Source organism: Chenopodium quinoa, unplaced genomic scaffold (assembly GCF_001683475.1).
Source record: "Chenopodium quinoa cultivar QQ74 unplaced genomic scaffold, ASM168347v1, whole genome shotgun sequence".
Taxonomy (NCBI): Eukaryota; Viridiplantae; Streptophyta; class Magnoliopsida; order Caryophyllales; family Amaranthaceae; genus Chenopodium; species Chenopodium quinoa.
Genome location: NW_018742684.1, coordinates 13056 through 85144, shown reverse-complemented (window position 1 = coordinate 85144; position 72089 = coordinate 13056). Strand labels below are relative to the sequence as shown.

Sequence of the window (72089 nt, the reverse complement as noted above, 5' to 3'; positions counted from 1 at the left end):
ACAAATTAACAATCACGGTTGTGACTCGTGACTCGTGAGGCATACAAGTAATGCAACATGGCCACTTGGAGAAAAAACAATTTTATTAAAGATAACATATTATAGTAAGGAGTATCAAGTTATACTCCGAATCGGTTAGCAACCAAAATAAATCATTTTATTACTATTATTATCAACAAATTATTGCTATTATTATCAACAAATTAATATGAATAATTTGTTGTCAATCAAACTTAATAATTTGCTGCTAGAGTTGGCAATGCATCACGCCAAGTACTTTATACTACCTCCAGTTCTTGTTACTTGTAACAATTATAAAAAATGAATGGTTCACATTACTTGTAATAATTTTGTTTCTTTCTTTTTTTAGTAAGTTTTTAGGTGGTAAAAGACCAATATACCTTTACTTTTTTTAAAAAAAAAAAACAACTTTATTAAATTACAAATCTGATTTCATTAGATTAAACCCCCAAGCTTAATTAGTCGTACCCTCATCCTCATTATTTTCCTCTCTTCTCTTCCAACCACTACAAAAAAAGGCCGATTTCCGACGGAAGTGTTCCGACGGACACAAAAATCCGTCGCAAATCGCAAAATTTCCGATGAAATAAACCTGTCGGAAATTTTCGACCGAATTTTATTCTGTCGGAACTTTCCGACAGATTTCAAACAGTTCCGACGAAAATTTCGTAGCAAATTAAAGTATATTCCGACGGAAAATTCTGGGAAATTTCCTACGGATTTAAACCCGTTGGAAAATATTTAATTTCCGACGAAAAGGCATCTGACTATATATATTATTAAAAAAGAAAACGACGTATAAGTAGCTAACTTTAAAGCAACCCCCTCATTTCAGTTTCCCTTTCTATTTTCTCTTACCCTTACATCGTCGCACTCCCTCTCTCTTTATCCCTCCTCTCTCGCTACTCTCTCTCTTTTCTCGCTACTCCCTCTATTATGTTGCTTTCCGGCCAAGCTAGCCCACAAAGCATCCCCGAGTTATTTTCCAACTCTCTCAAGTGGCACTATGGTTTTGCAAAATTATGTATAGTGTCCTTTTCTTTTAGTTTATGGGTAACTTTTATAATTAAAATGGTTAATCTAAGTTTTTTGGTTTAAAAATTAATTAAATTATATTTTAAAATAATAAAATAAAATACAAAAGGAAATTTTTTAAAAAAAAATCTCAAACCCACAACCACCCTCCCCACCACCACGTCCACCCTCCCACTACCACGTCCACCATCCTCAACCCCAACCCCCATCCGCCGGTGCCAAGAATCTCTTTTTACCGCGCCGGTGCCGGCGGCCCCATCCCCCTACCCACTGAACCCACCACGGCACCACCTGAACCCCAAATACCCAACCCGAAACCCCTTTAAAACCCTCTCCCACCACTTTAAACCCCGAATCAGGCCCTCCCCCACCCTTGAAACTCCGACGCCCAAGGTTTCGAGGGTGGGAAAGGTCCGTATTTGGGGTTTAACGTGCCGGGGTGGGTTTATTCAGGTTTCAGGTTGGATATTTGGAGGAGGGGGATTCAGGTGGTGGGTTTAGTGGATAGGGGGACGGGCTGGGTTGTCGAAATGGTGAAGGTTATCTGGGTGGCGGCGAATGGTGAGGGAGGGCTGGGTTGTCTGAATGATGAAGGTTGTCGCCTTCCGGGATGGTGGTGGTGGGGAGGGTGGTCGTAGCTAGGTTGGGGGCTGTGATTTTTTTTTTTTTTTTTTTTTTTGAAGAATTTGATTTTTTTAAAAAAATATTAATTGTGGTTAACCAAAAAATCAAAAGGTTAGCCATAAAACCCAAAAAAGGACACTATACGTGATTTTTCAAAACTTGGATCTCACTTGAGAGAATTGGAAAAAAGTGTGTCTTCCACGTAGAAAAATTAAAACCTGGAGACCACCATGTAGAATTTCCCTTTTTTTACATCTAATTTATGGTTTTAAGGTCAAGTTCGACCATGGAAACGAGATCTAGCGTTTTCATGGTCGAATTTGACCTTATATAACCAAATTCAGACTAAATTTGGTTGATTGTGGTCGAATTGTACTCTTGTGGCAAGTCTACAATTTTTTTTATCATTAGTTTTCAATTTTTTTGTTCAGATTTTTTTTTTCAATTTTCATTTTTATTTATTTATTTATTTTCGGGTTTCTAGTTTAGTAGATTGAACATATGTGGCTGTGGTGGCTGTTGGAGTTTGGGTATTGGGTTGGGATTTTTTTTTCTTTTTTTTTTTGTTAATTTTTGGGTTGTGATGGTTTGTTTCGGCGATGGCGGTGGTGGTTTTAGGTGGGTGGTGGGGTGGTTTGCTTAGGTGGGGTGGTAGATCTGGGCTTATTCATGTAGGTTAGGGTTAGGTGGGTAGGGGTTTTGGTAATTGTGGGTGGTGGAACGGGTTAGGGGGGCTGGTGATACGGGTTAGGGGGCTAGTGATACGGGCTAGTAGCCGGTGGTGTGGGTTGGTGATACGGGTTAGTGGGCTGGTGGTGGGGGTGGTGGGAGGCTTTTTTTTGTTTTTTTTAAATTATTTTCCGACGGAGTTTCTCTTGCAAATTTCTGACAGTTTGTGTCCGTCGAAAATTTTCGACGGATTTTTTCGGTGCCGGAAAATCACTTCCGACGAATGAATTTCGTCGAAAAAGTGTTTCCGACCGACCGTTTTTCCTACCAAAGCTTTTTCGACAACCCGTCTCGTCGGAAACGGGTTTTTTCGACGGATTTCAGGGTGTTTCCGATGGAATTTTTTCGTCGAAAATGGGTTGTTTTTTAGTAGTGAACCCCATAGGCCCATACTCATAGTGGCTTCGTGGGTTAAGAGCGGCGGGTTCGTCAATGTTGGGTGGTTTCAGATCTTGGGTTTCATAATATAAGTGTGGTTTCAGACGTCGATCGTGGGTGATTTCAGATCGTCGCTCGTCGGTGTGGTTTTAGATCGTTGCTCGTCGATATGGTTTCAGATCGTCGTTACTGGGTAGGTTACATATTGTGGTTGGTTAAGATTGTGTGTGATTCAGATCGTGTGTTGTTGCTTGGTGGTTCAGATCTTGGGTTGTGTCGGTGGTGATGAGTGGTTCAAATCGTGGATTGTTGCTGGGTTGTGTCGGTGGTTGTTGCTGGGTTGTGTTGGTGGTGTTGGGTGTTGTCGGTCGGTTGGTGCTGGGTTTCATTGGTGGTTGATGCTTGATTTTATCGATTGGTGGTTTTCATGCTGCTAGGTGGTGGTGGTTGGTGGTTTCGTTGTGATGGGTGGTGCTAGTGGTGGAGGGTTATGTGTTTAATTTTAATTGATTTTTTTTTTTTGGTTTGATTGATATATAAGTATATGCTCTTATTTTTCACTCACTACACTTAAGTTCTTTTGCCTAGGAGTTCACAAATATCTATGTTTGTTGCGACTAACAAAAACCAGAGTATTAGTATTGTAAATAAAATAAAAAATATCTTTTGTCTCCATTCTATTATTTTCTTAAAAGTTCGTGCAGACTTTAATGTTGCAATTATAATAAAACGGAAGAGGTTATTAAAAACCGTCTATAGTTTTCGTAGGTCTCAGTTGAATTCATGTTATGATTGTTATTACCTTTCCCTCTTTTATCACAAAGCTATGTGGTTTATAAAGTAAATTGAAAAAAAAAATGGTGAGCATTATTAATAAAGTGTAAAAAAAATTCTATTGTACGAGTAATTTCTATTCTACGCCATTTATTGTTCTACTCGTATTCAATTTTACAAACCTCAAAAATGTATTTTGCAGAAGAAAAAAAAAATGCTTGTGTCTAATATACAAGTTTTATTATCCATGCAATAAAAAAGCTTATACCACATTACCACGTAACTATATCCTACATGTCATGACTTATGAAGAACGCTTAATGGGAATAGCACGTAGTGACTTGGCCTTTTTAATGGTAATTCCATAATAATCATCCATGTCCAAAACTTGTTTGAGCTCCCCAACGTCGTCAAGTTTCCAATCATATGATTTAATTAAGTTACCTAAAACCAATGAAATCATATTTGTGGCCAACGATATCCCAGGGCAAATCTTCTTTCCTCCACCAAATGTAAATAGCTTGTTAAATTGGCTTTGCATACTAACCTCCGATCCCAAGAACCTATCGGGAATGAACGAATCCGGGTCAAACCAAGTTTTTGGGTCGCGCCCAATAGCCCATGCATTAATTATAAGCATTGCACCCTTAGAGAGTTGAAAGCCATCAATTTCTACGTCTTTTTCCACTTTACGAGGGAGTAATAATGGAGCCGATGGATGAAGTCTTAGAGTTTCCTTGACAATTGCTTGTAGGTATGGGAGTTTAGAGATGTGTGATTCTAGGATGGTTGTTGAATTGTCTTTTCCCATCACCCCGTCTATTTCTTCTTGTAACTTTCGTAGAATGATAGGGTTGCGAAGTAACTCTGCCATTGCCCACTCCATTGTTTTTGAAGTTGTGTCCTTTCCAGCACCAAGGAGATCCTAACATTTTGAACATCAAAAATAATGTTACGGTCAAATTGTGCAAATTGTTCGAGAAAAAAAAATGCAATTATAAGTATACAATCACTATACCAAAAGTATGCTTTGAAAATAGTGCAAATATTAAACAATGGACAGTCATTTGAGGGAATAATGTTCATCACTTACCAAAAGTAGATGGTGGAGCTGATCTTGGCTGATGTTGTCCCTTTGTTCTTCCATAACATCAAAGATTACATCCAATAGATCATTGTACAATCCTAAACGTTGCACTTGGTCTTTCCTAGACTTCAATCTCATGTCTACAATTTCATCAAATAACTTAAACAATTTAACACAATAATTTGTTAACCTATGTCTAATACGTTGTGGATCAAAACTCTTAAGAAAAGGGTAACAATCAACTATGTTAGGACTCCCTATCACTTTTATAATGCAATCCATCAAACCCTTAATCTCTTTTTATCCTCGAATCGCTATCCGAATCCATAGAGAAAATAGTGCTAGCTACCATATTGAAAGAAACATCATAAACCGTTTGTCCAACATCAACAAAGATGTTGGCTTGAGAACATTCTTTCACATAACATAGCAACTTCTCTAATTCGCGGTATCTATGGTTTTGCATTTGTTCAAGCATCTTGTCACTCAATAGCCGGGTGTTGTAAATTTTCCTAAGGACCTTCCACTTAGGTGAAGAGGCCGGTAACGGTCCAATAGAGAATTTTTCATGATCATGAGCTTGGATAGCATCAAGGTCATATAGGGTGGAGAAAACATCATGGTTTTTTAGTAAGACTTGTTGGGCAAGTGTTGTGTTTGAGACGACAAAGGCGGTAATGGAGCCGAGCTTAAGGCTCATTAGGGGGCCATGAGTCTTAGCTAGCTCGGTGAAGTACTTGTGAGGTTTTGTGGTGTTGGGTAACAATTGCAAGAGGTTTCCAACTATAGGTAAAGGAGAAGGTCCGGGAGGTAATTTTTTATCATATGATTTGGTTTTTGCAAATGAAATAAATAAAAAGATTATAATTGGAAATATTGGTAGTGTACACAAAATATAACTCAACACATCCATATTGTAATATCAATGTATAGTTGAGAATATTTTGTGGGATTTGTGCTATTGTTGAGTAACATAATCTTTCTTATATAGAACTCCAATAAGTTCTATGCAAAGACCACTTCAAATAATGTACGATGATGTAAAATGCACTTAATTTTTTTTTTTTTTTTTTTCAATTGAAACCGCTTCAACGTCTAACGACCAATTCATTTATTACTTACAGCTAGTCTGCTATAATTTGAAGAATTCAACCGCGTGCTTATTACTATATGTCACACTTATTTATTTTAAATTAATATATTTTTTAATTATCTTATCTAACGTCCACAGATATCGTTAGCTTTTTAGCTTTTGTCTTTTTCAAATTATTTAGGAGTAATTTTTATTCAAACTGATATGCTAAGAGTTAAAACTTTAAGTAATATCTTATACAAGTATGAAATAAAATAACATTGATCAATGTGGGATTTTATAATTTTAATTTGTAGTCTAAAAGGATTACAAATACTGACATACTCTGTAATTCTGTATCAACTTGCTCATTTTTATTTTACGTTGGTATTTTTTTTCCCCTTTTAAGAGAGAAATTTATATGTTTGTATAAAACGTAGTGGCGGAGAACCTCATTAATGTGTTTGTTACAGATTCTAGTCAATCATCCATAATAAAGAATGTCACTCCATAATATTATCCTTGAATTATTCGGGAATCGGGATAACAATGAACAAAAAGTCTATGGGTGTTTGGTATAGTATTTTAGATGTAGGAAACGAATTTAATTAAGTGTTTTCATTTTTAGTTGTTTGGCCTGGTATGGGTTAAAAGTAACAAATATTGTTTCCTAAGGGTAACAAAATCCCCCTTGAGAAACTAGTGGAAACAAAATATGTGTCCTTACTCAATCACAATCTACCCAAATTGTTTCCATTTCACTAAAATATCAAACATATAATAAAGGTAACGTTTATCATTACTCTTTTCTTTATTTATTTGAATCTTTTTGTTTACATTAATAATGTTTATACCAAACACTCCATAAGTGTTTTTTTTTAACGAGTATTTTACTTAAAGGAAAAAAGATATATCAACAAGAGATAACCGGCTACTCATACAATTATAAACTTTAATAAACTAGCATGTACCCTGCTAATTCATGAGACATATACTTTGTAGAAAATATCATATAAAGATATGATTGGGTGGTTTAGTCCACTTGGGACAGAGCCGCGGAAGTGGGTTGCCATGGTATTTATGCCAATTGTAGTGGTTATCGGACAATGAGTGTATATAATATATATGATGTTGATGATAGCTAGAGTATATAAATTGATACTAAGCTTCAACCATCAACTAAAGTTTTAAGTTGAGTTGACCCCTTTAACATGGTATCAGTGCCAACGTTGCTAGATTAGGTGAATAATATATTTACACAATCCATCAAACGTGACACAAAGGTCATGGGTTCAAATCTCATTATATAAATCGATCACATGCTTAAACCATAAGCTTAAATCAAGGATTAGAAGAAGATAAAGAGAGTGATTAAAATTATACTACAAACAAAATTATAATCTTTTCATGAATACTATTACTCCATATTCCATACTAAATGCCCTTAAAAAAACAAAAAACAAAAAAAAAAATATAACATATGTATTTCGTTCGTGTTTGCAACATTAGAGTTTTTAGTTGAGTTGTTCCTTTCACATGAGACATGACAATAGAGTAGCGTATCAAAGTCAAGAAGATCAGGGATTAGAAGAAGATAAAGAGAGTGATTAAAATGACACTACAAACAAAATTGTAATCTTTTCTTGAATACTATAATTCCATACTAAATGCCCGTTAGTTTGTTTGAGGTATAGCATACTTCTTTCGTGTATGCAACATTAGAGATTATGTTTGTGTTTTCTTATGTTATAATTTTGGTAAGCTAAAAAATTAAACAACAATACGTAGTATCTTTATCAGCCTGATAAAGTACCACGAACAATGTTTCATGAGATTGAGTTTGTGTTCCTATTAACCCTTGATCAGGAATTTTTCCTTGCTTCCACTATTCCTTATTTGTTCTTAACATTTTGTATTTTCACAAGTATTAGGCAATTAAACAGAAAAAATTGATGTGGTGAATTTCAATAGGAGAAAAAAAAATACTAAGTGTAATAAGATAGAATAAAAAGGAACGAATAAAAGTGTTTTATTTAGAAACATTAGTTGTAAACAGACTGGTAAAAAAATAGTTATAAACAATTGATTTTTTAAAAGTATATATGAACATGAATCTAATATTCAAATTACTATGGATTATAATCTTTATGTAAAAATCACAAAGTATTAAATGATCAAACAGATGCGTGTTGATAGTGTACAAACTCAATTATTGCAATAGAATAAGAACAAGGGAAGTATGACAAACGATTTTGGATAATGGTATAGAGTATATAGACGATAAAATATGGAGTAAGCAAATAATTGGCTAAATGCCTAAAAAAGCGTTTACCAAAATATAATTTGGCTGATTAGACCACTTGGAATTTGCAAAGCCAAAATCCAACAAAAATCTTGACAATAATCCATTTTCCATTCAAGGCCTTAATTTTTAAAACTTGGGTCGTGCTTGTTTTTTTATTTATTTTTTTTACCAAAAAAAATGATTTCATTAATGAAAGATAAACAAACGGCACTTACAGACAATTCCTAGGAAATCTAAAATTCCAACACAAGTACAAATCACCTTAAAACTAGTTGATTCGATCAACAATCGCTTTAATAAAAAATTTCCGAAGCAATACAATCTGTGAGTTAGCACTAATTCGGCTTGAGATCCACGGATTAGTGTGAAAAAACTCACAAGGCCTTCTAGATACTTCGGAGATGATGAAACCCTAAATCTTCAAACTTTAGCACACGAACAAACAAAGAAAATAACCTTAATTGAATAAACACCATAATAAAGATGTGATCCATTTATTGAAAGCAATTTTAAAAAAATTTGGAGCTTACCACCAGTAAAAACACCGGTGGAAGCCCCTACAAAAATTTACAATTGAGATCAGAAGAAAAGAGATGAAAGAAAAAAAGAGAAAAAGAAAAGAGTGGAGGAAAACCTTTAAAAAAAACAGAAAAAATCTAGCATTGGAGGCTAGAAAAACCCTAGGGGGAACCAAAAAACCCTCCCAAGGAGAAAACCTAGAAGGAACTAGACAAATATAAAAATAATTGGGTCGTGCTTGTTTTCTTGTAATCGTTCCTAAAACAAACGGAAAAAATAAAACTTACGGTTCGTTTGGTATAGCTGTGATTTTCTCTTTTTTTTCAAAATCATGATATAAGCCATATAATGAATTAAAATTTTGTCAAATGTATTAAAATCATGATAATTCTGAATATTGACATCATAAAAGAGGAAACAACTTTTGTTTCATTTTTTTATTTATTTTTTCCGTTTAAAAAATAGAAAAGTGAAAACAAAAAAACAATGTTAAACAAACCCTTAGTTAATACTCCCTCCGTTTTTAAATACTTGCTCCATTTCTCCATGCGCGGAGTTTTAGGAGAAATTGGAGAAAGTAAAAAATATATTGTTCTCTTACGTTGAAATTCAGTTCAGTTCAGTTCAGTTCAGCTCAGTTCAGTTCAGCTCAGTTCAGTTCAGCTCAGCTCAGTTTAGCTCAGTTCAATTCAGTTCAGTTCAGTTCAGCTCAGCTCAGCTCCTAATTTCCTTCTCATATAAAATTAAATATTCAGTTCAGTTCATTTCAGTTTAGTTCAGCTTAGTTCAGTTCAATTCAGTTCAGCTGAGTTCAGTCAATGAGAACAGGCCCGTAGTGGGGTTGGTGGAAGATTAAAAAATTATAGAAAGAAAAAGTAGTGGAGAGAATAGGAAGAGAGAGAATATATATTGGGTCCATTAGGTGAGAGAAATAAATTAAATATTGTAAAAGCTTTCCAAATAAGGAAATGGAGTAAGTATTTAAAAACGGCCACAAATGAAAAGTGGAGCAAGTATTTAAAAACGGAGGTAGTACGTAGTATCAATTTTAATTTTCTTTCAGTAACACAGAAGCCATTTTATTAGCAAAGAGTTTTCTCCCTATCTAGAATGCACTCTCTTAACTAGCCTTACATACAACCTAATCCTTTACTTTGATCTATATTACATTAGTCGGTAGTAATCATCAACAAGCTTATGTGAGCCGAATACCATTGAGTTTTGCTTGAGCTTGCCTCATTAACAATTAACAAACGAATTGATATGACCAAAAATTATTCCCTACCAGCTTTTATCAACCCTACCTAATTTTAAAATAGATGTAATTTTTTTTTTTTTTTTTTTTTTTTACAAGAGCAACTAAAAAACAAAAGAACAACAAGCACATATCTAAAAACCCAAAACAAAATCCTACGTCGTCAAGCCTTCTTAGCCAACCAGTGAGCAGGTTCTACCCAATCCCGAGGCACCTTAGTAATCTTGCAAGCAGAAAAACCCAAGAGAAAACGTTGAATATCGCTCGTTAACCATAAACAAGAAATATCCTCTGAGCAATCACGGCTAATAAGAGACACCAAGGTGGCGGCGCGGTCAGTATAAATAAAAAGGCGAAGAAATCCCTTGTGCAATAGCCGCTTGAAGGCCCCATAAACAAGCTTGAAGTTCAGCCTGGAGAGCAGACATTGCGATACAAGCGCTAGCACCGCCTTCTAATACCTCAGTTGTATCGATCCTACGGAAAATCCAACCTGCTCCTGCGGAATTGTCCCGAGCATTCCAAGCACCGTCCAAAACTAGACAAACCTGTAAATGAGCACTCGAGTCCCCTTGAAGATAGCCGACAGAAAGAGGCACAGCAGAAGAGACCCAAACCTGTCGAGAAGAATGCTGAAGAGAGAACATTCCAACCTAATCACCACAAGAGAGCCACTCGTCTGCAAGATCAAAAATCGTAGCCGAAGAGTACAAGGCGTGCTTAAAGATAAAGTGATTACGAGTCAAGCAAACATCCCATAAAAGACACAAAAAAGAACGTTAACCCCCCAGTTCTTATGAAATCTGAACTCATTGACCGCATCAGAGAACCACAACTCAAAAGGCTTTCCATAAAAAGCCAATCAACCGCAGTTGGGAAACTTGCAGGGGAGAAGGTGACGAACAAACGAGCAATCCCGAAATAGATGACTCTAATAACACGTTGGTATTTCACATAATACCAATAACAAATTATATCGATACCAACAAAATATTTTTGCATTCATTAGTATCACTAAGGGCCTGTTCCCTTCGGCTTAATTTCAATTCAATTCGGCTTCAATCAGTTCAGTTCAGTTCCTAATTTCCTTCTCTCATAAACAATTCATTTCAGTTTAGTTCAGTTCACCTCCAATCAATTCAGCTCAGTTCAGTAAAGCATAACATACCCTAAATAAGGTTGTTGGTATCATGATAATACCATCTAAAGTATAATAAAATACTAACAAGTATTATGACATTTATTTTTTCAAAGTGCGGTACAAGTGAATAGACGAATATGCCCTAATTAGAGTAATTTATGACTAAGTACTAGAGTCTTAGAATTCCTAAATAGCTCAAAACATAAAATATTACACACCTCAAAGTACTCATAAAAAAGCGTCCCAAATAGTCATGTCAATATTTTATCCAACTCAAAAACTAACTACGGAGTATCTGAGCTCTCCGACAATACTGTGAAAAGCCGATCCGGTGATGCCTTGAGGCAATGCTCGAGCTCTTTCATGCACGTTGCCAATTTTGAATACAGTGATAATACCGTATATTCCACCTCCTCTACACGTGTATTACGCTACTCAAGATCACAATACTTGATAAAATTCAGAATTCAGATCATAGTATATTACTATATCTGTATAATAGAACAGAAAACAATGTTACAAATAATATAATAAGTCAAACATTTTGGATCTAACGCGTTTACAATAATCATAATATCTTTCCACTTGCAAAAGCAAACCACTCACCACCCATAACTGGCCTTTATAATACTACAAATAAGATAAAATAGTCTTCTAAATTGACATGAAATCCACACCTTTTATAATATAAGTTTATCTTTGAATATTGTTTTTAAGATATGTAATAATATGATGGAAATATAAAATAAATTCAACGCGCACCCAAGTTCATTATATATAGAGTTCATTCACTACACTTATCTTTCATCTTACTCATAAACATAAACAATCAAATCGAATGGCTCACTTAGCTCTCCTCTATTTCACACTAACTTCTCTCACTTCCAACATCCTTTTTAGTCAAGCTTCTACTTCATCCCCAAAGCCAAAAGCTCTAGTGTTACCGATACGCCAAGATGCCGCTACTAAACTCTTAGTAGCGAACATCTATGGAAGGACACCCCTCATCCCAATCAGCTATGTTATAGACCTCAACACCCGGCATGTATGGGCTAATTGCGAGTCCAATTACAACTCGACGACTTTTAGTCAGCCTAAGTGTAAATCAGCCCAATGTAAATCAGCTCATACTAGCTATTGTTTTACTAATTGCCAAGGTGCTAGACCATTTTGTCATACTAATACATGCGGGTACTTACTGGAGAATCCAGTGTCCCACCAAAGTACTATTGGTGAGCTAGCTCAAGATGTCATCGCTTTCAGTTCAACCAATGGGAAAAACCCCGGTCCATTGGTCCGTATACCTGACTACCTCTTCACCTGTGCGCCATCTGCACTGGTTGAGCTGCGGTTACCTAAAGGTGTACAAGGTGTAGCCGGGCTAGCCCATGCTCCAATCGCGCTCCAAAACGTGCTTACATCTAGACTTGGTATTAAGCCCATTTTCACAATGTGCATACCATCTACAACCTCTGGTGATGGGGTGATTTTCTTTGGGTCAGATGGGCCTTACAGTTTCCTTCCAGGAATCGACGTATCAAAGAGTCTCAAATACACACCGTTAACTTTTAGCCCATTTGATGAGTATTACATTCATGTCAAGAACATTAAAATCAACCAAAAGCCAGTTCCTGGCCTCAACACTACTCTGCTATCAGTAAACGATACTGGTTCTGGGGGCGGAACCACATTCAACACCCTATTACCTTACACCATTTTAGAGGGATCCACTTTCAAGGCCATTACTTCATTTTTTGCTAAACAGCTCTCTAAGGTGCCACAGGTGAAGCCAATAGCACCATTCGGGCTGTGCTACGAGTCGAAACATTTCTCTTCAACTCTGTTGGGCCCTGGAGTTCCCAGCATCGACCTCGAGCTAGAGGGTCAGAATGCAGTTTGGTCCATTTTTGGCCTGAACTCAATGGTGGAGGCCAAACCTGGAGTGCTATGCCTAGCATTTGTGAATGGTGGGATTGAGTACAGAGCTAATATCAACATTGGGCTATACCAAATGAAGGATATACCAATGAAATTTGACCTAGGCAAGTCAGTGTTAGGCTTCGGTGGGCCACTCAGTGGAATTCGGACTCATTGCTCAAACTTCAACTTCACTGCTGTTGCTTAATACCTCCAAAACAACCATGGTCGATCTCCCCTTTGGTGAATTGAACTAATAGGTATTCAGGGTCATAGGTAATACTCATTGTGAGTAACTTGATTCTGAAATACATGGCAAAGCAGCGTATTTGGATGTAGTTTTTTTTTTTTTTTTTTTTTTTTTTTTTTTTTTTTTTTTTGGCCTGAATCAAGTGTAATGTAGGCATGTCATAAAAGCTTTATACGGAAATAATAATCATGTGTACTATTTCCAATTTTCTATAACATTGTAACACTTCCTAACATAGAATTGGATTGAGGATTTGGGATAGTCTCCTAACCATAACACTCCCACCCCCACAACACACACACACACACACCCCTGAAGAATGAAGACTATTTACGGAGTATTATTAAAGAGAAAAGAGATCTTACCACTATATCATATCCCCTGAAGCTGAGTCTTGTATTTTTGCCCACAAGTATTGCTATCCATACCATACATCAACGGTAAGATATCACTGTTTAGTTTCTTTTTCATTGTGATGGTCACTATATCAGATAATTATCAAATGCAATCTGCTCGTTTCTCAGCATAGACCAACTCAGTTATAATCTTTGCTATAGCCTGGCAAATTGGACTTCAGACCTGCATCATAACAGTTATCACCATGATCACATTTAGCTCCACATAGACTACTTGGTAAGTAAGTATAAACAAAAGGAATATGCAATGATTCTTTATTCAGAGCATCATTTATCTAATTTCTCGATACCATGGTTCAAGTTTGACCCATTATTTAGCACTTAGCAGGTTGTTGACATCCAGTAAGTATCACTTTTGGATTTGTAATTTTATGTATAAAACCTTAAATTGTCGGGAGAATATAATCAATAAAAGCTTCTATTATGAGACAATTTTTCAAAGTTACAAAATATTGAGTATAAGCGTAAGGGTTCATATGTTCAAGTGCATAAGAAGCTAGAACTGGAATAATCACGATTATCGAGAATATTTGACAGCAAACGTTTATCAATGCATAATGCAATCTTACATACATTTGTTAGTTTGTGTAACCTAAGAAAAAACATTTTCTAAACAAGAAATGAGCTATCTATAAAGTATAATATGACTCGTAATCTTGCTCTTGCAAAGCAAAATGCATTCTAAACAAGATAATGTACAGGTTAATGACTACAATGCAGGTTCATAGTTGAAAGTTTGAAACCACATTTTCTGTTTAGTTCAATGGAGTGATAGTAGCATACACAAATCCAGTACAAATTATTGAATAAGCATCCATATATTGGAATTTCAAAGGGTATGTAAATTTTCTGTTTCACAGGTTTGTGTAAAAGTTTTAATTTTGTTTTTGTCGTGTTTAATAGGTAAACCAGCCTTGCCCGCCTATCTTTGGCAGAGAAGGAGGAGGATCACATAATTCGAATTCACAGTTGACTCTGTGGGAAGCAGTGCTACTAGCCTACTGCCACTGCTTCACCACAAGCTTATTACAGTCAAAAGTTAATTCCATTGTACCTTTAGGCAAAAAAAAAAATTAATAATAATAATAATAATAATAATAATTTTGACACCGGAAATAGGGAAGGGTTAGGTATTACATGTATAGAGTATATTGATTAATTTGTCTGTTTACCATATTTAATATCTATCTCAAAGAGCATGCCATGAGGGTGTGTTGCAAATAAAAGAAAACGGAAAAAGTATAAAAAGTGGCCCAATATTCGGCTCAAAATATAAACGTGGCCTGCTGTATAGGAATAGAATGGGTATTAGTTATGTTACTTGCACTTAGGTACCCATGTCCGACACGGATACGTGTCCAAGTGTCCGACCTTGCTATTTTTTGAAAATTTATAATGATTTTGAACTAAAATGAAGTGTCCAAGTATCCCAACCATGTCCGAGTGTCGAGGGTCTGACACAGGTACGTGAGGTGAAATGAAGAGTCCGAGTAAAATAAGGTATTAATGTAATACAAAAGCCATAAGCCACTAATCAAGACTATAATAGCATAACTGCATAAGACCTCCACATTTGTCTGAACCAGTGAACCACATACAATGTTTGGACCGGTGAATTTATAAAAGTTAGAATTCAATCAGACATATTCATTATAACACATACACAATATGGACTACCTTAGACGATATATTCCATCACATTGAAACATAATGTATAAATATACTGTATTAGTGTTAATTAATTATATATTATGTCGGATTGTCAGATTAAAACATAATAAGCAATTTTACTGATTTGTCTTCATGCGTGGACAGATTGAAATTAGTCAACACACTGTCTGTTGAGTATCAACCCTTCCCACATGTTCCCAGCTAATAAATTCCTAGAAGTAGCATCCTACTGAGATGCTTAGTAGACTTTTAATACTAAGCAGCATTACTTTGATGGGAGCCTAAGATGAAATATTAACATTAATTAATAACGGTCAAGAAAAACAAAGATCTAACCTTTGACATGTGGTGCTTCCATGAACCAAGAAGGGATACTAAAAACAAAAGGCATCATCCATAAGAAGTTTCTTTGACACATCTCAAAAAATTAGGTAGATGACTGTGCATATACGTCCAAAATATCCAAAAAAAAGTTGGCATACATTCACTCTGTCAATAATCATGCACAAGATTCAGATGTCTTATAATTCAACATAAATTTTGTTGCAGACAGAATACTATAGCTGGCATGCTCCCTAACCAACAGATTTTTGAAACTTCTATGCTTGCATCTTAACAAGCGGAATTCCAAACTTACAATCCACTACGAGTTCTATAAATGCTATATATAAGCTCATGAAGCCAATACTAAGGCAGTAACATCTTCTCATATAAAAGTCAATAAGTCAAAAAGATAGAACACAGAAAGTTAAATTACCTGATAATTTCAATCATGAGCATTACTGATACATCATCTGTCTCTGCTGTTGCTGAAAGTTTCGATGGAAGACGGCCTTTACCGAGGAGAGGGCAAATCAAGGCAGTCATAGCAGCTAAAGCTTTCCAATCCATTCTGCATGTGTTGTCCAAAGCCTCTTGAACTGAAGCCAATCAGCAAACATGAGCAAGAGTATAGGAAAGAGTGAAATAGTAGCACTTATTAATTATTCATGTTCGTATTAAAAACCATGTAAGTATGTATCTGCAATTAACTTAAGAAATATGACACTCATGAATTTGTTAATATTTGTTGTGGTACAGATAAATTTTCTATTTTATAGCATGAAACCCTCTTTTGACAATTAAATTTAGCTAAAAAATATGAGCAAAAAAAAAAAAAGTCAAACAGGCCCATCTCAAGGGAACGTCTGCAATCTGCCTAAGGCAACTTCATATGAGACCTTGTGGAATTATATGTCATATGTGCTAATTACATGCAACCAGGTACCACACCCAACTTAGGGAGTGGAGTTGTGTGAGGAGCCACAAAAAGATCAGACTACTTGTTTGTTATTAAAATAATTAACAGATTATCATCGGTTATCATGACATAATAAAAGAGGTCTAAACTATATCACTGTTCAATCCACTATCAGCCTTTTCAAGTGACAGTTAAAATTTACTTTGTGAACTTGGAAGTACAATGAGACAGTAACATTACTATATTAGCACACTCAAGACTGCGTATATAACATTCAAATGATTAATTAGCTGGATTATTGGACTAATGCAATCCCTTTGAAAAAATGAAGCCTAGCTGATATCAAATGCAATAAAATTTTATTTATTTTCATTGGCTCCAAATGAAAAGTTGGAAACAATTTTAACTTATCAGCGACAGTGTGATAATACTCTAAAACCATTTTCTCTGTTTTCTCGTGATTTTGTGTATGATTATGCAATGAAATCCCAAGTGACATGATCAGAAAAACAGCACATTCTATACCTGCAAAGGTTTCTAGCTCACTTCAGATCTCCACGTCTCCAAAAAATTCTAATAAGTAAATAAAGTCACATCACCCATTTATTTAGAGAGGATGTTTGTTACAGATACAAATATAGTAGAATAAGGAACTTATGTAAATCATATACAGGAAAGTTTCTCATGAAAGTAATGCATGGTTAAGGGCTTAAGCTCAACAGTTCATTTGTGCAAATCTCACATTACAGATTCGCCTATAGAGTTAAACATGTGATCTGAATATAAGCAATTTATCACAGAACAAACAAACATCATTCCCCAAGATTACTAACAGAAGTAAATCCAGTATAACACGCTTCCATTAGTTGAAAAAACAGTGTGTGTACAAATACAGCAAACATTATATCTGTAGTGCTTGCAAAGGTAGACACAGACAAATATTAAGCAAAGTTACAATGGCTTATAATACCTAAATACCAATGGTCTCCTTTGCAAAAAGTCCCATAGCACTTTATTAGACATACAGAAGTTTATTTAATATAAAGAAGCATAACTATGAAAGTGAAATAGTATTAATATAATGTAATAAGACAGATCTTGCCTGTGAAATATATGAAACCAAAAAAAAAATAATAGTGGACTCACAAGAAGCTTCCATAATCATTGTACATGAATGTACCTCAATTACAAATTTCTAAGAAAATCATGTCAGCAATATTCATTAGTCAGGTGGCAAAAATATTTGTTGCAAATCCAGTTATCTTAGCTGACATGCTCCCTAACCAACACCAACATGAAATTTCAGTGTTTTTACATTGCTTCTGCTCCCATACTTAATCAGCAAAATCTACAACTTATCCAGCCATTAAGATTTATATATATATAAGCCCCCAAGGACCAAGGCTAAAGCAGCACCATCTTCACATCAGAGGGATAAAACACAAAAAGGTTTAAGAGTAAAGATCAATCACCTCAAACTTTCTATAATGAGCAACAAGATCAATGGCACTTCAACATTAGCAGTCATTGCTGAAAGATTCCGTGAAAGAAAGCCCCTGCAAAGGAGAGGCCATATAAAGGCAATCATAGCAGCAAAAGCTTTCCACTCCATTCTACAAGTTCTTTCCAAAGCATCCTCACACTCCTATAAAAACCATCATCACAATTTAGAAGAGTGAGAGAAAAAGGAAATTAAATGGTATCATACTATCACTAGTTATACATATATGTCATCCTTGACCATGTAACAGAAATTATTTCTTCAAATAGGAGATTCATTACTTAATCTATCAATTAGTCAATTTATTTTCCTGTGCTGCTTTGTTTTTTTTCTTTGTGCACCACTTTAGTTTTTGAACCATGCCAACCATCTAATATACATATCAGTAGACCAAACCAAAGTTTACAACAAAATTAATGACACAGTTGTACTGAGCTCAGTGCAAATTGGATTTGTTTAGAGTTTGATGCAAATTGCATTTTTCTTTTCTTTCTTTTTTAGAGCTGGGCAAATGCACATCAGAACATCCACCATGATGATCATTTGCTTGCACTTGAGATAATGAGCAATGTTTGAGCAAAAGAATATAAATATGACTAATATGATGGCTGATGAATTTTCATGTGCTTGAGAGGCATAGTGAATTAAGTAATCAAAGTATTTCTATAGCAATGGTAACTTTCAATTGCCACAATGCCTTCAATTTATTTATCTTTTCGATTGGCTTATGAACAACATCCCTTCTTGGAAATTGGAAAATCATAACACAGAATATATTCAAGAAGCTGATATTTACTCTAAGCCAATACATTTCACTACATTTGCCTATTTGGTGCCATATCGAAAACCATGGGTTGATTACACTAGAACTCAATTTGGTTAAAGGACTGACAAGAATACTTTCAAAGGCCATGTATTTTTAGATGAAAGTCCTAATCATGTATTATGTATCAACATTAAGCATTTCATCCAATCAACATCAGTATTTGATCAAAACCTAGTAGCTTCTAGTACATAAAAATCAACTGAGAATATAAAGTATCAAAAGTAAATTGTCCCAGCCAAAAAATAACTCCGCCATTTCTAGTGTCCCTGTTACTAGTATTTACATGGAAAATGGAATGCAGCATAGTAATTATGGCCAGAAATGAGATAGAAAGTAGAGACATATCTTTGATAGGGCAAGATGACAATCTTATCCTTTCGAGAGATCTTCATATCTGAATGACAGCTAAGATGTAGAAAAAATTTATTTTACCATCAAAGTAAGGTTATCTCGTCCATGTCTGAAACTTACAAAAAAAATATTAATATTAATAAAACAAAAGTAAAAAATTCTAAAATGTGGTCCTCAAAGCTGCTTGAGCTTCCCATTGACAGCATTATAAGTCCTGTAGAATGTAGAACTAATTAGGTATAGCTAGTAATTTATGTACGTAGGCCATGTACTAACTACTCCGTACTTTCTAATATTAAATCTTGATGCATGCAGCCCAGAACATTCATTGATTGTTACTCTGTATTTATGTACTGCACTAAGAAATTCTCCTGTCCTCTTCCCCCGACGTACCTTTTTAATCTGTTCCATAAATTGAAAGTGGTTTACAGGCTAACTGAGCAACCAAATCAAGCAACCTTAATGCATTGAGAAAAGAAAGGACAGATTAGCATTAAATAAGAATGAACCTTGTTGGAGGCACTGGATTAACAGAATGGCGTAGTATTGACAAGTGATAGAACCCCAGTGGCCCAATCACCACTACACTTCGCTAAAAGAGAGTAAAAGAAGTATGTATTACACTAGTACAATAGTTGTTGTTTCAATCAATTGGTAATTTGGTTTATCCTCACTGGATTAGCAAATAACAAAACCCAAACTATCAATACAAAATACTATGGCTGAATGGCTGCCCAAGAGTAAGCCTTACTTGTGTGAGCAGAGTATATACATAGACCAAATATTAACAAACGATAAACAATACTTATACTTCTGGCAGAGTTTAAAGAGCTTCACTGGTAAGCATCACTTCTCTAACTAGTCCAGACTGCCAGAATGGTTGTTTCCAAAACCCCATATGAAAACCAAAGAATTATCGAAGTAGAAGACATATCAATGATATATTATAGAGTCAAGCAAATATCCCTGTTTCATTGACTTTCAAGCAGCAATAAATACTTTCATGTGATATCCGTGACTAGCTCAGGAATTCAATAATCATTGAAACAAAGAAGAGAAACGGAGGAAAGGGGGAGGGGATGGGAGAGCCTTGAGTGGGAGCAGTCAAGCACCAAATAATGCAGGAATGGTTCATGCCATACTAGCCTGATTCAGAGTATACTATTCTTTTTTCCCATTAGCATAATCAAGATCCATGTTTCAAAACAATGAATGTAATCGGCTACTCTGCACCTTAAGGGCATTTCATATATCACACGAGAATAAATTATATACAGAACAATAGTATACCCTCAAATACTTGACAAGTCACCAACCATCCTCACAGACAGGGAAATCTTCGGTCACTTCTGATAGAGGAAGCATTTGCTGGGCAATACTTTGTAAATAAAAGTAGATGTTTTCATTCTCCGGATGAGAAGTATCCTCAGCCAGAAAGTGGTACACAGATCCTCCAGCTTCGACCCAACTATAACCAGGTTCCTTGTATATGAACTTATCTTTCATTTCCCTTCTGAGTCTTCTCACAGCATCCCAATCATGTGCTCTGGCATAAAGATTTGACAGGAGAATGTATGCAGAATCATTTTCAGGCTGCAACTTAAGAAGTTCCGTCGCTGCAACTTTTCCAACATCCAGATTACCAGAATTATGACATGCTGACAGCAGACTCTGCCACACTTGAGCATCGGGGCTTATGGGCATTTCGTCAATGACTAGCTTTGCTTCTTTTACAAGGCCAACACGGCCTAGTAAGTCAATCATAGTAGCATAGTGTTCTAGACACGGGACCAATCCATGAAGCTCAAACATGGAATCTAGATGAATGTTAGCTTCGTTCACAAGCCCGGCATGACAGCATGATTGAAGAATGCCAAGATATGTTATCTCATCGGGCATGATACCTAATTCAGTCATTCTTTCAAACAGGGAAAGGACTTCATCGTAACAACCATGCTGAGCAAATCCCGTAATCATAGCATTCCATGCAGCCAGGTTATGACTAGATATATCCATAAATATGTTTTGTGCATCAGCAATGCTGCCACACTTGCAGTAAAAATCAATAACAGCAGTCTCAACAAACCTATCACTTCCAAGCCCAGCTTTCAAAGCCAGGCAATGAATAGCCTTTCCTTGTCCAAGATTTGTCAAAGAACTACAAGCTTTAAATACTATACTTATAGTAGTACCATCAATATCAGACCACAAGCTCATTGCAGTTTTGAAGCATTCCATGGCATCAGCAGGGCAACCTGCAGTGACTGCAGCAGCAGTCAATACTTGGAGATGCCCAACATTAACTTCTTGTGTTGCAGATAATACCCTCTTTGCATGGTCCAGGCAAGAGCATTTGCCATATGAAGATATCAAGCAAGAAACCATTGACTCATCAGACAAAAATCCAGATTTTATGATGTGGGAATGGATTTGCAACACAAGATCAGCAAAATGAGGGCTTGTCACCGCTCCAAGAATACTAGCAAGAGTGTACTGATCAGGTAGAAAACCAAGATCACGCATTTGATGGAATACGCGTAGCACTAGACTGAGTGATCCATTCTCAGAATACCCCCCAATCAAAGAATTCCAAGATATTGAATCACGGAAAGCCAATTCATCAAAAATAAGCCTAGCATCATCCATCACTCTACACTTCCCGTACATAGAAATAAGAGCATTACCAACAGATAAAATTGTCAAATACCCAGCCTTGTGGCAAAGTGAGTGAACTTGCCTCCCAGCAATCAACAGCCTAGGGTCCTCAATTGCTGATAATACATTAACAACAGTAAGCTCATTCACATCCACATTATTCAACCTCATAAATTTAAAAGCCTTCAGAGCTTCAGCCCCATCAAACGAAGCCCCAATCCTTGCAGTCCATGACACAACATCCGGATTAGGAATTTCGTCGAACACCTTAAGTGCATCAAGTCTCCGCCCACACCTCGAATACATATTCATCACCACATTACTCAAATGAAGCGAACCACCAAAAACTAACCCAGTTTTAAGAGCAAACCCATGAATCTGCTCACCATCCCTAACCTCCCTCAATGCCCCGACTACAGCAGTCAAATTAAACTCATTCAATTCCAACCCTAACCCTCGCATCGCCTTAAAAATCTCCCTACCATTCTCAAATTCACCATTCCAAACATACCCATTAATCATGGCAGACCAAACAACAGAATCCAAATCCAAACACTCCTCAAAACACTTCTCAGCTGATTCAACAAACCCACATTTCCCATACTTATGAATTAGTCCACTAACCACAAACCCACTTAAATTAAACCCAAATTTAATACAAATTACATGGGAAACCCTAATTTTCTCTAAATTATCACATGATTTAATCAATGAACTCAAAGTATACTTATCTGGGCTAAGTCCATAACATGTCAATTTATTGTATAAAGCAAAAGAGGACAAAGATTGATGAAATTGCGCATACCCCGAAAGCAGAGCGTTGAAAGCGACGGTGTCGACGCCATGTGCGTCGAGAAGGAAGCCATTGGAGCGAGAAAAGTCGCCGGATTTTGAGAAATGGGTGATAAGAGAGGTGGCAAGGAAGGTGTCGAGGACATGGCCGGATTTGAGGAAAAGGGCATAAATTTGGTCAGTGAATAAAGGAGAAGAGAGAGAAAGAGAGTTTTTGAGAGCTTGAGGATGAAGGTTTTGAGCTATGAGGTGCTTAATGGAGGTGAGAGAGTGAATGTTGGGAGTGTTGAAGAAGAACTTCTTCATGCATTTCTTATGTTGAGGTTTAGAGAGGGTTTAAGACTTTAAAGGAGGAAGAAGGAATTGGAGCATTTCTTAAACAAATTGACCAAAATAGGTTTAAGTTTTAATAGTGTGGGTTGGTCATGAGTTGACTCACTTTCACGAGTGTGGAATAATGTAATCTCGTCTTATTTAATTTATCAGATTTGATATTTGAAACCCTAAAGATGTGTTTAATAAGTTTGAATATGAATCTTGACTCATGATAATAATTAAATTAAAATTAAGGTTCAAAGTTATATTAATCTGCTTGTAAAAAAAAAAAAGTTATGTTAATCTGGTTGGAATTTAAATTCTAAGCTCACTCCCCAAGCCCTTGCAAAGTAGCAAATCTTTATTAGCCAATTTTCTCATAAGATTCAAACTAATACTTTGTCCATTAATTGACATTATCTCTACTTCTTATTTTAGACAGTTTCATCAATTTCTTTCTATTTTATTGCTCTTTGCTAACGTTACACTATCATTTTACTTAAATTTGACTCACTAAGTCACTACATATGACTAGTTTTCTAATATCATACTCACTTTTCACAAAAAAAAATTATCACAACATTCACAAGTACCAAGTCTTCAACTTTATTATTGATTCTATTTCCCTTTTTTATACTTTGTACGTGAATATACTATAAATGTGAAAATATAGTGTAATAAAGGAAATACTTTAATTTATAATTAAATTCACAAATACTCCATTCTTAATTGTTTGCTTCATTAGTTTACATCTAGGGGACTAAGACATGTGTCCAATCATAAATTATTTTTTTGATATGTATTGGTAAAAAGAATTAGTTGATATTTTAAGAATATAATAAGACAGGAACCTCTATGAATATATGAGAAGGGGGGTTCTTATAGGTTAGAAGTGATCAAAAAGTTGGTGCATTCGGGCGAAGCATATGGATCCACGTTTAGGATGGAAAAAATCATGTATAACTTATTAGTTTGAGCTAAAAATTGCAGGTTTTTCAAGTCTTTGGGACCCGACTACAATTAAAATTAAAATTAAAATTAAAATATTAATTTTAGACGATTCAAAATCCATCAAATTCAAAAACTCAGGTCGGGCTAGTTCAAAGCCCAAAAGGTCGGCTTCATCACCTTACTTATCATACACAATACTACCTACCTTATTATTAGTTTTGCATGATTCTAATTTATATTCGCTTGGACAAGCTAGTTACGTATATATAACATGGTATACACGTAGTGAGTACTCCATGTAAGTGGATATCAATATGAGCATCAACATTCACCTCACTCACTTGTCATTCTCGTAAAGAGCAACAATATAACATCAACAAACCTTTCACCTGATCACAATCCATAATATTAATCTTCATGTTAAAATTGGTCGAGAATATAATCATGTTAGTAATTAATCCTGATTGATTCAACTCCCTTCCCAAAGCACATGAACTATGACCAAATTTGATTATGTAGAATAAGGTGATTAATTAGTAACTTCCCTCTTCTTAAAAACATGTAAAACCCCAAGAAAAGCAATAACGTTACAACTACGATGTCTTATTACATAAGCTAGAAATGCACCAAATATAAAAGGCCCAATCCTTAAAAACAAGGGCACATGCACATTGATCTTGGTTTTCTTATCGGGCCCCGCCATTTTTGCCCATGGACCTATTTTTTTAACCCTATTTTCTAGGTTGATACAACTATAACATACCCCACAAATTTAAAGCCTCTATTCCCAATTGTTAATCGAACAAAACATTATTGTTGATAAAATATTTTTGTATTGCTTCTCATTTTTTTTATGAATGGAAAAATGTAGATGGTATACAGTACTAGATTTAATGGTTGAAATCAAGGGACAAGAGGTAAGGCCAGCCGACAGTTTTTTTTTATGGGGTAAGTGAATATATGAAATATTGCTTTCCATTTTCGTATGATTTTCAACTCGTGCTGTTTTCTGTGAACGGGTACAAATTCTTGGGTCACACAACACAAAGAATGATTTAGTTGAAGACAACGCAGAATAAAATTAACCCTTTATTTTACACCCGTGAAAGATAGATGTTGTAAGGGCTAGTAATATTCAGCGTATTTTCATTTAAGTTCTGTTTCTAATTTTCTTCTTTTATAAAATATTCAGTTCATTTCAGCTCCAATCAGTTCAGTTCAGTATATCAGAACAGGCTCTAACTCTGTTTATTTGTATTATTCGCTTCATATTGAGATAAGTAATGAGGAAAATTCATGCATGAATTTTAAGTAGTTTTCATTGGGGAAAAGATTAAGGAGGATTGCCAAAATATAAGCTTAACTATTTCACTTACTTCACTATCAATTGGTTTGAAGATAGTTTAATAGTTGATCTTGTATGTAGTCAGAGTGTCAGACTATATATACTTCGACACATGTGTTCTTTGGCCAGTTAAAGACTTGTCATGATATAAAAGTAGAAGATCATGACCTATTAACAAACTTAAAAAAGGATGAACCATTATTTTGATAATTACAAGTTGTTATCTCTCGTTGGAAGTACAAAGAGGGTCTAATGACATGAGGAATTGAAGTTGTAACTTGTGTTAATTGCAAGCATATATATGAATTTACAGATAACGATGGGTGTTAGAAAAACTTTTAAAATTTAATTTTAAGGTATACGCACATTGTGTTAATTATGTATTTCTATTGACCACACAACATCAGCTAGGAGTATATTACAAATTATGTAACATAATTTAATAGTATAATAATCAACTAACTTTAATCAAACAATCATTAAATTGAATAACTAGTATAATAATCAACTAACTTTAATTAAGTTTCTTACAATAAACAAATTGTATACTTAAGCATTTTGTTTAATCAAGTTATAATGCTATGCATAGGCAATTAGGCACATAGTAGACATATTATTTTAGAAGGAAAAGTACAAAAGAAATTTGGACATATTTTTATATATTAGCATGTTTATACTTAACATACTTCCAATAACTCAAAATGAGGCTAAGAAGTACCAAATTCTCAATGCTTAAAAATAAGTTCAAAGATGAAATACCATAATTAACTAGGGGTGAGCATGGGACATTGGGACGGGTATCCGTACCGTTAGTACTTATGGTTCAAAATTCCTGAAAGTGATATCCATAACCCGAACCGATAAGTTCGGGTACCCGGATTTTCGGATTGGTTATCGGGTACCCAATATGATATCCAATAATGATAATTAAACTTAATTATGTACTCCGTAGTTATTATGATATAATTAACCACTAATTAACAACAATATCATATGATTTTGACCAAATTATTAATAATATTTCTAATCATTGTTATTATAAAGTTTTAGAACGGATCGGGTAAACGTTAATTTTAAAATGATACCCAATAACCATACCTGATAACAAATTATCGGAACGGGTACCCAAACCGTTATGGTTATCGGATCGGGTACCCTAATTTTCGGAACGCGTACGGATCAATTTTTCGGGTAGTTTTGCTCTGCCCTATAATCAACAACATACATAGAGAACGAAATAATTGATAATTTCATCATTTATTCGAATATGCATTACAAGTATTTAAACACGTACTTGGTTCTAACTTTAAAATACGAGTATTACTTTAATTAAGTACTTTTGTTTTTTTGGAGGAGTTTTAATTAAGTACTTAAGATCTAGCTCAAAGGATGGGTTATTATAATGGACAAAACAATTGCATATGATGTATGACTCACTTAAATGCCACCTACAAAATTAAAACAACCCTAGCTATGGACTATGGAGAGTAATTTGAAACAATTATTAGATGCATTTAACAAATCACTCTCAATCTACAAAATGTTGGTATCCTTCATTTAATACAGTGCGTATACATCAACAAGATAATTGGTCTTATTTAATTCGGTTGGAGCAATTACTAGTATAAAATTTTACCTTTTTTTCTTTCCCATCAGGCCATCATACACCCTATCACGATAAACCATATTTATAAATTACATAAGATTTTCAATATTATTAACTACACATTTTTAACTAGTCGATTACAAATGGGTCTTATATATACAAAGTATATTCTTATTGAGTTAAATTCATAAATTATACGGATTACGGAGTGATTGTGTACAAACAAGTATATTGTAATTATTAACTCGTACTAAACATACCCATATACTCTGTATATGCTTGATACTCAAATTCTACTTAAAAAAAAAAAAAAAAAAAAAAAAAAAAAAAAAAAAAACTAACCTAACCACATTGTTCAAGTAGGTAACCATAAGCGTGTAAGTATAGAGATAATTTTTTTCCCCCCTTGCAAATGAGTCCTAAGAACCATACAAGTTCCAAATGAGGGTAGGAAATTTGAACCTGTGACCTATTATACACATGCTCTCGGTCTTAACTATTAGACCAAAAGTCCAAAACTTCACTGAATTGGATGTATCATGACAATAAACATTGGACAACTTCCATATTTAATTTATAAATTTGTTTAATTATGAATATAGAAATATATAGACAAAAAATTATATATTTTCCCTGGTTTCAAATTTATTAGCTATGAATATAGAGATTTTTTTTTAAGGGATCTATGAATATAGAGATAAATCTGTACAATAAACAACTTACCCGTTTCCAACTTTTAGCATCTACATATATAGGTACAAATCAAATATTGAATTGATGATAACCAACTTTGTTATTTTTCACCTTTTATTTCTTTGTTAGAACGGTCCTTAATTGTTCAAATTATATATTGATTTTCTTTATAAAGTTAGTAATAATTGTTTGGTATAATTTGTATTCAATTTTATATGTTAACTAGCATAGTGCCCGTGCAATGCGCAGTTTATAAATCAAATTATTAAATTCGTAGGAAAAATAAAAATAAAAACAAAGGTAATTCATTTACTATTACAGGACTTGGTTACTAATGGTCAATAAAAAAAATTTAAAGGAACATTATTTAAATAGTATTTTATGTTATTTGAATTTCTTTTAATTTTTTATAATGTTATTTTATTAATTGAAAAATAATTGAATAATACTCCACATAGTTATATAAGAAGTGGACTAATTTATTTATATCTCCCGTTGAGAAAAAACTAAAATTTTATTATCATACCATCCGTACCAGTAGCTACAATTAATCTAATATACATGTTTTATTTACCTATCGCACTCATTAAATCTATAGACACAATAATAACCTTATATTTGACCTACCAGAACATATATTTTCCTAAGTTAACCATTGTGCCAAAAACTATATATTATATAATAGTCACATATATAACCAACAGCTGATTAAATATTGTATACAACACAAATACTTCGTATATAGGTATGGATATTGATAATTTTATATAAATAAAATATACGGAGTATATATTATTAAGATTTATCCCTACCTTAATTATAAAAAGGTTAACAAAACTCTTATAATAGTGCATGGACATTTATATATCTAAAAATGTTCTTTTTACATATATTTTCCCCCATTTAATTTTAAAAGCCTTAAAATTGTCTCTTGAATTCGCTAAATTGATTTAAAAGGTTATGTTTATTTCAATATTTAAAGCCATTTACTATTTTCATTTCCTTTTGTTTTAATTTTTCTATTTAGAATTTATTAGACTATTAGGTTTCAAGATCGAAGTCAATATCTTTTTACCGTACAATCACTAAATTAAAGTCGCTGAACTAAAGTTTTGGACATTGCATAGCTACACAACATCCAACACATTTAATGATTACATGCAAATAATTTTAATAAAACTACGCATTCGATATAAGTTATTAAACAATTTAACTATATATACATTTTGATAGGTTTATATCTTTCATATTAACAAAAAATTACAAAAGTTATTATTATATTTTGAAAAAAAAAATTAGACTTTGGAGTTTTGTATAAGATAGATAAAGGATAAGTTAATTCACGTCGTATATGCATTGAGTTTTTGGGTGTTCTATCCGGTTCACACTTTGGATTAATCCAGATTTAATTAAGGATCAGTTCTAGGCTATTAGGTTCCATTCCCCTTCCGATTGTTGTTGCAGGGGAGCGAACACAGGTCCTCCCTACCTAGTGTAGTCTCAATCACCACTACACCAACAACCAATTGGTGTAGTGGTGATTGAGACTACACTTGGTATGGAGGACACGTGTTATAAAATATTATATCATATACATGTACTTTTTTATATTATAAAAAATATTATATTATATACACATACTATTATAGTTAAAAGTATTATTATGTATAAAACAACATAAATTATTGCACATGATTGTTGTATATCTAGTGTAGTACATGAGCAATGCACGATTTTTAAATCAAAATGTTAGTTTTTCTAAAAAAGCAATTTCTCCCATTCCTCGAAAGAGGTGGCACTTCATAAGTAATAGCATTGTTAGTACGAATATTACAATTTAAAACACGAGTAATAGTTATAATACATTTAATATCTATCCCTTTTCCGTCAAATTTCTAATTCAATTTAATTTTTATTCTTCTTGTTTAGATTGGTTATTGGTTTTTTTTTTTTTTTTTTTTTTTTTTTTTTTTTTTTAATGCAAGAAAAACAAAAGGTCATTGTAAAAGACATTGTATAGAAAATGAAAGGCCGATTAAAATTAAATTTATGTTCAAGGTTATGTATTTTTTTTCCAAGACAACATTTCGGCTCAGCATTCAGTATTTGTCAAGGAGTACAACAAACGATAAAAGTAATTTTTACACTATTTTGTATTTTTATCAAAAACTTTTGTATTCATCCGGTTACTTGAATTGAATTTAGGATAACTTGTAGACTATTTTGGGTATCTTTTATCAATAAAGCATAAATAACTTTCATTCATTACAAGGTAGCTTTTATAATAGGTGCACAATATTTTATTGTACATCTGATATTTTTTTTTTAAATGTTTGTATTGATTTCATAATTGACGTCAAAGTAAATTCTATCGATTTTATTTAATTTTCATTAAAAAAAAAAAACAATATTAGCCTTTCAAAATACGAAATATTTGTTTCCTTGATTATGCCACTTTAATCATATTGCTTCAAATTAGTTATTATTCTTTAACTTGACTATAAATAAAGATGGAAAAGACTTTATGGATTATTTGTAGTATTGGAAAGTATATATTTATTATAAAAAAATTAAATCAATATTTATGTTAGGAAATCATGAAAATCTTATGCATGTATAGAAACTTGTTTTTATTGTTTGAAATTTAACAAAAATAACCATGCTTGAATATGTAAACAATAATTATATAAATATATTTTATACATAATATAAGCCAATGAGAGAGTGACATTTGTCATCCTCACATTGAGGTGCTTGTCTTTTAGTATAATATATAGATAGATAGATATAGAACAGTCCTTAATTGCTCAAATTATATGTTGAATGATTTTCTTTCTAAAATTACTAATAGCTATATTGTATAATTTGTATTCAATTTACATGTTATATGAATATTACAAAGTACGATATACTTTTCCTAAAAAAAAAAAAAAGCACTATATGCTTAAACTCAACCCGTTTAAACAAATGAGTTAATTGTCTTAACACGCCAAAATTAACAACTTTAAAGCACAAACACGCTTATTCAATGTCCCAATTTAAATTAGTTGGTTACGTTGGGTGAACTTTGCTAGTTCTACACTCCCAAGCCACATTAAACATTTAATTACCAATTAGCTTAAATTAGCTATAAGTCTGTAAATACACGCGACGTGTGACTTACACTTCAGAATAAAACGTATGACAGTTCATTTCATACTAGTATTGAAAACTTTCAATTCTAAAGAGCACATACTCCGCATAAAAGTAAGAACGTTTTAGGTATTATAGACGGACACCAAACATTTAACATTTAAAATGATTCAATATATATTAGTATAACAAAGATAAAATGAAATTTTAAAAAATAATACAGTAGAAATGAGTTTTAGATTTAAGAAAAAAAAAACTTGAAAAAGATATGTAAACACATCTAACCGAAATATACGCAAAATATATTCGTATAAAAAAAAATCACGAAAATTAGAATTCATTTATTATTTTTATTTAAATATATTTACTTGAATTATAATCTTAAGGTGATGATAGATTAATTAGATTTATGATTGCTGGTACCATGTACATTGTTACCCAGCTACCTCCCTATAATAAAAAGGAAATCTAACAATGAAAGAGTATCAATTCAACTCACTCCCCTTTCTCTCTCCTCAATTCCTCCTTCTCTCTCCTCAATTTCCACTTTCTCTCTCCTTTTCTGTTGGCTGTTATCTGGGTCACTACACTCTGCAACCTGCCACCAATGCATTCTTCCCCTCTTCTCCTCCTTCAATAACACCGCCGTCACCACCACCACCGCACCTCCGCCGTGGTACATTCGTATTCATAGATCTGGTTTTCTCTTTAGATTAGCAAATCAGAATTTCTCCGGGATGAAATTTGGTCACAAAGATCCGGAGAAGCTGATTTGGGATCAAATGAGAAGCCCATCTTCTGTAAACGGCGTGGGTTCGAACCAGAACAGAACCCTTTTTCCTAAGCTTATGCTTTGGTTAATCCTCTCTGTTTCCGTCACTTATCTCGTTTATACCCTTAAACTCGTCTCTAATCCTCACCCTTGTGACCTCCCTAACCACCGCCACAACCACCACCATCTCTTCGACTCCTCCGATATCTCTCCAATCAATTCAACCTCATCTTCTTCCGTGTCTGAACACCGTCGTTTAGCTAATTCGGTCGCTAATCAAGTTGAGAGGAGAATACCAGATGACGGGCCCGGAACAACGAACATCTCCCACATAGTGTTCGGCATTGGCGGGTCCGCGAGTCTGTGGGAGGGGAGGAAGCAGTACATCAAGACATGGTACAATAAATCCGAGATGCGAGGCATTGTTTGGCTAGACGGTGAAGTCGAGCACATCGATGATGACAATGAAACACTGCCTGAAATTAGAATATCCGAGGATACTTCTAAGTTTAGGTACAATAACAAGCAGGGTCATCGCTCGGCGATTCGGATCTCCAGGATTATATCGGAGACATTGAGGCTAGGGTTGAAGAATGTGCGGTGGTTCGTAATGGGAGACGACGACACCGTGTTCGTAACGGAGAATTTAGTGAGGGTACTAAACAAGTATGATCATAGAGAGTATTATTACATTGGGAGTAATTCTGAGAGTCATTTGCAGAATATTTATTTTTCTTATGCAATGGCTTATGGTGGGGGTGGTTTTGCTATTAGTTATCCTTTAGCTGTTGCTTTGTCTAAGATGCAAGATAGGTGTATTCAAAGGTATCCTGCTCTTTATGGGAGTGATGATCGAATGCAAGCTTGCATGGCTGAGCTTGGTGTTCCTCTTACTAAAGAACTCGGGTTTCATCAGGTATGAACCAACTCGCTTTTTGTCGATTTTCTATAGATGGGATTTGATCTCAGGTCTTGTTTAATTTGATGAATACAGATTCAGTAATTTGGTTGTTTTAGAAGTGTTTTGAATGAGTGTGATTTTTTATTTTATTTTTTCAATTTTGTTATTGGGTTTTCTGGTAAGTTTGGTTGAGAATCTAATTGGGAATAATTATTTGCCTTAATGGTAGATTATTGGGTTTAATTAGGTGGAATTAGTGATATTAAATGGGGTTTTAAAATGATTGATGAAATTGGGAATTTTGTGCCGTGTAAATTGCTGAATTTTGGTGCTAAATCTGTGATAGTTGAGTTAAAAGTGACCTCTGTTTTTTGGCATACATTTTGACATACAATTAGATTGAGTGGTGTGGGTCTCACTTTTGTAAATTTATGTTTGGCCTACTTTGATTGTTGCTGCGCGTGTAAAACACTGCTCATTGAAGGATAAGTGTGATTCTGAGTTCTTCGAGATTTTTTTTTTTTAATTTTCTGAATTATTTTTTGTATTTAATAACTATTTGGGTATGTCGGTGTAGTATTATGGAAAATATTTGGGAATAAAAAAGGATTAGGAGTATAAATTTAGTCATTAATAAGCAAAGTTGGATGTAGGAAAATAACTGTTGGTCTAAGGAAAAAGGTTGGTCAGCCTACATTGACTCCTCATCTAGGGAACTTAAATATGCTTCTTTTATTGTTTTACAATTGAGGTGTTAAAATGGCTTCTAATTAAGTTGAGGTTTGCTTAATTTACACTATAATAATTTGCTTTATGAGCAAATTATGGGTGTTTGTTTGGCGAATAATGCTAATTGTTGCTGATCGAAATTGATAATTATGAGTATTTAGCGTTCCTATTGGCAAATATTGCTAATTTGCTTATCGAAATTGATAATTACGAGCACTTAGCGTTCCTATGTATCCTCGTAGTTACACACTTGCTAAGGTCCTTATAAGGCGTAATGTGGTGTTATAGGAAGCTTAGGAATTAATATGTGGTGTGTATTGCATTCAACAGATTAAATTTTGTTTGGTAAGACTTGTTTAGTGTGAAATGTGAGCAATGTCAAGTTGTTTTCCATCCTCATAAGAGAAGTATTCAGTCATATTATCTTGTTCAAATTATAAAAACCGAAAACAGGACAAGTTTCAGTTTGCTTGCTCCTCATTATAAGCGAAAAAGCCGCATTGTTTGATCAATTTGTTTATAATGATTCTAATGACAACCTTTTGTTTCTCACCGATTATAAATATATTGTTTTTGTGGGTCTTGTAGATTGATTGTATATTATTTTTTTTATATAGTTATGAGGTCTTTAATAATTCCTAACAGCAAGCTTTATTGGTGGAACTTTGCAAAAAACCAGTATGATGTCTATGGCAACCTATTTGGACTGCTAGCTGCGCACCCGGTAACACCATTTGTCTCTCTGCATCACTTGGACGTGGTAGAACCCATCTTCCCAAATGTGACCCAAGTTCAAGCTATACAAAGGCTCACAATCCCGATGAAATTAGATTCTGCTGGCCTAATGCAGCAATCTGTATGCTACTTTAAGCCGAAGAAATGGACCATCTCAGTGTCTTGGGGTTTTGCTGTTCAGATCATACGGGGTGTCTTATCGCCCCGTGAGATGGAGATGCCAACAAGGACATTCTTGAATTGGTATAGAAGGGCTGACTACACGGCTTATGCATTCAACACTCGTCCTGTGGCCCGAAATCCATGCCAAAAGCCCTATGTTTATTACTTGTCGAAAATTAAATTTGATAAGGAGAAGAATAAGACAGTGAGTGAGTACTTGCGGCATCGTGTGCAACACCCACTTTGCCGATGGAGGATGGTTGAGCCTTCAACGATTGATAAAGTTATAGTATACAAGAAACCAGACCCGCAATTGTGGTCTAGGGTAAGTTCCATTTCCAATGCTCGCTTATTTGTTGCTTTGGTCATTGTTTTTGGTTTGCGTTAGTATTTCTGCACTTGAGAATATTTTATACTCCAGATTTCTGCTTTAAATGCATCCATAAGTCAGTATCCTGAAAGCTTGTCTGGCCTAGACCGCCTAATACAGATTTATACTCCTAACTAGTCAGTGTTCATGTGCTATTTCATTTGGAAGCGCTCACTTCAAAGAGCCTAGTGTTCTGCATTGTATCCCGAGAAGTGGCCAAATTTTGCATCGTCATGAATGTGATGAAGAGTTGGTTATTACTGATACATGCTTAGACATATTTAATTACATTTTGCATGTGTTAGCAGAAGCTTATTAGACTTTTTGGTACTGTATTGCATTGTGATCTTAGACTTTGCATATGCATTAGTTTAATTACGTACGGAACCAAATCTTGATCAAATAATCACGTTCAAAAAGCGAAGTGGTTGTCATTCCTACCTGAGGAAATTGCTGGCATTTCAGTATCAGATTATATATTATATTAATCCCTAATTAGGTATATCGCGGAAAAACTTTGCTTAATGGGAAAGCTAATTCGTCTGCAACGTTATTAACCAGATTAATTTTCACATGGCTTGCAAAATATTCTTTTGGTTGATGCTCACATCTTTCTTTACTGCTTTCCAACAGTCTCCAAGAAGGAATTGCTGCAGAATATTGAAGTCGAGGACGAACGGGACCATGCTTATAGATGTCGGTGTATGTAAGGGAGGTGAGGTTATTGAAGTATAATACTTGAGAACAAAAGAGAAAAAAAAATCATTAGAATCATTTTGTTAGTCTTAATTAGTTTATGTCCGTTTTTTTTTTTCCTGCTGTATTCAATTCTTCTGTAGTTTATCTTCAAAAAACTTTTCCATCTTGAAAATCCTTGGCTCCCACTGACTACCCGATATAGAGAACAAAGGGTATGGGTATATTGAAATGTAGAGAAGCTGTGTAGCTCATATCATATCATTTATAAATGGAAAATCATGTTATTCTATTAGGTACCTTTCGTGTTAGTTACTAGTTTTTTAGTCGCAAGGCGACAAGCATTGTGAATATCGAAGATCTTAAGCTCATTCTTGATTTAGTTAATTTGTACCCTAATGATCATTCATGGAATCCGATATTTGGCCTTTTGTACGCATTAATAAGGATTAACATGGATGCTTTGCTTAATGCTTTTTGTCATTATAATAGGACCAGTTGCATTTCAAGTCCCTATATAAGATCTCTTGTCTATACTTTGCTCTAATATTACTTATATTTGTCGGGTTTTCGGAAAGTTACTAGCAGCAATGAAGCTGTTTAAAGGTAAGACGGTAAAATTCGTTTTTGATGATGTTGCTGAATTAGCAAAATGGAATCCCTGTTAATGTTGCTATGTCAATGTATTATCCTTTTCAAGGGATTATTGATCTTTTGTAAATTGTATGCTGAGTAGAAACATAGAATAGACGTGTTATATAAATTGGACCAGATTTATTAACAACTCATGTGGTCCTCCTTTGTTTATGACCTTTTTCCATTGCTTTTCTTGATGGTCCCAATCTAATCCCCTTCTTTTCTAACATGTATTTTAGGCATATATGTTTGTAATTGTAATGGTAGTACCAATTCAGTTTTATATTATTTGTAACGATTTGATATAAAGTAGAGAGAATAAATGTCTAATTGTTGCAAATAATATGAAACGGAGGTAGTATATCATTCTCATTTATTTTTATTATTGTAAGTTTTTAAGTTCTTTTTTTTAGTATGGAGTAATCTATTTATGTTTGTAACAAATTTGATTCTTTTAATTAACTTCTAAGTTTAGCATTATGTATTTGGTTGTATCTTTGTAATTGGTGATGATTTATGAATCATGATAATCAAGAGGAGTAAATAGCGTGAAACAAAAGTGAAGGTGATGGTGATTTGAACAATAACTATCGTATTCGGGAGCCAAATAATTAATTATATATGGATTAATCAAAGTGTTTTAGTCTTCTTTTGACAACTAAACATTCTCTGTTTGAGAGTGCTTGCTTCACATGAGGAGCCGATTTTTTTTTTTAATTTTTTTTTCACTATTGATTATAGTGGTTTTCCCACTTCATTTGTTGACACTTTATTATTTGCCGGTGCCTTGTAAAATAATCCGGCCCTCCCCATCATATCTTTAAGGGCTTCAATGCCAAATTGCGACTTTGCAAGGATGGTCTCACAATAGCTTATTGTTAAATACTACTCGATACTTCATTTATGTAAGATAACATAATTATGTTTAATTTTGCTCTATATATAAGAAGTATTTAATTTGATGTTGAATACTAATGCAGTAACTTGGTGAGTTACTTTAAATTAGTCTAGAGAGAAGACAACCCAAACTTTTTAAATGTAATCCTTAAATTATTTACAACGTACTTTGTTAACCTTTTTAAATACACAGTAGAAGGCTAGAGAAGTGGATGGTTTGGGGAGTAGGCAATTAGGCATTAATTAAGAAGTGGTAAGACTGTAAAGTGTATTTGTGGTAAAATAATTGGGTTGACCGACAGAAGTCGGAATTACTGAAGGCGATAGAAGGTTCCTAGTCTTCAAACCCAGTAATTGATTAAGATCTTCAATAAAAGTAGGTACGACTTGTTTAGCCTTTTAACTGAACAACTGTTTTATTTTATTTCCATGAGCTATGACCTTCAATATTGTGGGACTCGGCTTCTTTTTTACAACTAAACATGACCTGTTTTTCCTTTCTATTTCCCACGACGTCTTAACAAACATTGAGCTCGTATTGTACACAATTTATGCTCGGATTTAATTTTTTTTTTTTTTTTTTTTACTTATTTTAGTGAAAGTAAGTTCAGATGAAATCAACTAATTGAAAATCGAGTTTGTATTTTTAGTCAATGATCAAGAGTTGGTTATGACGATGTCCAAATCCAAAATTGAAACATAATTTCATTTATAATATGGAACTTTGAAATCAAATATACTACAACTCTTTTCACATAATTACTTGTACTTTTTCGCAATTATCACACATTAGGGAGTATCAAATAATACAAATTCATAATTTAATTTCTACACGTCATTACTCAATTTAAGAGACTTTAAAATTAATATAACTACTCCGTATTAGAAAACGAAACATCGAAATTTAGATAATATGACACTGACCACCAGTTTAAGATCGATAAAAGTACAAAGTACATTATAAGCGAAGCATAATTTCATGAGACACTAATGGTCAAGAGAATAAATGACACAATTCAATGCATATACTATACATAACTCTTCAATTATTTCCTAAAGTACATACCAAAAGATTGATAACCAAAACTCTATGACCAAAGAATCAAATTAACCCTAAATAATAAAGCAACAACATTATTGTACTACTAACTCACCATGCATTGGCCTTGTTTGGCAAATGATTGTTGGCGGTTGGCTGTTGGCTGGTTCACTTGGCTTGTTTGACCAGCTGGAATGTTTGGCTGTTATAATGGCTTTTGAAATTGGTGTTTAAGCTGGCTGTTTATAAAAGTGTTTGGTAAATTAATTGGTAGTTGTTGGCTGTTTATTAGATAATTTGTGGGCCAACAAGCCAAAAGCCAACAAAAAAGCTACTCAAAGAAGCTTTTTCATTTTGGCTTAAAAGCCAGCTTTTTCGCCGACTAAAAAGTCAATTATCAAACACAATTTTTGACTGTTTGACCACCTAAAAAAGCCAAAAGTCAAAAATTAACCAAAAAGCCATTAAAAAGTCAATTACCAAACATGGCCATTATACTCATTCAATAAACAGACTCAAATAGGCAACAAAAGTCAGCTAAATTGAAGCAGGGTTTGGTAAACAAACCACTGAATGGTGGGACCAATTCTCCATTTTATTAATTCCTCAATATTTTTGGGTTCTTAATCAAAGGAAAAATTGATGTATTAGGTGAGTAAAATCACATAAAATACCCTTACAATAAAATAAGTCGGTGATATACAAGTGAAGTACCGCACTAGTGTGACACAAGCTATATCGGTGCCACGTGTGGTGATGCAAGACACATATGACCAATCATAGGAAGACACTCGTGAGCCTAAAAGATACCTTTTCACAATGTTTTTAATAGTGGTCCTAGTCGTATGTACGTATAAAAAACTAGAGATTTTTTTTTTTTTTAAATTTTTAATTAAAGAGATTTATATCATTATATGAGATCCTCGTGATATGATTTGTGAAAATAAAACAAATGATTAACGTATAAAAGTGCCATTATTTTAGAAGGAATAGTGAGTATATAATAATTTAAGTGGGTCCTAAAATATTGTCGGGGGAGTAGGGGAGTTGGTGAAACCGACCCGTCAATAGAGAGGGTAGGGTAGCCAACATATTCGGGTTACTATTATTTGTATTTCTATTCGTATTTATGTGCATTTTTTTTTTTGGTCTAGGATCGTAGACAATTTCTAGGGGTCAGCTCTTATGTAAAGATAGATAAATTTTTTTTAAAAAAAAAAAAATTACTTGTGGAGGATAATATCTCCAAGATCTTATAAAATATGTGATAATTATATACGGAATATTTTGTACTTGTATTACTCTTTTCATCATAAAATAATTAACACAGTTACTTAACACGTATGATGATACACTATATGTTCCTATAAGTCTAATTTTTTTTTTATACACTTCTTAACCCATAACATTCAATTCAAGGCATATTTGGAGTTTACAAATAATAAACCAAATACGGAAATGTACATATATATATCTATTTACGGTAAGATACGGGGAAATCCCCTCCTAAAAATAAGGAATCGAACCTCCATCACAAGAGGAGAAATTGAGTCATGCATGGAGGGACTTCTAAATAAGTGTAATAACATAGCTGATCTAAATAAGTATAATAACATAGCCGGGCTAAGTTACAAAAACTCTGTAAACTCGGCCCACTTCTGGGTAAGTTTCTACTTTTCTAGTCTTGTTAAGTTTGGGCCAAACAGTCAAATTTTTAAAAGTCACTTAGCAGCTCCAAAGTTGATTAGCAAATAAATTAAGGTCTAACCTACTTACATAAAAATATAGGGACGTATGTAATACGGAGTTACTTCTATGAATGTTTTATATTTATTATATATTGCGACTACTTCTTATTTGCACATGTTTTTCTTTCTCTCTTGTCTCAACACATGAGTTCTTATTTTGTTGTATTAGCAAATAAACAATAATGTACTGTATCAAACAAAAATACCAGAAAACAAACTATAAAACAAACGTAGCATTATGATTATATGTACCTTCACATTTCCTGTCAATTTTCATAGCATTTTTTGAAGTAATAATCATTCGATATTTCGGGTTATTATAGTTTCTGCAATAGCAGAGCTTTCGTTGCCAAATTTTGTTTAACATAACATGATGCTGACACTGGATTACATCCAACGGTCGATGAAGCCTGAAATTAAGCCAGAAAAACTACTAGTAGAAGAAATGAAGAATAGGTGAAGTTGTACGAATGTATATATGATACGGAGTACTATGATGATGATCTAATTTTTGTATCTTGCCATGTAGTACGTATTGTAGTGGGCCTAGTGGTTATGTTCTACTATGATGAAATACAAGTAATAATTATGGAGTACGAATTAGAAGGATGTACTAATTTTGTTGAGGCACATTTATCTATGAAATAGCTAATGGGCTACTGACCCTTTTGTGTCATGCCAAATCAACCCTTATATTAACTTGACCCATGCGTCTATTTACCTGTGGAGGTTATGGCCTTGGTCTTTGTGATAGGGTCGTTTGGCACCTCATTATCGACTTGCTCTATTGATATTCAATAAAAATATTTTTAAATTGTATATTTCATCACTATATCAAGGATTAATTTTATACCAAACCATAAATCAGTTCAGTTCAGCTGCAATCAGTTCAGTTCCTAATATATTTCGCTCATAAACAGTTCTGTTCAGTTTAGTTCAGCTTCAATCAGTTGAGTTCAATTCAATTTAAATTAGCTCAGTTCTGTAAATCAGAACAGACCCTAAATCATTACTCTGTAATTGATTGTTTAGGCCTCTTCTATCTTTATAAAATAATATTTTGACTTGAACTAGCCTTGAGGATAGTTTACACTTTTTCTTTTGTAGGTTCTTGTAATCAACTAATCATACCCAAATTAAAATTATCTCTAGAATACCCCTTATACTATTGATTGATTTATGTCCTATGTAGACTAAATTAATTGATAATTAAAAACTCAATGTCATCTCACAAACAATTGTACGGGATAATACCGACAATAGTGTAAATAGGCCGAAAGTTAAATCTTTCACATGCCTATTTAGTTAAACCCGAACATCCTTAATGGCTCTCCACTTGGCCACGTGGAGAGCTGCTCCCGGCCACGTAGGCACCTGCTACGTATAAGGTCGGTTTGCCACCTAACGTCATAAGGTGGCACCCGCTTGGTTCTTCCCCTATATATACCCAGGCGCATTCTCATAACAAGGTACAATCTCTTTGAATCTTTCTCTCTCTCTCTCTCTAAAACACCTTCTCTCTCTTCATTCTTGCTTCCTCATATTACTGACTTTAGCATCGGAGCGGTTATTCCCGGATACGGGCTAGTTAATCTGTGCTGACTGTGCAGGCATTGAATTGGACGATAAACCATTACCTACCCTAAGACATCACGGTATCGGAACTCATCCGGAACAATTGGCGCTAGAAGGAGGGAATAGTAATAACTTCTATCGTCCAAAAAGACCTCCAGCAGTCATGGAAGGAGATAACGAAACCACACCAGTACCGAAAATAGGAAATCGGAACGATTATAACGACGTCCTAAATACCAACATCGACAAAACTGAAAACCTCATACCTGAGGTAACGGTGGAAGATGAGACCCACCTTCTCTATAAGGACACTACAGATATACCGCGAACACCGGAAAGAATTCAGGCATCAGCCCCGGATCCTTTGGGAGAGTTTCCCCAGAAGAACTAGAGATAACGGCCAAGGTTATGCGGGCAATGTCCCGAAAAAGAAAAGAGGCTGAGATGACGGCTGCGAGGGAGCCCCGGAATGGGCCGACATCCCCTTTTATCATCAACCTCGAGGGTCAGTTTGATCAAGCTGGACCGCAACCCAACACCAGGTTGCCACCTCAGGAGAGGTGATACCATCAGAGCGTCAAGTTACGCGAACGACATTCGGAGGAGAATCAGAATCCTACCGACATGAGGCTAGTAGCGGGCCGTCAAGGCATATAGCCCGAACTATAGTCCGGCCGAGGACGTCTCCCTTCACGCAAGAGGTCCTTGATCAGCAAATGGAGAAGATAAAGATGTCGTCATGCACATATGACGACAAGGGTGACCCAAAAAGGTATATAGCGGCAATTGAGAGTCATATGTTACTATACACCGACACCGATGCTGTGTGGTGCAAAGTCTTTCCCACAACACTGGTTGGAGCGGCTTCGGATTGGTTCACTAATTTGCAGCCCGGGTCTATCGGTTGTTTTGACGCGCTAGTTGAATTATTTACGGGCCAATACATAAGCGACATCGCAAGGCAGAGAACCTCAGGAGAACTCATGTCCGTTCAGCAGAGGAAGGACGGATCACTGAGAGATTTCGTTCGACGATTCAATAATGAAGCTAATACCATACCTAAATTGCAGCAGAAGATAGCTGTTATGGCCTTAATGAACGGTTTGGCTGATAGTGACTTCAAGAAGTACATGGCAAGGAAGTTCTTCCCCAATCTCGGTGCGGCATTTAACAAGGCCCATGAGTACATTAAGAGTGAAGAACTGTTGAAAGCAAGTAACCAGATAACATCAGCAGAGCCGTCTCGACGACAAAACACCTACATGTCGCCCGAAACCCCCGGTGGGGTCAACATGCAAAATCAGCAAAAAGCAAATAGGCCTGCTAGAGGCCTTGGGCGATATAGTAGTTACACTCAGTTAAACACACCCAGGGCCGCAATTTATTCAATAAATCAGCACAAGGAAGACTGGAATTGGCCGGCGCCAATGATAACGAAGGGCCGAGATGTGAAGAAATATTGTATGTTTCACAGAGACGTTGGCCATTATACTAAAGAGTGTGTCCAATTGAAAGAAAATATCGAAGATCTTATCAGAAAGGGGCATCTGTCTCAGTACCGGTCTCAAGCAGGACCGAGCCGACAGCCCGCACAACCGATAAGACATACATAATATCGGGAACAAACAAACCCGTCAACGCAAGATGACACTTACCGACAGGGTCATTCCGAGGTTTTGTCGGCAAGGATCCGCCCCCGCCGGACGTAAAATTACCATTGAGGTAATTACCGGAGGGCCTGTGCATGGAGGATCTGTTAGTGGTGCAAAGAAAAGTTTGTCGGAATATAAGCACATAATAAACGCGCTGGGAGTAGATGAGCGACCTCGGCCAACCAATATCCCTTCCGTATCCTTCTCGGAGGCTGATGCCAAAGGCATAGTATTTCCCCATGATGATCCGTTGGTCTTGATATTATCGATAAATGGGTGTGATATCAAGCGCGCACTGATAGACGGGGGTAGCTCGGTGAATATTCTGTTTGCAAGAGTATTCGACGCCATGATGATAGGTCAGAAATACTTAACGCCTGTGGCATACCCTGTTATCGGTTTCAATGGCTCAACTGTCAGACCTGAAGGTAGCATAATCCTACAAGTCAGAATAGGGGAAGGAACCAGGGCAAGGGATGTGATGACCGAATTCTTGATTGTTGATGTGCCGTCATCATATAATGCTATTGTCGGCAGACCATTAATACACGATACGCAAGCCGTAGTCTCGACATACCACCTCACAATGGTGTATGTCTCTAATGCCGGCAGGATGGAGCGTGTTCGAGGAAGTCAAACGATGGCAAGGGAGTGTTATGTGTCAGCATTGAAGCAGCCATGTCGACAAGTTCCGATGAGACAGAATAACCAAAAAAGGGAACGACCCCCGCTTACCAATGATTTGGCAATGAAAAACTTTGATACAAGGCCAATAACAGTTCCTAGACCACTACCGGGAGGAGAAACTGTTGATATTGAGCTCCAACCAGGAGTTGCAAATCGGACAGTAAAAATTGGGTCCGACATGGATACCGAGATGCGGTGCCATCTAGTCGAGCTCCTGAGGGAGAACGCCGATGTTTTTGCCTTCTCGGCCGATGAGATGCCGGGAATTCATCCTGATGTAATGGTGCACAAGCTGAATGTGGATAGGCGGGCTAGGCCGGTACAACAGAAGAAAAGGAATTTCTCAACAGAAAAGATCGAAGCAATACAGGCAGAGGTTAACAAGTTATTGGCAGCCGGTTTCATAGAGCCGTGCACATACCCAGAATGGTTGGCCAATGTTGTCTTGGTTAAAAAGCCGTCAGGAAAGTGGAGAATGTGTGTTGATTTCACGGACTTAAACAAATCTTGCCCAAAAGATTGTTATCCTCTACCAAGAATTGATCGCCTAGTTGACTCTACATCTGGACATGCGCTTTTGAGTTTTATGGATGCCTTTTCTGGATACCATAAAGTTAGCCTCTATCAACCAGATCGGAATAAAGCGGAATTTATCACAGATGCCGGGGTTTATTGTTATAGAGCAATGCCTTTCGGGTTGCGAAATGCAGGAGCTACCTACCAGAAGCTAGTAGACAAAGTTTTTGCGGACCAAAAGGGAAGAAATGTCGAAGTATACGTGGATGACTCCATCGTAAAAAGCCGTCTAGCTATCGACCATGTGAAGGATCTAAGGGAGACCTTCAATACCCTGCGACGGTATCGAATGAAATTAAATCCTGAGAAGTGCATATTTGGCGTCAAGTCCGGAAAGTTCTTAGGCTTTATGGTCAGTGAAAGGGGAATTGATGCAAATCCCGATTAAATAGAAGCCATTCTTAGTCTTCCACAACCCAAATCCATTAAAGACATACAAAAGTTAACGGGTCGGATGGCAGCATTAACTAGATTTATCAGCAAATCAGTTGATAAAGCATTACCATTCTTTGTTATCCTCCGTTAGAACAAGACTTTCGTTTGGGGACCAGAGCAGGTGAAAGCGCTAGAAGCCGTTAAAAATCACCTACGATCACTTGCTACAATTGCCAGACCGGAGACGGGAGAAACATTACAGCTTTATATCTCGGCATCCCCGAAAACGGTAGCGGCTGTGCTATTAGTGGAGCGGAAAAAAAATACAGATGCCTATATATTTTGTTAGCCATGTCCTGAATGCTGCAGAACGAAGGTACCCTCTAGTCGAAAAAAACCGCGTATGCAGTAGTCATAGCAGCAAGGAAACTACGACTGTACTTCGATGCACATACCATCGAAATATTGACAAATCAGCCGCTAGAGAAGTCTCTTCGGAAAATGGAAACTTCCGGTCGTCTATTGAAATGGGAAATTGAGTTATCGGAATATGTGATGATTTATAGGCCAAGAGTGTCGATCAAGGCTCAGGCCTTGTCGGATTTTATAGTTGAAACTTCGTACACTGAAGAAGAGGAAGCAATCGGCGCATGGAAAGTATCAGTTGACGGGTCATCGGCCTCAACTGGATCTGGAGCCGGTATCATCATGATATCCCCAGAAGGGGATACATTCGAATATGCGATAATATTCACGTTTAAGGCTTCCAATAATGAGGCCGAATACGAGGCAGCACTAGCAGGGGTTCAATTATGCTTAGCAACAGGAGCGAAAAGGTTGAAGTTGTCCACAGATTCACAGTTAGTAGCCAGCCACTTCACTGGCGAATATGAAGCCCGAGAACCGACGATGATAGCCTACTTGGCTCGGCTAAAAAGTATAGTAACGGCACTCGACCATTTCGAAATCAACCTAATACCTCGTGGTGAAAACACACAAGCCGATGCACTGTCAAAGCTTGCGAGTTCAAGCTTCAACGACTTAGAGCGCACGGTAATGGTTGAGATCCTGAGTCAAAAGAGTATATACAAGGAAATAGGGAAAGAAATGAATTGCATAATGAGAGGCCGTGAATGGTACGACGACATCCTAGCCTACAAGGTGCAAAACGTACTTCCGACAGATAAGAATGAGGCCCAAAAAATCAAGAAAGATAGCATCTGGTTTATCATATTCCAAGGCATATTGTACAAAAGAGGTTTCTCCTTACCGTTACGAAGATGTTTAACGGCATACGAATCCGAAAGGTTGATAGAAGAAATACACGAGGGCGATTGCGGAAATCACTCGGGTGGCCGATCAATGTCGTTGGAGGCAATGAAAAGGGGGTATTACTGGCCGACAATGAATGCAGATGCAATGGAATATGCCAAAAAATGTGACAAATGTCAGAATTTTGGACCGGCAATAAATCAACCACCTAACGACCTGACACCTATTCTCAACCCTATTCCATTTGCACAATTGGGCATGGACATTGTTGACCCATTCGCATCAGCAACGGGAGGACGTAAGTTCTTGATGTTAGGGATAGACTACTTTACAAAGTGGATAGAGGCCGAACCTGTAACGAAGATAACGGCAAATGAAGTAAAGAAATTTATTTGGAAAATATTTTCACTAGATTTGGTTTGCCGATAGCGATGGTCTTTGATCACGGTTCACAATTTGACTGTGCCCCGGTTAAGAATTTTCTTGCCATATATAAGGTAAAGTTCGCCTATGCCACAGTTTGTCATCCTCAGTCCAACGGTCAAGCAGAGGCCTCTAAGAAACAGATCTTGAATGCTTTGGAGAAGAAAATAGAAGACGCTAAAGGATTATGGGCGGACCTTGTACCTGAGATACTATGGGCAAATAGGACGACAACAAAGGAAACAATTGGTGAATCACCCTATAATCTTGCTTTCGGCTCAGAGGCGGTTATCTCGGCAGAAGTAGGGCTCCCCACATTCCGAGTTCAACATTTTTGCGAGGAACAAAACGACCTACTGCTACGACAACAATTAGATTTTCTACCAGAGATAAGGCTAATGGCCGAAATTAGGTCAGCAGCATACAAAGATAGAATGTGTAAGGCTTACAACAAACGTGTCAGCTATAGGCCGTTAGAAGACGGAGATCTAGTGCTGCGGAGGACAGCGACAACAAGTAAAGCAAATGCTGATGGCAAACTTACTGCAAATTGGGAAGGACCATATCAGGTGTATGAAACTGTGAGACAAGGTTCTTACCGTCTAATGACCCTTGAAGGGAAACCGTTAAAGAATGTATGGAATGAAGCTGTGCTTAAAAAGTACTATGTTTAAACGCTCTTAATCTAAATTACAGTTTTAAATTGTAATAGGTATAGGTTTCAGTCTTTCAACATAACCTGCTGTAACTTGACGAATCTTTGATGTCGGCCTTCCAATATATATAAAGTGTTATTTTGCGGAACAATATGGAACCATCTGTTTACTTTCGATATGCAAGTGTACGCAGCCTAGCTATCTGTTACACTCATTCAAGTAACAGGATGGTTGGATAACTAAAGCACCTTGGGCGAGTTGAACGGATTGTCTGATCCATTTCCGCTGCTCGGCCCATTAAAGGTCGCAAATGGTACAAAGCTCTCACATAGTGAGAGGCTTATACGAGCAAAAGCTCTCATATAGTGAAAGGCTGATGACGGTATTAATTTCACACGAGTAACCATACAATGGTTAACTCGGAGAAATGGGGGAGTATAATGCATAAACTATACTGATAGTAATCATACAATAAGCAAGGCTAAAGGCTTAGAAAGATAGCAGAAAGATAAGCAAAAACAAAACTTGTCAAATAATATAGTTAATATACGGCACTCTAGCCGACAAAAAAGTTACATGTCAAAATCAGCAGTTATAATCCATCATAGTATGTTGCTTAAAACATAGTTTAACTATAACATGTCAAAATTAAATTGTTCTATAAAAACCAGACAAAGCAAAATCAGCATAAAACGGCCAAAACACTTCAGCCCTGTATTTTCTCAGATTCCTTCTCCAAACCGCCGTTATGGGGAGGGGTAGTAAAAACTGCATCATCAAATTGCTCATTAGGGAGGCCGCGTGGATCGACATTCTTCATTGTATCCAGGCCAGAGGGATCGGCAAAGTATGACTCCTCTTAGCTGGTAGGGGAGAGATGTCGGTCGGCACCGTAGGCGTCCTCAACTGCCTGTCATTTTTCCTCATCCCACTCGCCCGCCTTGCATACACATCGGTGCGCAGCTACCCAACCACCAGTATAGCAGTCGATCAGCTTGTGGCAGTAAAAGTCAGATTTGAGGAATTGATTAACTGCCCGCCGCTTGACAGCAGGCAGCTCTGAGCGAACCAACTCAAGGTCGTTCTCGGCTTTCTTTCTCAATTCCTCTTCAACCTTCAATTTCTTCTCAAGATCATCAACTCGAGCCTTAAGCTGGGCTTGGTCTTCCAGTTGCTTAGCCAGCGCATCGTAATCAACAACCTTTCCCTCTAGCTGCTGGATTTTGTTCTTATAACCCTCCACCTCGTCTTTGTGGATCTTCTGCTCCTCGTCAGCTTTTTGTAACACCATCTCGGCCTTATCCGCCAGCCTCAGATAGTGTTTATACATGTGAACAACCTCAACGGCCGAATTCACGGTCTGTGAAACAGTCAACCAACTCAGGATATTTGCGAATAAAAAAAATTATATATATAATAAATAATAAAAAATAATAAAATATACAATAATAAATAAAATGATAATAATAATAAAGTAAAACATACCATGAGTATACTATTCATCATCTGACCACACGGAGCTGTAAATCGGGCTGTAGTCCTGTCGGCTGGGGTAGGTAAGTCCATCAACATTCTCCAGCCAAGACTCCCTCCCGATGACGGATCATCGGTGTACACAGACTCCCCTCTATTCACGTTTAATTGGGGCTGCCAGGGCTCACTGGCGTTGCCGACAGAAAAACTCAGAAGCTCGTCAGCAACCTCTTGAGGAACCCTCACATGTGGAACCTCTATAAAATCTGGAGCCGACACAGGTGTGAAAGCATTCGGAACGCCAGACCCGGTAAGGCCGGTTGCAGCATATGGGACCTCCTTAGAGACAGAAATGATCCTCTCAACTTGAATTCTAGGTGGCGGTCGAAATGGATCGTCGCCACCGTGATGCCCTTTCTCGGTAACAACGGTGGCGTCATCATCATCTAGATTCACGAACTCAGCAGCCTCCTTAGTCTGATCTTGCTCTCGGCCGATGGTCGGAGTAGATTTTTGTTTCTTGGTCTGATCACAGTCAGAGACAGAGCTACTTCTCTTCGACCTAACAGTACCCCCGCCTATCCTGAGAGGAAGAACGTCAGCCCCAGCAGATCTCGGTCTAGATAAGGCAGAATCGAGCTTGCCTTTGGGGTTTGGCGGACACTGCCGTTTTACGCGGCCGTCAGGGTACAGTCCCAACTTCTCATTGTCCAATTTATCAGGTCCTGATAACACAGTAACGGTATCAGCCGATAAACGAATTGGTCATCATGTATAGCAAAATAATACACTCCGATAAATTGATAGCACGATATATATATATATAACTAAAATCACGACAATTCAGAATAATAACTTAAGAAAATTACAAAGTAATAGAGATCAGGGAAAAAGAAAGGTAAGCAACACATAACGAGTTAAAGGTAGAATTAAATGAAATAACTGCTTAAATCATACCATATTCGTCAGTATGGCAGAGACCGATATGAGATAGGGGAGCGTTGCCCAGGATATAATACAGTTGGGCTTCCACTCCCTAGGTACATCTTTAACCTTTTTACCATCATTTACATAAAGGCAATCAAAAAACCGAAAAGCTTTTCGTTCAAGTGGGCCTAATTTCCTATCTCTAATAGTGTCAAATCTAGTATGAGGCAGATGAAAAGTTCTTCTTACAGAAAAGGTATCAAGAACCTTCATAAAATAGAATTGTCCTTGCCACTTTTTACAGCTGGTCAGTTTCGGCCACACTGAGACCTTGCCATTAACGGTGTATAGTGACCACCAACCTGGAGACGGGCTATCTTTTTTCAGCCAGTGAAGTTTGCGGATCAGATTCAAAGTTAGAGGAAAATCCATATATATCATAACCCACACTAATGATATGACATTACGAATTGTTGTTGGTGTCAATTGAGCAATACCTACATTCCAAGCTTTAAATATTTTTTCAATAAAAGAATGAAGTGGAAAACGAAGAACAAACTCAAAATGCTTGGCATACACAGCAATATGCCCTTCAGGGCAATCAATAACAGTATCGCCAGATTTAGGAAGGGTTAGAGCATAGTTATCAGGAAGCCGGTAGAATCTTCTGCCGACACTGCAGTAGTTCTTTTCAGCAGCAGTTTTCAGCCAAGCAACATCAACTTTGACCTGCACAACCTTGGTTGCGTCAGAGAGCTGCAGAGGTTGTCGGTAAACAGCATCGTAATCTTCAGAGTTGTAACCCTCATTAGCACGTTCTTCGGCAATTACTTGTTCACCAATGTTGATGTCCTCGTTAATTTCTTCATCAGTATCCTCACTACTTATGCTGAGTTCCTGCTCTTCATCTTCTTCTTCTTCACCCTCTTGCTCTTCTTCCCCAGGGCTACCATCTTCTCCCTCGTCTTCTTCCCTATCTGACTCGAGACTCCGTTCAACGGACTCAATGTCTTCAGCCCGAATATTGGATTCTTGAGTATCCAGATCATCTATCGGATCTTTACCAGGGCGTCTAAGGGAGCTCTCGGCTTGATCAAAACCGATATTGGGGCGCTTAGATCTTGGCATCTCCGATTTTCTAATGCTTATTTTGCCGAAATTAGAATCGTACTCATCAATGGCAATTTCCGAACTGCTTTGACTGACAACGCTGATAGACTCAACTCCGACAATATCAATGTCTTCTAAAATACACGTACTTATGCGCCGAGAGAACTTCTCAGCTTCCTTCTCTGGCGCTGAGGACAAGTGCATAAACGGGTCAGCCACAATGGCTTTACCGTAATATAGCCCTTTACAGATTCAGACATAATTATCTATAACTCACACAAAGACCAAAAAATCCACTATATACGCACACAAAGCACACCAAAAATGAAAACAAAGTACGCAGGACAAAAGTTGAAATTCATTACCTCTAAGGAATAGCAAGAACAACCGAGTACTGCAGCCCTTCACGCGTAAAAATTCCTACCACTTCTATAAATTTGGGAGTAAAATGCTTTGAGGCGAATTGAGAACCATGAAAATACGCACTGAACATGTGTTACTTTGGGATTTTTTGAATTTTTTGAAATTTTTTGAAACCTAAGTCGAATAACGAAGAAACCTTTCGTTTTCTCTTTTTATATACGCCCAAAAACATGTGCTTTTTGATTTGACATTATTGCATGCAATTTTACGGTTGCAATTGCGACGCGTCACCGCTCACCTCTCTATATTCACAACGTGTGTCCCACTACACCTTTAGAAACTTCCCGCCAATTTCCAATTGTACTATCATTTGCGAAGTGATATGATTAAATAAAAAAATAGTAATAGTATAAAAAATAATTTTTTTTATAATATTACAAAAATCCTAAACTCCGTTTGCTTCAAATTGAGCAAAGTAATATCGGTACTTAGCTCACTTTGGGGGCAAATCGGAGATTTTTTAATTTAATACGTTTCATTTGCTTCAATTTAGCAAAGTACTATCGGTACTTCGCTCACTTTGGGGGGCAAATCGGAGATTTTTTAATTTATTAATTTATGTTTCATTTGCTTCAAATTGAGCAAAGTTCAATAACTTAGCTCACTTTGGGGGCAAATCGGAGATTTTTTAATTTAATACGTTTCATTTGTTTCAATTGAGAAAAGTACTATCGGCTTTGAGTACGAATAATATATCAAGATTTCAATTACATAAAAATTCAAAAGTGAGAACATCGGTTTTACCAACGTCCTCACTTGGGGGGCTAGTTATACGGGATAATGCCGACAGTAGTGTAAATAGGCCGAAAGTTAAATCTTTCACATGCCTATTTAGTTAAACTCGTACATCCTTAACGGCTCTCCACTTGGCCACGTGGAGAGCTGCTCCTGGCCACGTAGGCACCTGCTACGTATAAGGTCGGTTTGCCACCTAACGTCATAAGGTGGCACCAGCTTGGTTCTTCCCCTATATATACCCAGACGCATTCTCATAACAAGGTACAATCTCTTTGAATCTTTCTCTCTCTCTCTAAAACACCTTCTCTCTCTTCATTCTTGCTTCCCTAGATTACTGACTTTAGCATCGGAGCGGTTATTCCCGGATAACCCCCCGGGCTAGTTAATCTGTGCTGACTGTGCAGGTATTAAATTGGACGGTAAACCTTTACCTACCCCAAGACATCACGGTATCGAAACTCATCCGGAACAACAATTGTTGGTATTGATTTCGAGTTTCGACCTTTCTCATCTCTCTTTGCTAATGAGTAACGACTATTGAGGGTTTAGGTAGACCATCTACAAAAGGAACAAAGAAAATTGGAACTATTGCCTATTGGTGCAGTTTTTGAATATTGGGCCGAAAATATCTTGGTCGGCCCATAATTCTATGTGTATGGGCTTAGTTGTCTTAGACCAATCGATCCAATCTGATTACCCTCCAAATTTCAATCAAGCCCAACCTCTTAAATGTGGGCTGTCCGCTGTCTAGAGGTATCAGTACATATCTCAAATTACTTGCCCGGTTTTGTCACCTCATTATTTGTTTTAGTGACACCATGGTTGTTCATTTTTTTTTCTTGTGTCAAAAGACCGCGAGGTTAGTGATATAGACGAAATATAATTACTAATTTGATTATCATTTTTAAAACTTTAATCAACTAAATTAGTTGACATTCACATTTTATTTTTATATAGAACATTCATATAAGTTGATGAAATTACATAACTGTTATAATTAAGTTATTCACCAATATTGAGATGACAGTATACAAGATTGTCATTGAGTTTGTTACGATGAATCATTCTAGTTTTAATGACATGATGTTAATCGTTAGTAAGATTTGACTACTATACCGAATGTGCTTATAAACAATGAGATACATAAGCGATGGTACAATGAAAAAATGTCACGTTGATATATTAAAATGATTTAAATCGTTGTCAATATAGTTTTGTTTTTTCAATAGCATCGAAGTGATAAGCAATAACAACTAATTGATACCAATTATTTCAAAAAAAAAAAAAACTAATTGATACCAATTAAATTAATTGGCCTTGCACCTTGATGCAGCTATAAATAGACTTATTATTTTTTTCATAGCAATTGTTAATAATATGATTTTCTTTTTTATTTTTGAGAATCCAATAGGGGATATGCATATGCTAGCTAGAAATATGAATCAAGTAGACATAAACTTCAAGCATGTAGTAATATTATATTTTTGGTTTTCAAGAAACCATATAAAGAAGTAACACACTATGCATTGTCAAATGGAAATATGCAATTATAGATGAGATGAGATGAGATGAGATGAGATGAGGCTAAGCTAGATTGTTAGAGTAGTTGGCCAGTTTTTTGACTTCTAGCCTCTAGGCATAAGGTTAGGGGTCGAATATCACAAAGCTCATTTAGGAGGGATTTCCCTTAAAATTCCCCTATTTTAGGATGGGCCTTCTCCTAACCACTAATTTTGTTAAAAACAAAAACTACAGATTCGATTCGATTCGATTTCAAATTATATACTCCCTTCGTGTTTTTTTTAAGTGTTACGCTTTGACTGACACATAGTTTTAGGCAATTTATTTGACTTAAATAAAATAAGAGGTAAGTGGGGTAGTTGGAGTATTAAAAAATTATAAAAGAAAGATAGTGAGGTTAATAGTTTATTGAAAAGTAATGAATGTGAAAGGAAAGATATAATAAAAAAGTAGTAGTAGGTTTGGGTGGGGACCTTGAGAGGAGAGAGATATAATATTTTTAATGTGGCTTTTTGGCAAAAAAGGAAGTGTAACACTTAAAAAAACACGTCCGGAAATGAAAAGTGTAACACTTAAAAAAATACGGAGGGAGTAGTATCGTACCTCTGGATCGTATTATATTATATGAATGCAACTTTAGAATTTTGTATATCTCACAAATAATACCCAATAATACAATCCGGAGGTAGTATAAAAAGTTTAAGGCTAGTTAACATTTAGAGAAAGGAATAAGCATGATCCCATTTGATAAAATCCGAGAAAATTTGTAAAATTAGCAAATGTTTGATTATTCTAAACCCGTCCAACCAAAAGAATTTCATTATTGAAAAGAAGTTCTTATTGTCTTGCGCAATTAAGAAGATGATCACCATCGGAGAGTGATAAATCATGCATGGTCCATGCACATTATCATTTACTCTTCAACAAAAGAATGGAAATAATAGAATTTTGGTTTGCTTAATCTTTCAAACTTAAGAAAACCAATCAAATTACAAAGTACGTCTCTTTATTATGAAAGTTATTTGTGTAGATAAGGCCTCACCAAAGTCCTATTTCATCTTAAAATGAACCACAAATGGTTCAATCAGCTATAGTGGCCCCCTATCAAAAGTTCCTTGACACAAAGGGTTTTTCTTTTTTTCTTTCTTTTATTTTTTGGGTGGGAGGAAAAAGACAATAAAAATAGAAATAAATTATAAACCAAATTAAATTATAGTAGAATATTTAAATAACGAGGAAATTATACACTAATATGAAGTAATATTTCTCCGGTATAGACTCTAGCAGAGTCATGACTTCCACAATATGTGGGTCCAATCGTTCCTTGAATAACCCTATCATAGACGACATCTTAACAATGCAAGAAAACATAGAAAATATAAGACTTATAACAATAAGAAACAAATTACTAAGTATATATGTATGCCCATAAGTATGAAATTCCCCTATTTTTAACATTTTCTTTTCCAAGTGGAGCCAATAAAATTTAATATAGGTTTGATGTTTAATGCTCCTTAAACCACCCTAACATTTCCAAAACAATATAAATGATGCCCAAAAAAGCTAAGTTCAACATCTTTAACACAAGAGACTATAATATACACTCGGGTGTATCGTATACCCATCAACATTTGTTTTTTCTTATTTTAATTATTGTTTTTCATTTTATCATCAAATAAAGAGCAAAATTAACCTTAGGTTAGTTATTGGGTGTATGGTACACCCGAGTGCATATAACAAATTCTACTTTTAACATACACGCAATATAGTCCATGATAACTCCCATTTATATTTTAGTTTCACCTCCCATTGTTTAGCTACATAAATATATATGTATGCATGTATCAATATATCATGGAGTATTATAGATAAATATAGAATCACTAGTTTAAATTGACTCCATCTAGCTTAATACCTAATTAACCTATACCTACTTAGTATAAGATTCCTTACAAACTAAGAAATTAATTAAACCTCAAAATATGAATTACCCCATATATTTGATCCAACCGAGTTCCCAAGAGTTTCATTTCATTTGGATGATGATGATCTCTCATAATATAATATAATCAACAACGGGCGATTAGGCGAAATCATGGAGTACTTGTGCACCCATCAAGTTCCTGTAAGGCAAATTGTTCTGCCCTTGATTTTCATCCAAGAGAGAGTACTGATGATTAACAGGTTGACAATCTTCCATATTATGTTCTCTAGGGTAGAATAGAGAAGCTGCTGCCTGAGACGCGGGCGAAAACGCTAAGCTCACCCCATTACCACCATGTTGTTGCAACCCTAATGTCAATGACACATTGTTGCCACCACCAAAGCCTTGGTGAGGGGTATTATTGTCATTTTGAGAAGTACTCCCATAATTTGCTGCATGGTGTTGTTGGTTGTATGATGACGATGATGGAAAATCAAAATGATCCACTGAACCAAAACCCTCAACCCTGCCAATAAATTGACCATTTTGTTGGAAATTTAATTGACTCATCCTATTCTGAGTGTCACCCCTACTCGAGGAGGCCGTGGTGGTGGTGTTGACAATGGAGGAAAGTGAGTCCGGATCAATCCGGATGAGTTGATCAGGGTCCGGTTTTTGTTCTTGTGGTGGTTGTTGGTGGTGGATAAGGCCGCCGAGATGATCCGTAGTAGACGGTTGATGCTCGGTACCACCATCGGAGGAGGAGCCCATGTTCTTGTCTTGCTCCTCTTTGGTCTCCTCTAGGTACATTTGCTCTACCATTGGCTTCCAAAGCCTCACTCTCGCATTAATAAACCAATTAGACACCTAACCATCATATCCATAAACTTAATTAATCAAATTATAATTAACATAATCACCAATTAAAAAGCATAGTTTGTTGACTAAAAACCAATTATATATCAATGTATATATATATGTAACATCTATCATGGTGACTAATCTGAAATGTCTTATTGTGGTATTATTTTTACTAAATCTAAAAAAAAAATTATTAATTGTACAAACATGATTATACTTATTGGATAATGTAGATTAATAAATTCTACAATTAGCATAGTAACAATGTCCCTTACCTGGCTTCTTGAAAGACCGGTTTGGCGTGCTAAGATGTGCTTATCGACGTCGCTTGGATACCTGAGAAGGGGAAGAACATTTAAATTTGGATAAAACGTGAGTTTAAGTTCCAAGCCATGGAATTAGATTCCATAAGAATTTTGTACCACTTTAGCTAAATACTTAGCTTGACACTTTTATTTTAGTGGAAATTTTGTATGCTTCTTTGAGTGGTATAGAAAGAAAAATGGGGCCTAAAAAGAAGAGGAAGTGAACAAAATATGATTGATGAAATCATGACAAAAAAACGATCAAATAAGAACAAAGTAAGACGATTGGAATCTTGCAAAAGAATAACAAATAAATTGAAGCGAAAAAATAAAAATAAAAATAAAACTAATTAACAAGAGCATGTGGTATATAGTTCCTTGTAAACTAGAATGATTGAGCTAAACTACCTACAATTGGAGCTTCTATCTAGAGTGTTCAACACATCATGCTATACCATTTTCGACTAAAGTTTGATACTTTACCATGAATGAAATTGTCATGTTTATGTCAAGCTAACCACGACACGAAAGTCGGCCTTAGATTCTAAGGCCTAGTACAAACAAACAGACACAAAGTAATTGAGAAAGAGAAAAAGATTGATCAAAGAGATGACATATACATACGGGTGTAGGAAATGCTCAAAGAGCCAAGCACGAAGAATCGAAACGGAACGTTCAGGCAAGCCTCTTTGAGGTCTCCAAGGATGAGCCTCCATTAAGGTCATTTGTTGATAAGCTCTTTGTTGCCTCAAATTTTGGTCTAAAAGCCTAAGTCTTGGAGTTTCACCTCTTGTTGTTCCTAAAACTGTTGCATTATCTTTTTCTCCCATTGCTTTCTTGGTTTCCTTAATTTGAGCTACAATTGTATCTCTTAAACACCTGAAATGCCTTGACATTGCCCTGGAGGCTAAGGCAGAGTATGTATCCGCTGCGCCCGCCCCGGCCACTGCCTCAAAGGAAGACACTACTCCCTTCATTTGCTCACAGTAGTTCTTGTATCCTCTGTCCAACTACAAAACAAAAAAATAAAATACACCCCCCACAAAAATAGGGGGAAAAAACATTCAAAAGATTACAAAGTGGTAAAAATCACTTGTATCAGATCAAAAAATAGGGAGTTTCTAAGGAAAAAATTTAATGAAGTCCCTGAATTGTCACCCATATATGATTTTTAGCATTTATTGACAAGGTCTTTATAGTCGCCTAATTAGTTCAAAGATTCAATTTTTTTTTTCCCATTTTTTTTTTCTTTATGATGACCCACAAAATAATTTCAACCAATTTAGTTAGTTAGATCAAAGATTTTCTCTTTTCCTTTCTTTTCTGTAATTAATTAGCAATTTCTTTGCTCTTTTTTTATTTGGGTGTTGAAGAAGTGATGCAAAATAAATAAAAAAAAGAAGTAGAATTTAGGCATTTTTAATGCTTAAAAAAGAGTCATATATATAATTTAAAAAAGCATAAAATTATAAGAAATTAGAAAGTAAAATGTAATATATACCTTTTCCAACATGCTAAGCAACTTTGTCTTCCTCTTCTGCAATTCCAATAGACTAACACCATACAATGATGGATTAACATTGGAACTACTACTCGCATTATTATTGTTATTATTATTATTGTTATTATTGGGGTTACGACTACGATCATCATCGTTGTCGTTACCCCCTCCTTCGAAATCCCATTGCTCTTTACTCTTCTTCTTAGACAGTTTCCTTTGTAAATCATCATCATAACCCTTTGTTCCAAGATTACAGAACTCACTCAAAAGCTCTTGAGTGGGCCCCATATACTTAGAATTCCTCATCATTTCAAATTGTATACCCATACTACCACCACCACTAGAATTCTCATGTTGTTGTTGTTGTTGATGGTGTTGCTCATCTTGATGTTGTTGAAGATGATGAAAAGATTGAGACTTTCCCAAAAACCCGTCTCGAGTATTCGAAGACGGGGAGGAAAGATCAAATCTTTGGCCATGATGATGAAGATTATTATGTCTAAGCTCAAAGGATTGGAGGCTAATAGTGGATGGATTAGAAGATGAGAGCGAAAGCGAAAGGCCTTGACTAGGCCTCTCATTACCTTCACAAGGGAAAACACAAGGCCTTAAAGATGAATCATCAATAAACCCCATCTCTTGTTGCTGCTGTTGCTGATGACGTTGTTGTTGTTCATCTGGTTGCGCAACGCCGGATATTAAACTCTGAGGTTTAGGTTGAAACCCTATCATTTCTATACCACTAGTTAAGTTGTAAATTTCAGGGTTTGATTCAAAATTTTGAAGATGATGACTAACTCCTAAATGATGAACATCTGAATAACAAAAGTTTGTTGATGAAGATGATTTCTCCTCCATTAATTGATGATGATTAGTAGCCATTTTTACATAAATTAAAAAGTAAACTAAAAAAACATCCAACTTTTTTTTTTTTGAAGAATTGTACCTAATATATTTGCCCCCATTTTTTTGGGAGATTACCTATCAAAAAACCTTAGAATAATATTGAAATCCTTTTTTTTTTTTAATAAAGGGTTTTTTTTTTAATTTTTGAAAAAAAAAACGCGAAGTTTCGAGCTTTAATGGTTATGCCGAGTTTGGAAGAAAGAAGAAAGAGTTGAAATGCTAACGGTTGCCATAAGTAGAGTAAAGATTTTGGTGGAGAAATTAAACTTCAAGTTTTTATGATTAATGGAGAGAGAAATAAAGAGAAAAAAAAACGAAGAAGAAGAAGAGGGTGTGTTTGGTTTTATGTACATTTTATGAAAATAGAAAAAACAAAATGAGGTATTTTTATTTTCTCTTTAAAAAAGGCTTAACATAGTAAGGTATGAATAATGAAAGAAAAAACCTAGGAAAAAAAAAAGGTATGAAAAATCAGAAAGTGTTCAGACAAACAAACCCTTAACTTACCTCAATCCCACTCATCCGGGTTGAGTTATGTCTTTGGGTGGGTCAATCATTTCCTGACAAAAAACATCCTATAATAATTAAATTGGTCCTCTTTTAATTAATTTGTTGTGTAATTAAAATCACCCCTCAATTGATTTTATTTTTCTCTTGTGGAATTTAATAGAAGAAGTGTATTAATTTTGTTTTTATATATGTAGTAATATACAAATGAATGATTTGAAATTTTCTACTCTTTTGGTAGTTTGTACTTTGTGGAGAAATGGGTATATTAAATCAAAAGTTTCTATAAGATAAGTTATTTCAGATAGTTTATTTAGTAATTATATATAGGTACTTTTTACCAGCTTTTGTAAAATAGTGTCTTTGATCCACCAAGAACAACTCATTTAATTCTTTTTGTACCTATAAGTTGTAAGCATAGAGGTTACAACAAACTATAAGTTTACATGATCAACAACTTCTCTTCTTATCAAATCTACAAGGGGGTCATCATTAAATGGTTGCACTATTTTTTGATATAATATAAATGTTTCGTCACCGTCTGTTTTAATGAATTGAATATAATTTATTTGTAATTATTTCACTAGTACACATTGTCTCCAATATTCAATGTTGTAATAGCTTATACATTGTTATACACATTAACAATTTATCCAGATTCAGAGCATATTTGTATAAAAAAATTATTACTATAAACTAGTTAAGCAAACTAATGTACTAGGAGATAATGTTCGGATTAGATTCGAATTAGATTCGGATTAGATCACGTTAAAGTTATTTTCTGTGAAGTATAAAAATAGAGACTACCAAAGCATTTACGTACACACTTTCACGAAGTACACAAGTTTACTAGCCATCAATTGATTGGTAACCAATTTTGTCCTTAAAATTTGATATTGTTTGTAACCTATTATTTGTGTTTCACCAAGTGAACAACCTATTGGAAGGCCTAAACCCTCCTAGGAAGTAGAATGTTCCGTTTACCAAGTGGTGCTCTTGATAACAATATCCCTAGTCCCTACTATATAATTCAAATCAAAATATTACATACCAATAACAATGGACTTCATCAGATCAAACCCCACAACTTTTTAACCTAAAAGATGATAATCTAGTACTTAGCCCAAGAACTAGCACTACAGAGTCTACACGTGTCTAAGTCATAACAAATTCATGTATAAGAATAATATAAATAAAATAGATATTGTGCTCATGAATCATGATGCTCATTTCTTTATAAAATAGTCATACTTCCTCTATTTTTAATATTGGTTTTTTTTTTCCCCTATATTATTATTACATAAAATTTAATCTTCATGCACAAAAAAAATAAAATTAATCTTGTCATTTGTTAACCTTTAATGTAAACGTTTAAATGTGATATCTATACACTTTTGTAATTAAAACCATTAATAAATGGTAAATACTTATAATTCAAGTTAAAACCTTACGACTATTAAGATCTAAAGTGGAAAAATATACTTTATTTTCTCCATTCTCAATCTATTTAACATAACGACAAAATTTTACGAGAAATTTTATTGATGAATACCTTATATTAATAATATTTAATCTTCAATTACATTTTAGTAAAAACATTACTGTAGAAATAAAAATTTGAAAATATATATCAGAATTTCAAATAATTATATTTTTCCATAAAAAAAATTGCCTCACTTGCAAATTTGCAATTAGTAAATATGGGAAGAAGTATAATTAAAAAAAATTTGTAATCCGTATAAAATAAAAGGATCTTGCTAACGAGCGCCCCGGGGCGTTAGATAAAGATAAATTATATTGGTTGAAATGATATTAAGTTAGGAATTCATGACAAAATCACGCGTCGTTCGGAATAATTAATGTTAATTTTACTCTAATATTTGCACTTTAATTCTCTCATCTAACGCCCCGAGACACTCATTAGCTTTTGCCAAAATAAAATATTACATGGACTCATATCCAATCAAAAGAGTTTACTCGGATCCAAAATCTAAAAAGTAACTCCAAGGTTTTAGTATTGAGAAAATGGGTGCACAAATCCCCGTAAGTCAAGTTATCACTATCCTATCAACTCGTACAAACAGTCTTTTTTCAGGTTTATCATCAACATCTCTCAGCTCTGTTTAAGGGATTCCTGTGAATTTTGTTCAGAAATTCATAATGTCAAACACAGTCATAAAATAAATGTTTTTTGGAAGAAAAAAAAAGGGGGTTCCCAAAATAAGAGGTTGTAGAGGAGATGAGATGAAGTGGTCCAAAATTTCCAACTAATTTCAATTAAAACCGGCCATCTCCTTATTAAAGTACTCCCACCCATCCCTCCCTCTCTCTAGTTTCCCATTGTTGCATGGGACCGCATCATCTTTTTTTGTTTTTCTTTAACCTAATTACTTTGCTCTTTCTAAATACTTATAAGATTATTACCTAAATATATATATATACATAAAATCGAGCATTCTTGTTCGACACATGTATGTGTTCAAGTGTCCAAAACTCGGTTATTATGTGGAAAAAAAATCCATAATTTTGTGTTTAAAATGAAGTTTCCAAATGTCATACCCAATTTCGAATTTCGAGGATTTGATAAGGGGTACTTGAGGTGAAAAGAAAAGTTCATATAACAATGATTATAGCTAGCTAATTTCATAAATGTATTTATTTTTGTCAAAATATATTTACTTTGTTAATCTATAAAATTGTTCTCTTCTAGTTTCTTGAGCACCGTTTTAAAATTAAGTCCAGACATATTACTAAGGTTAAACTACGTGTTATTTAAAGAAAAAAACTAGTTCATTTTAAAGATAAAAACTAGTTCATGTAATAATTAGTTGTATTTTACTCATGTATATATAGTACCATTAAAAAAAATGAAATATAAAGTGTATATTAGCCTATTTTTGTAGGTACATAATGATAAGTTTTCCAATCACATTACTTTGGAAGATATGTTTGTATCAACACACAAATGATGGTGATTGGATGGAGTTCACGAGGAGTGTTTAGAGCATAACAACATAACAATGTAGTACTACTAGTGGATTGTTGCACTTACCATACCCCCTTTCCCCAAGCAACGTATCTTAGATTATTCTTATCTTAGTTACGTCTCAACATGCATGTAAAATGATTGACCGATTGAGTAAGCAATTTTTTTGTCATTTATCATGAAAATTATATGTGGACAGTGGATTAATTGTATTGTAAAGACTTAGGATTGAGTCAAATAATCTTTAATAATTTCTTTTGTTTTTGAACAACCAGGATCCTTCTTTATTTTTTCTATTAAACATTATTTTATTTGATAGAATACTAAATTTCTATTTCTATAAATGCGCCATTGCTTGACATGTCCTTTTCCTAGAATAGTTTGACTTCTTTTGTAGTGTAAATTTTACATTAGGTATTAGGTTGAATCAGTTGAAGCAAAAAGATAATTGTGAAGGCAATTGGAGTTTAACATTTATTGAAATACAAAGAAGTATATATATCCTTTTGTGTAGAATATGGATGATGAGACATTTATTCTTTATCCATACTTCACACAAAATAAATGACATTATTAATAATAAGTAGTACAAGTGTACAACTAATTAAATCATGAATATGTTTGAGAAGGAAAAAAAACCTTAATCAATTTTGAAAACCTTTTAGAAATTGAATTAGGCCCTATTCTTTTGCACTTATATAAATTTTAGTTGTATTTAGTTTGACTTGGCTATATTCAGTTCAGTCTAAAAGAACAAGATCTTAATGTTATTTACCATGTGTGCTAAGATTTGAAATGCAGTAATTAACTTCCAATTTTTTATATACCCTTATGCATAATCATGAACATTATTGACTGAGAGTGAGGGATAGCTCAAGTGGTTAAAGCTTCCCTCTCGGTTTCAAGAGATCTTTGTGATCGATTCTCACCTCTGCCCTTGTGGCTCTCCAAACACTAAAAAAAAAATGAACATTATTGACTAATAATAATACTCTAATAGTAAATTTTAACAATAGTTATGACTTATGATGACATACAAATTATAGATTATGACCAAAGCAAAACGACCCAATAATATGAAATACTTAAGAGGTAAACATATGAGTGGGAATTTAGGTGGAAGTATATGTATCTTTTCCCTCCCATTACAAAAGATCCTTTAAAATTTGTCTCATAAAAAGAAGGTGGTCCTATTACTTCTACTTTTCTCCGCCGCTTACCATTTTCAGTTTTACTTTTTTTACCCCTCTTCTGCAACTCTAATTTTACTATTTCACTATTGTTGGTCATGCAATTTTTACCCCCCAAATGAACTAGTATTATGTTGGGTTAATTGAGTTCTTGGAACATGTGTAATTTTCTCTTGTTACGTTAATCTTACTACGTATAAAGGTATAATCATTCACTTTATGTACATAAGTGATTTTATCAACATATGCATATGTATTTTATTGTACTTATACCTATTGTTTGGGTCCAATTTAGTCCAATTGGGCCTAGTCATTAAATGATCCAATTAAAAGCCCAAGGTCAAGGTTCATCTCTCCAGCTGTGCTAAAGTCAAAGATCAGTCCTCATGGCAAGTCAATTGGGCTAAGGCCCAACTTCTCCATATATGCAAAGGTATAAGAGCCATAAATATTACATTTGTACATTTATTCAACAAAGCCTCAAGCAATTAATTCTCTTGCATAATGTTCTCTTTCTACACACTGTACTGACTTTAGCATCGGAGGGGCCTTCCTCGGTAACACCCCCGAGGCTAGTTTACGTGTGTTTACTATGCAGGAAACCTTCGGCCCAACATCACTTGGACCGAATCCAGTCTTCTCCACTTCATCGGACCTTCGACAAGGTCCCATTGTTTTCACCCGAAACAATTTGGCGCCGTCTGTGGGGAAGACTTTCAAAAATCTTTAAGCCAAGTTTCTAACCAAAATCATCTTGCAATTATCTTAGTAGCAATGGCTAAGAACCGCAAGAGCAAAAGCCTCCGTCAAGGAGTAGGCGAAAAGCCTAAAACCCCTACACCATCACCCTCACCGGACCGGAACTCTCCCAAGGGTGCCAGCTCGGGGGGAGGATCATACAGGGAGGATTCCCTTTCTCTCGTAATTCATAACTCTCATCATAGGCCGAGTCACTCTCGGTCTAGCAGGGGTCAGTCCGATCATAGGACACATTCAGTGCCCCAAAGCCAACCATCGACTGTGCGCTCTCATTCCCATACTCAGTCGAGGACCCCTTTGACGGGGCCCAGCTCGGAGGAGGTGGCAAGAGCGCTGACAGTGCTCATGGAGGCAATGAGGGCACAAAATATGCCGCCACCTCGTGATCGAACTCCTCTGCATACCCGGCATCAGCGGAGGAAGCTAGACCATGATGGTGGGAAGCTTCCTTCCTTCCGGGAACTGGAAGAGTGGGAAGAGGATACCTGGAAAATTGAAAAAGAGAGGAAAAAGAACCCTCAATTCTTCAGAGGATCCTCAACCTCTCGACCAGAAACGCATAAGAGCAGCAGCTCAGCTTCTCGGCCAGAATCTACTCACCGAGAACAACCTGAGACTGTTCGCCGAAGCGTCCTCGACCGACTCGGCGGCAAGGAACCGAGCGTGCACAGTCGCCTCTCGTTCCCTGCGGCCGAGGTCCAGACTTCCCTGCCAGGGACGAAAACAACTCCTACCTCTCTAAGAGGGCGGAGCGCGGTCCCTTCGGCCAAGAACAAGGGCAAGGCCGTTATGCTACCCGCCAGTTCGCCATTCGAGCAATGGATACTGGAAGAGCACGTGCCCACGGTTAAAATACCGTCGCACATCACATATGATGGGACTTCGGATCCGAAGGACTACGTGGCCTCGTATGAGACTCATATGCATCTTTGCCCCAGATCCGAAGCGACTTGGTGCAAATATTTCCCAACCACTCTCAAGGGGGTCGCGCAAGCGTGGATCTCCAAGGGAGTAAAGCAAGGCTCCATAACAGGGTGGGATGATCTGTCCTCCAAATTTAGGAGCAAGTTTTCCACGGCAAACCGCCGAGAGAAGACTACTGCAGAACTCATGGGTCTGCAACAAGGGGAGACCGAAAGCCTCCGAGACTATCTGACCCGTTTCAGCAACGAGTCATCCAGCGTCTCTCAGCTGGACCAGGGGCTAGCCGTTTTTGCAATGCAGAATGGCCTTCAGCCCGGGAAGTTCCTAGACTTCATGGTCATGCATACCCCGCAGACCTTGGAGGAAGCTCTGAATGCCTCGGATAAGTTCATCCGAGCCGAAGAGTGGAACAAAACAAAAACCCAACCTCAATCTGAGGGAGGGAAGCAAAAACAAACGCCCTTGTCTGAAGGCCAAGGCCATAGGGAAAAGGGAAAGGCAAAGGCCTCGGAGCAATCTTCGGCCAGCGACCCAAAGAAGGAAAAATCTGCCTTATACACAGGCAGATACGAGTCCTACACTCCGCTCTCTCTTCCACGCGCCAAAATTTACAGCGTGACGAAGGAGGAGCAGAGTTACCGAAAGCCGAGACCACTCCCAGAGTGGTATCAGCGAAAAAATAAAAATCAGTGGTGCGAGTTCCACGAATCTCCGGGACATAACACTGAGGAGTGTATCCAACTGAAGGACCAGATAGAGGACATGGTCCGGAAGGGATACTTGAAAAAGTACATCGCGGATCACCGCGAGAAAAAGGAGTCCGAGAAATCAGCAAAGGACTCTTGGCAAGACCTCGACTTCCCCCGGAAGAACAGTAAAAATCCAGAGGGAAAATTCTCTCCGATCAATGTTATCTCGGGAGGAATATGCTCTCGGAGGGAGCATAAGCGACACCTTAGGGCTCTGATCCATCAGGTGAACAACGCTGACATTCAACCTCCCCAGTCGCCGGTGCCGAACATGACGTTCACAGCTGCCGAGTGCCGGGGGGTAACGTTCCCTCACGAGGATCCGTTGGTGATCATCGCCACGGTGGCCAACCACGACGTCAGTAAGGTCCTTGTTGACGGTGGCAGCGGAGCAAACATTCTGTTCCGAAAGGCCTACAATCAAATCAAGCTAAAGCCCAAGCACCTTACGCCGGTACTCTACCCGGTATCCGGGTTCAATGGGGCTTCAACTTATCCAGATGGGAAGGTGACCCTTCCTGTCACCATCGGCTGCGATGAGGCAGCCAGGAATGTCATGATTGAATTTTTGGTCATTGACGCTCCTTTAGTGTACAACGTGATTTTGGGGAGACCCATAATTCATGAGATCCAAGGGGTCGTCTCAACTTATCATCAGCTGATGATTTACGTCTCAGACGCTGGCTTCCCCGCAAGGATACAGGGCAACCAAAAAAACGCCCGAAGGTGCAACTACCTCAAGCCATCCAGTAGTCGCCCAGATGACGACAAGGATAAGGAGGAGAAAGAAAAAGAAAGAGAGCCAAGCACAAAAAATCCGAAAGGCCTAAGTGCTTCGGCCCAAGGATCTGTGCCCAGAGAAAAAGGGCTCGAAAGGGAAAAGGCTAGCTCTTCAGCTGAACCGAAAGATTCAGAGAGCCAGCCGAAGAACAAAAAGACTGGGACACCTGCTGACATAGGCAGCAGGCCAGATTCTGAAGAGTCCAGTCCATCAGCAATGGATATGGACCAACAGACTGGAACAGTTCAGTTGACCGAGGGAGACGTTGAGAAATGTGTAACAATCGGGATGGACCTTGATCCGAACACCCGTTGTGAACTTATTCAGCTCCTTCGGGACAACAGAGATGTGTTTGCTTTCTCGGCAGCTGATATGCCCGGGATAAGTCCAGACCTCATCTCCCATAAGCTTAATGTTGACCCAACGTGTCGACCAATTAAGCAAAAGAAGCGGAATTACTCCGCTAATAAGAACCGAGACATCGCAGCCGAGGTCAAAAAGTTGCTGGAGGCAGGCTTCATCGAGCCTTGCCAATATCCAGAATGGCTGGCAAATGTGGTAATGGTTCAGAAGGCCAATGGTACCTGGAGGATGTGCGTTGACTTCACGGACCTAAATAAGGCTTGTCCGAAGGATTTCTATCCCTTGCCGAGGATCGATCAGCTAGTCGATTCGACAAGTGGCCATGCCTTGCTTAGTTTCATGGACGCATTCTCGGGGTATCATCAGATCTTCATGCACCCCGACGATCGAGCAAAGACGGCATTCGTCACGAACGCTGGGGTGTACAATTACAAAATGATGCCCTTCGGATTGAAAAATGCGGGGGCAACCTATCAAAGGCTGGTGGATCAAGTTTTCGCCAACCAAAAGGGCCGAAACATGGAAGTCTATGTCGACGATTCGATCGTCAAAAGCAAAAAATATGAGGACCATGTTAAAGACCTGGTTGAAACTTTCGCCACCTTAAGAAGGCATCAAATGAAGTTGAATCCGAAGAAGTGTGTCTTCGGCGTGAAGTCAGGGAAATTCCTTGGGTTCATAGTCAGCAAGAGGGGGATTGATGCCAACCCCTCCAAAGTCAAAGCAGCGCTCGACCTTCCTGAGCCGAAAACAAAGCGGGATGTTCAGCGGCTCACCGGAAGAATGGCAGCCCTCTCAAGGTTCATTTCCAGAGCTTCGGATAAGGGGTTACCTTTCTTCAAAGCCCTGAAACTCCCGAAAACAAAAGAGCTCGTTTGGGAGAAAGAGCAAAAAGAAGCCTTTAAACAGCTTCGGGAGCATCTAGCTCAACTCCCAACGCTAGCTAGCCCAGCAGAAGGAGAAACTTTGTACCTGTATGTGGCCGTTAGCCCGGCCACCATCAGTGCAGTACTGCTGAAGGAAGAAAGCAAAAGTCAGCAACCGATCTACTTTGTCAGTCATACACTTACGGATGCCGAGACTCGCTACCCTCTACTCGAGAAAGTCGCTTTTGCAGTAGTAGTAGCTGCTCGGAAGCTGAGGCCCTATTTTGATTGCCATCATATAGTGGTCTTAATTGATCAGCCGTTGGAAAAAGTTCTTGGCAAAGTTGAAAAATCTGGTAGGCTAGCCAAGTGGGCTTTTGAGCTCACCGAATTCAGCGTCAGCTACCGTCCGAGGGCTGCCATTAAGGCTCAAGCTCTAGCGGACTTCTTGGCCGAATGCTCATACCAAGAAGCGCTAGATAATGAAAAGAAAGTCTAGACCGTGTTTACGGATGGATCTTCCACCGAAAATGGTTCGGGGGCAGGAGTAGTGATAACTTCTCCCGAAGGCAAATCCTTCGAATATGCACTAAAATTTTCTTTTAAGGCCTCGAACAATGAAGCCGAATATGAGGCAGCAATCGCTGGCCTAGAATTGTGCATCTCCCTGGAAGCCGATCATGTCTGCCTGAAAACAGACTCTCAGCTAGTTGCATATCAGATCAGCGGCAGCTACGAGGCCAAAGAGCCCTCCATGATAGCTTATCTTGCCAAGATCAAATCAGTCATTGCAAAGCTGAAAACTTTTGAGGTTCAGCTGATCCCAAGGGGTCAGAATACTCAAGCCGATGCACTCTCCAAACTTGCCAGTTCAACTCTTACTGAGCTGAACAGATCTGTATATGTGGAAGTGCGTCGAGAAAGAAGTGTCGACGAAGCACCTGAAGTGTGCTGCGCTGACCCAGAGCCTAGTTGGATGGACCCCATCCTAGCTTTCAAACTTCGGGGATAGACTCCCGAAGATAGAGCTTTGGCCTCCAAGATGAAGAGAACCAGCTCAAGGTTCATTGTCTTCAGAGGGGAACTCCTGAAAAAGTCCTTCGCAGCCCCATTGCTGAAATGCGTGGGACCAACAGATGTAGATTATATCCTACGGGAGATTCACCTCGGCATCTGTGGGAACCACATCGGGGGAAGGACCTTAGCCCACAAGGCATTGAGGGCTGGATATTACTGGCCCACCATGATCGCAGATGCTAAGGAGATGGTCCGGAAATGCAAAAAATGTCAAAAATACGCTCCAGTTATCCACCAGCCAGCAAGGGATCTTCAGCCGATCCTTAATCCACTCCCGTTTGCCCAATGGGGACTGGATATACTAGGACCATTTACAGAGGCTGTGTACCAGAAAAAATGGCTGATAGTTGGTGTTGACTATTTCAGTAAGTGGATCGAGGCCGAAGCAGCCTCGAACTTTACAGAGAAAACTGTCAGAAAATTTATCTGGCGGAATATCATTACTCGTTTCGGCATCCCGAGAGTATTTGTTGACTATGTCAGAAAATTGTTTGGGTCCAATTTAGTCCAATTGGGCCTAGTCATTAAATGATCCAATTAAAAGCCCAAGGTCAAGGTTCATCTCTTCAGCTGTGCTAAAGTCAAAGATCAGTCCTCATGGCAAGTCAATTGGGCTAAGGCCCAACTTCTCCATATATGCAAAGGTATAAGAGCCATAAATATTACATTTGTACATTTATTCAACAAAGCCTCAAGCAATTAATTCTCTTGCATAATGTTCTCTTTCTACACACTGTACTGACTTTAGCATCGGAGGGGCCTTCCTCGACAACACCCCCGAGGCTAGTTTACGTGTGTTTACTGTGCAGGAAACCTTTGGCCCAACATCACTTGGACCGAATCCAGTCTTCTCCACTTCATCGGACCTTCGACAAGGTCCCATTGTTTTCACCCGAAACACCTATAAATAATATGCAGCATTCGTAGATGTTTGACTATTTTGTACAAATATATGAGTTGATAATTTAATTAATTCATTCACAATATATATAAGTAATTATAATTAAAAAAATTAATTAATTAATATTGATTAAAATAATGTCATTCTTGGATTTTTTTTAGGGATTAGAACACTTTATCATGATAGGGTATGTCCGTATGTGTTTAAAAAAACACTATCTAATAATCGTATTTATTTATGAATACGTGATAGACCCTCAAAAAAAAAAAAAAAAAAAAAAAAATACGTGATAGAAATTTAAATCAATCGTTCAACGATTACCATTAGTAGCTTATTTGGCTTATGCATTGGTCGTCCTTTGTCATGGTCTAACAATACAAAACTACTTGTTAATGTTGATACTAGATTACTAGGTACTATCATATCTAACCATCTAAACGGACCACTTGCTTAAAAGCCAAATGTATGCAATATTACTTCTATTGAGATTTTCTTAAATTATCGTTCAATAATTGTAGATAAGTTTGTTCTAATAATATTGTAAGCATATATGTATATGGAATATGGGATGTAAATTTCCATGCTTATGGCAATATGGAATAATAATTGCAAAGGTTGTCAAATTTTTATATAAATTAGCAAAAGCAAACGATAAATATTAATAGCACACAAAATTTGTCACTTGTTGGAAAAGCATTAAAATTTGTTGAAAATGTCTTCTACATTCCCTGTTCCTTTTTATTTATAACATTTTAACTTTTGCAATCTCCATTCAATGCTCAACTTCAACCATGAATATGTGCACTTTTATACGAGTAAATAATATAAAACATTGATATTTTGAACTTACTACGTAGTTTTTTCAAGTTCAAATCTATCAAGATCCTATATGATATTTGTTTCGGGGTTTTCTGATGTCCTGCGGGAGAGTTACAATTCCGAGACTGGAACCGGACGCCTGTACCTGCAAAATAACGGAGACTCCTGAGAGCTCCGCCTCCAACGGTCAAGTTAGTACCTGATTAGGGAGTAATTAATACGGAAATTAAAGTAATAAAATCTCTCTAGGTGAGAGTGCTTAGTGTTGGTAATCTGCGTCGTTAGCGAGATTAGCCGGTTGTTGGTGTTCCGTAATATCCCTGTTCTTCTCTGCTTGATTCTTCAATTGTTCAATTACCTAACTAATGAGGATTAATTAAGTATTTATAGCCTCGAGAAGCGTGCCACTCTCTAGGTTTAAGGTAAACCTAGGGCTGATCGGGCCTCTAGACTGGATTGGGCCTTGATGGCCGGTTTTCCCATTTGGCATGGGTGGACACGTGGCGTGTCTTAATTAGTCCGTAGAGGACGTATCTGTGATTGACACGTGGCAGGCTCCTGTTGGCCTTCGTGAAGGACACGTGGCGGAACCTGGTTGGTCCACTTGTCAGACGGTGATTGGTGGATAAAAATCCCCTAATCATTTGCCCCTCACAGGTGGCACGTGACTGGTCACGTGTCGCCTGTGACAGGTGTCGCACGGTGACAGGCGACGGCCTGCTACAGGTGTCACCTTGCAAACGGCCGAGAGATTTTCCCGCCCAAATTTTGAATTTGGAAGCGACCCTTCGCCTTCTCACTTTGCCTATAAAAGGAAGTGCTGACTTCGGTCATTTTCACATTTGAGAACTTTGCGAGAACATTCGGACCCCTGAACTTGCTCTGACATTTCGGACTTTTTCTGCCTACCGCCTGTTCTGACAAGCCGACTGCACCGGACTTCCAGGACTTCATCAACCGTCACTCGTTCAGGTAACTCAGTTCTCTTACCCTTAATTTTATTTTTATTTTTTGAAATGGCACCATGGAAGCACACGACACGACCTAAGTTAGTGATCAGCCGGTCACCGGGGACGGCTGAATCTAGGACTAGGAGTGCCGCCTGCCCTTTTCTGGACCCATCTTTGCCCTTTATACAAAGTCCGACTGTATCTGTGTCTATGCAGAACGTGATGGCCAGAACGAAACAGACTGCTATGATATCAAACTCAGACGGCTCCTCCCAAAGGGTACTCCTTAGTGAAACATCTGACCAGGCGCCAGATGTAGAATTGAAACGAGGCGACTGCCAAGCCGACAGTTCTGAGAGAGGGGCCAAGGTGGTCCCTTCCCATCTTACCGTTGACATGCCTTATTTTCCTCCTGCTCCTTCTAAGGGAGAGGAGGCGGGCCCCTCTAGGAGAGGGGAGGAGTCGTCCTCTTCGGACTCGTCAGAGGACGAGTCCGAGTCCAGCTCTTCTGGCCATAGTTCTCCTGGCTCAGAAGAAAAACATAGCCGCCTACAAGAGGCGAGACTTTCTCACGCAGTTGAGAAGGGGGACAATTGGGCGGAGCCGTCCGCCTCTTACAGAGAGGAAAACGCCCCCTACTACTGCAGGGTACCCCGGGGCCGGATTGCAACCATGCAAGACAACGTGGCGAGCTTTATTGCTAACCACAAAATGGGCCCGGAATTTTTACTGTTCGTGCCGGATCCAGAAGACACTGTCGTCTGGCCGGCTGGTACCAGCTATGGTGACGGCTGCTTTGGCTGCTATGTGGCGGCCATCAAAGCTGGACTGCGCTTCCCATTACATCCGGCTGTTCAGCGGATTTTAGATGGGTATGATCTGGGGTTATGACAGTTAGCCCCCAACTCTTGGGTAAACGTACTCGGCTATGTGGCCGGGTGCGAAATGTACGGGGTGGAGCCAAGCTTTGAGGCTTTCGCCCACATGAACTATCTCAGCCGGACCCCTAAGTCGGGGGGTACCGGC

At 36.7% G+C, this 72089-nt stretch overlaps 6 protein-coding genes and 1 pseudogene across 6 annotated transcripts; 4 read left to right on the top strand and 3 right to left on the bottom strand.

Annotated features, from left to right (window-relative positions):
• Positions 1–3685: 3685 nt before the first annotated feature.
• On the bottom strand, positions 3686–5719 carry LOC110722587 (annotated as a pseudogene).
• Positions 5720–11778: 6059 nt separating this feature from the next.
• Positions 11779–13065, top strand: LOC110722486 (basic 7S globulin 2-like). Its single transcript, XM_021901754.1, has one exon. The coding sequence runs from the start codon at positions 11779–11781 to the stop codon at positions 13063–13065; it is 1287 nt and encodes a 428-aa protein (XP_021757446.1).
• Positions 13066–13196: 131 nt separating this feature from the next.
• Positions 13197–23466, bottom strand: LOC110722586 (putative pentatricopeptide repeat-containing protein At3g25970). The gene is made up of 3 exons (XM_021901852.1): positions 17907–23466; positions 15952–16114; positions 13197–13686 (listed from the first exon to the last, which is right to left on the bottom strand). The coding sequence occupies exon 1, from the start codon at positions 22863–22865 to the stop codon at positions 20421–20423; it is 2445 nt and encodes an 814-aa protein (XP_021757544.1). The 5' UTR covers positions 22866–23466; the 3' UTR covers positions 13197–13686; positions 15952–16114; positions 17907–20420.
• A 7548-nt stretch (positions 23467–31014) lies between these two features.
• On the top strand, positions 31015–35353 carry LOC110722585. The gene is made up of 3 exons (XM_021901851.1): positions 31015–32289; positions 33683–34225; positions 34904–35353. The coding sequence occupies exons 1-3, from the start codon at positions 31339–31341 to the stop codon at positions 35003–35005; spliced, it is 1596 nt and encodes a 531-aa protein (XP_021757543.1). The 5' UTR covers positions 31015–31338; the 3' UTR covers positions 35006–35353.
• Positions 35354–41592: 6239 nt separating this feature from the next.
• LOC110722485 lies at positions 41593–42474 on the top strand. Its single transcript, XM_021901753.1, has one exon. It carries the CDS (start codon positions 41593–41595, stop codon positions 42472–42474), a length of 882 nt encoding a protein of 293 aa, XP_021757445.1.
• Positions 42475–44652: 2178 nt separating this feature from the next.
• Positions 44653–45852, top strand: LOC110722484. The gene has a single exon (XM_021901752.1). The coding sequence runs from the start codon at positions 44653–44655 to the stop codon at positions 45850–45852; it is 1200 nt and encodes a 399-aa protein (XP_021757444.1).
• An 8592-nt stretch (positions 45853–54444) lies between these two features.
• On the bottom strand, positions 54445–58699 carry LOC110722584 (homeobox protein BEL1 homolog). The gene is made up of 4 exons (XM_021901850.1): positions 57286–58699; positions 56409–56794; positions 55755–55815; positions 54445–55485 (listed from the first exon to the last, which is right to left on the bottom strand). The coding sequence occupies exons 1-4, from the start codon at positions 58165–58167 to the stop codon at positions 54778–54780; spliced, it is 2037 nt and encodes a 678-aa protein (XP_021757542.1). The 5' UTR covers positions 58168–58699; the 3' UTR covers positions 54445–54777.
• Between the last annotated feature and the right edge of the window lie 13390 nt (positions 58700–72089).

What these genes read in the sequence shown, in the direction of transcription:
- LOC110722485 (XM_021901753.1), top strand. Translation starts at nt 41,593, where the DNA reads ATGTCGTCATGCACATATGACGACAAGGGTGACCCAAAAAGGTATATA.
- LOC110722484 (XM_021901752.1), top strand. Translation starts at nt 44,653, where the DNA reads ATGGAAACTTCCGGTCGTCTATTGAAATGGGAAATTGAGTTATCGGAA.
- LOC110722486 (XM_021901754.1), top strand. Translation starts at nt 11,779, where the DNA reads ATGGCTCACTTAGCTCTCCTCTATTTCACACTAACTTCTCTCACTTCC.
- LOC110722586 (XM_021901852.1), bottom strand. Translation starts at nt 22,865, where the DNA reads ATGAAGAAGTTCTTCTTCAACACTCCCAACATTCACTCTCTCACCTCC.
- LOC110722585 (XM_021901851.1), top strand. Translation starts at nt 31,339, where the DNA reads ATGAAATTTGGTCACAAAGATCCGGAGAAGCTGATTTGGGATCAAATG. An exon ending in AAGAACTCGGGTTTCATCAG is followed by an intron (nt 32,290 to 33,682) that starts GTATGAACCAAC and finishes GCAAAAAACCAG; the next exon opens with TATGATGTCTATGGCAACCT. An exon ending in ACCCGCAATTGTGGTCTAGG is followed by an intron (nt 34,226 to 34,903) that starts GTAAGTTCCATT and finishes GCTTTCCAACAG; the next exon opens with TCTCCAAGAAGGAATTGCTG.
- LOC110722584 (XM_021901850.1), bottom strand. Translation starts at nt 58,167, where the DNA reads ATGGCTACTAATCATCATCAATTAATGGAGGAGAAATCATCTTCATCA. An exon ending in TGCTTAGCATGTTGGAAAAG is followed by an intron (nt 56,795 to 57,285) that starts GTATATATTACA and finishes TTTGTTTTGTAG; the next exon opens with TTGGACAGAGGATACAAGAA. An exon ending in TTTGAGCATTTCCTACACCC is followed by an intron (nt 55,816 to 56,408) that starts GTATGTATATGT and finishes TCCCCTTCTCAG; the next exon opens with GTATCCAAGCGACGTCGATA.